The following is a 63,587-nucleotide window of genomic DNA, read 5'->3' on the forward strand; positions in this document are numbered from 1 at the left end:
TCTCGGCAAAACTGTCTCAAGGTCGTGAGCAATATTTCTATTGAATTAAAAGATGGATTAACAAGCCTGCTTGTTCACAATGTAATAGGGCTTTTTCACGACACTGGAAGTTTTGTTGCCTCATTCTGAATCACAGACAATCACAGCAATATGGAGCTGCGCATACCTGGAAATTTAATTTATTTTGTGATGTAAATTGGAGATTTTACATGTTACTGTGTACATGTTACATTGTGGCTTGAAATGCACTCATCAATGCTGATTTTTTCTAACCCCCCAAAAAATAGCGTTCCCCTTTTAAGTATACCCAAAACATTAGCAAATCTACTGACAGAATCTATTGCATTGTGCAATACAAAAGGCTGACAAACTTAATTTTTATTTTTTTATTAATTCACACACACATTAGAAATTGAACAAAAGTAACTTTTGACATAAACTGGTACCGTGCATGGTGTTCTATATACACAGCACTGGTGTTCACAGAAGAGTTTCAAAGACAAAACATTATGCAGTATTAAAAAACAGGTAAAGGTATGTGCCACAGATGAAATATTCAACATATTAGTTAAGAGATCAGTTAATCCCAGAATAACCACAATTAATGGACAAGGAAGGCTGAATCAACCTCTGATATCACCGCAAGACTAGGGCAAAATTATACTAAACACTTTCACTAAAGACAAAAAAAAAACTGTCTAGCAAATTAATACATTTACTATAATATTACTCATTCTGAATTGGTACAGTACAGTGGTTTCCCTCTTTTGACCTTTCCCCCATAAGAAAAAAAGTTTAATACAGAAAATATAATGAAGCAGTACATAAAATGGGTTTTCATGTTAATATTATGTAAGGTGAATTATCATGTACAAATGGTTTCAAAGCAGGCATTGAATGATGTCCATAATATTGCAGAAAAATTGGCAAATAATCCTCTTCTGACGTGAGAAATGCATAAAATTCACTAAATGTGCATGCACGATTTCAGTCATATGCAATGTCACATACTGTACATTTCTTAGATCACACAAGAGGATTTGGTTTAAAAAAATCTCTTAACTGCTGGCATGTAGAGTATGGCAAGTTGCATCATTCACACAAAGCCCAAGTGTACATTATTTTTGAAATTTCATCAGCCATCACAAATGAACACATGGGATGTGAGGGTTTTTACAACAGTTTCAAAGGCAACCAAATGAACAGATTCCCCTTAGCTGCACAGCTTATGCACCATTGTGATTTTTGTGCAAAGTGCTATTTTTTTAATGCGATAACTTCCATTTGGAGGTGTTTTTTCAGGTATAACGTGGCCAGCTGGCACCCAGAACATCTGCATTACAGAATGGCTTTGAATTGAGTCATCACTTCCTCATTATCTCTTCCCCTTAGAAATATCTATTTTATCAGCAGAACTCTAGTGCACAACACTTTGAAGACCACATGAAAGAGTTTGTTTTAGCCGGGATCAATGGACACTATTTCTTCATGAGACACAATCACACAATTATCCATTAATTTCAGAATCAGTACTCAGAAGTGCACTCAGGGCAGATTCTGTCCAAAGAGTACCACTACTTTCATAACATTAGCATGCTATAGACAAGCTGGTTCAAAGATCTGTGCGATTCTAAATTAAGTTAGCAAAATCCTGATAAAGGGGGTATTACAGTGAGTGGCAGAGTGAATTTCCCAAAATAAAGGCACAAGCCATCTGTAACCTCTGCAATTCCTCACCTGTGTAACGACTGAGTATTTGACTTGCACATTCTCCTGTGAAAATCACAGGAGCTGTTTTCTAATGTTGTACAGATGCAAATTTTTCATTTTCAGTGGTTAAATTCAGATGACTAAACAAGACAATGGGTTTTAATATCATAGATGTATAATACAGGGACCCACATTATAGATCCCTTTTCAGAGTCATTTTCTTCATGATTTCAGTCAACATTAATTGTTCGGTGTTTCAAATATTGCAATACCTTATTAACTCATTAGGAAGTATCAGTGTCAATCAGAGTTCATCATTAGTTATACTGAAGTAGATATAGCTTGAAGCAAAGATGAACATTTGAACAATACATAACTGCTGATAAATGCAATTGCATTATCATTTTCAAATACCATAGTTCCTTTACATGGATTTCATGATTCCTAACTGCACCTGAATTCTCAACACTAAAAAAAATATGACAGTGAATTTAAGCAGACCTGAATGAAAATTATCCCGATTCAGTTTTCAAGGCTCATGTTTTGGTTTAAGGTTCAAGTTCATGTATTGATTTTCTTGGGTTTTAGATGTCAGGCTATTTCCATAATGCAAACAAATGACATTTCTATTTCAAATAACATGATAAGGCTCAATAAATACAAGCTGGCAACTGTTAAGAGAAGAGCCTCTCAGAAATATGAACCCGACTCTTCCACTTTTTTTCAAAGAATACTGATTAGACTACAAGATTTGCAGTTGTTCAGTTTTGTGACTCACTTGAGCATTATGGAATCACATCCCAAAAATGCCATTTGAATATTAAGTTTACAAAAACTTGGTCTACCGATTGAACACATTCAATTTTGAATATTTAAATAAAAAATGGAAGAACGTTGTTTTATCCAGGGAAATATCTGGATCAATACTGGTAATGTACAATAATAAATTACTTTGTTAAAATACAGATAAAAACTGGTTCCAAAATGTGAGCAAAAATGTAAAAGCTCTAACAGAATTACTACAACTGAGGTATGAAACTATTTGTACAATATATGGAATGTATCCCACTCCTTATTTGGCTACATTTTTTCATAAAACATTGAGGTCAGTAATTCAGCATTTTCTTGAAAAATGTTTTCCTTTTAACTTAAGCTCCTCTTGAGGGGAACAAAGTTGTACGTTTTCATTTTAAGGAATGCAAACAAACTTTTTTTTTTAAACCAAAAACGCAGTATAATACCAACGGTCATCTAATTTGACTTTTCCCATTTTTACACATCAGACTGAAGTTGTACTAAAAAAGAATGAAAAGTTATTGAAGCTTGAGCTGTGGTAAGTCATCCCAGAAACAGCTCATGCACTGTAATCTTGTGGTTATAAAACAGTAAACAACACACTGTTATATTCGTAAACGTTTGGCTGTTGGTTTTGCCTCTTGGGCGTTAAAAACATTTCCAAGTCTCATTTTATTATGTGCAAGAACATTGGAACCTTTTTGAAATACAAAAAAATGTTCAGAGAAGTCTAGTGCAATGCCAGTGTGGGTCTTGTTTTTCATACATCTCTGATAAGCTCAGTGACAGGACTTCTGTACAGGTATTTCCAAATGGCGTAGTAATGTACCGCTGCAGCCAGGGCAACAAAGATGTGCCAGATAGCATGGGCAAAAGGAATAATGCCGTCACTCTTGAAAAAGATCACACCAAGGCAGTAGATAAGCCCTCCCCAAGCTAATTCGTGCAGTCCCTCGGTGTTATTCTGATAAAAAGAAAAGGGGGAAAAAAAAGGCATAGTTTATATTCTCACACATAATTGAGAAGACTTTTTTATGTGAAAAAACATTGCAAACAAAGTACATGAAATACTATACTCATTTCCTCCTTTTTCCTTATATTTACAATATTTAAAGCTTTAAAAATAACACTTTAACAAGCAAGACTATATTAAGGGATTAGGTAAAAGGGGGATTCTGTACAAGGTCTGAAAGGCTTATCTAATCAATCGTGAAGAAGATTTTAAATCAATATTTTTCTTTTTTACAAGATAGCAATATTCTATCATTTTTGACAACAGAAAGGCTTAGCTCTGGGAGCCAGTGATTCACCCACTATCTTTGTTAATGCTCTTTAGAGTTGTTTTTAATACAACAAAACTGAAAAATGTTTAGAAATGATATGCTAAGTGTTTGAGCTTGGACCTATGATTTGTTTTCTCTAAATGGAGTCAACTGAATCATTTTAAAATAAAATATATTAATGACATGCTGTTGCAAGTGGTTTCTGAACTGGCTCTAGGTCATGAAAGATGAGAGTATTAAACTGTCATATCTTTGTAATAATGGAATACAATTAAATGAATTAGAAAGCCAAATATAAGGGAGACAACATTAATAATAACCCTGTATTTCTGCATAGATGCTTGTATTGTAGTGTTGCAAAACACAGAGAAAATTAACACTATCCTTATAATGACTAATTATCACACTATTAAAATAAGGGATTTAACTTTTAAAAAACTTTTTAAAAGTTAAGTTTTAGTAAAAGTAACTTAGAAATGAGGAACTGGCAAGAAACATTTATGTGTTACTAATGCAGGTTTAGAAAGAATCGCCCATTTAGCTTGTGATGATTGCCTTCCAGTGTTTCTGACAGTACATGATTTTTCTAGACTTCTTTGAAAAGCAGATCAGTATCAGTCTTTTTACTGAACTTTCATTTTGGAATGAAATAATAAGGCAAAAACACATACTGCATCGTCTTCTTTTATATTACTTAGGATCTTACAGTACAGTAAGACTTCAACATCCCTAAAACCATTTGAAATAAGTGACCAAGAATGCAACACAGCAGAAGTCTTCTCTCAGACATTACACAAAGTGCTGAAACAAAGTGGATTTTGTTTAGGACTTTTTAATTCTGAGGAGGCATTCTATCACAAGAAAGCTCAGTATGTCTATCTGGATTCATTTATGTACCTTTTCCTTTTATTTGTTGACTAAGCTTTTAAATAAAGTGCTGAAATGTTGCTCAAGCCTAGAGTCTAAAGCTGCAGATATATTCAGATGTCATAATTCAGTTCAGGCCGATGTTATTTCCAGTTACAGTTTCCTCTTACAATGTGCTGCCAGTCACTGGCTCTGGCTCTGGATTGCACACTAAATGAAATAGCAGATGAGTAAAGCTGGGATTGGAATTTTGCACTGTCAGCAATCGGACAGAATTACTTTTAAAAGACAATGGAACTTTTTACTCATTTTCAATATAATGGGCTGCCAAAAAACATGAATAACAGAATATTATTTTAGGAACAATTCATTACGTATCAACATAATGCAGTGGTTTGGTAAAAAGTGCTATCATTTTTTTACCTCATTTGTAATGACAGAGAAAGGTATTGAGAAGAAAAATCAAATGCATACGGTACCATTGATGTCACAACCAATGCAGGAAAAAAACCCATTGTTAGATAGAAGATGAGCTCAACAACTTTATACCTATAAAGAAAAGCACACTTTAAATATTTGAGCCGATTTGATCAATTAACAAAGACATTTTCCAAAAAGACATGAAGAGCTGGGTTGAAGTTAGTTATCCATTTAAATGGATTGGCTCTTTCTAGGAAGGAGCTTTTGAACAGACCTTAATCATGCATCCTGGTTTAAGTAGAATCATTTTATGGAATGATGTGGAATCATTTTTTATAGCCTGGCAAGGACATTGTTGAACACTCAAGCTTTTCTCTTTCAGAACGGGATTTAAAAAGAAGCAAATCAGTTACTGTATATGGACTGCTACCTTGCCCAGGCTGAACTGTACAATGTTAATCCAGTGGTTTATTGACACAGAGAGCGCTGGAATACACTACAGTATATGCGTTGCAGAGTAATGGACTATGGGGGATTATAAGTATAATAAAGACAAACCTTAACATTGGTTTGCATGTGTAAAATAAAGCATTAAGAGACAACACAGCAACAAAGTCTCTAGGACAGGGGTTTTAACCTTTTTTGGCTAGGACCCAGATTACACTTGTGAACCTATGGTTCAGTTTTGAATTAACTTCCTTTTAATTAAAGTTGTCTAAAAATGAAGTATATTATTGTTAATATAACACTACTGCTTAGGAAATCAGGTAATTAGAATATTAAAATACAATTAACAATTAGTTTATTTAGTTACACAATAGTTTTGCAAAAGCACAAATTAGAAAACAAAATGAAAACAGTTATCAATATATTAATGTGAACCTTTGCTCAGGCTTTGAATGTTGTTCAAACTGTGGTCATGTGTTTGAAAGGCTGCATGCGAAGTCATGCCATGGTTGCAAAACTTAGTCTGGTTCATTTCAGTGTAATTTTTATGATGGCAAGTGCTGAAAAACCTGCTTCATACAGTACAAGTAGGTTGTAGAGAAGGGCAGTAAAACCTTCAGAGCCTCATTTTCCAGAATAGTTCCCCCCCACCACTTTGATCCAGAAAGCACTTAGTGATTCTGCTTGGTTTTACAATTGTAGAGCAGTGCCTCTGTTTTTAATATCTCAATAAGCTGCTCTTGAAAGCCAGCAATGCTTGAAACGTTATTAGTCAAATCTTTGATGTCACTGTCAAATGGGCTGTGTGCTCAGCTGTATTTAGTCACATCCTGCAGGATTTAGCAGTCCTCCGAGGAATATGTGTTAATCTTGCATGTGTTCCACCCAGGAATGCTTTCTTACCAGCAGTTAAACTTGATGTTTTGAATTAATTTATTGATCGCTGTCCTTTATACGAATTAATTAGGGAGTGTGACATTTTTCTTTAATTTTTCTTAATGAAGATAGCAATTTCATGAAGATGTTAATCTGGTCCCTAAACAATTCTTTGTTAAAGAAAGTTACAAAACATTTTTGTGTCTTAGGTGTTTTCATTAATAATAATAATTTTGAAATCATTCAATGCTAAGCTGTAATAACACTTTTTTTTCTGTGGTGCTAGGATTTATAAAACATTCACTTATGTACAAGGAAATATCAATTTATTAAAGAGGATCACAGTGACACATTTTTGGGTCATTCCCCATAGGCTACGAACCCCTGCCCTAAGTAAATTCTCCTACGCTATCCTATAATTGCAACTTTCTAAACTCTTTTTAAGCTCTTAATCTATTAGCATTTAGGAACACTTTTAAGGTTTAGGTCTAACATGAGTCATTTCATGAGTCTGTAACATCACTAATGGTTAGTTTCATATTCAAGAGTGATGGGATTTACCCAGGCACCAATTCCTTCAGAAGCTGTCCCCAGAAATCTGAGATTACACAGGCAAAACTTTCACTGCTCTGAAACAGTCTGTACTGGTTCCACCCCAGGTCAGATAACATGCAGAAACCACTGGACTTTTCAAAGTTGTGTTACATATGCACCAACATTCAAGAAGTTGAAAAATGTAAAACTATAGTGTTATTGTATCATACGGAAATGGCTAAGCAAATACCTTAAAACCAAGGTTTACATTGGGATAATAAACATTATGCAACATACTTAAAAAGTGATAAAGCATTGTAATATTTTTGTTCAAAACAGTAATTAGTTTCCAGTCATCATTTACAATTATTATCTTGAATCAGTATCATTTTTAGTGACTTGTACATACTCCTTTTGTGGACTTAACCTACTTATAGAAAAAAACCTTTAAGAATAAAAAGAGATGGACATGAGATGCATGTAATGTAGAGTTTCTATTTCATACATCTGAGTGCATTTATACTCACTTTTAATCTTACAGTATATGGTACAATAATATGGGTGGACTTACTTTTCATGGTAATTAAACACATATATGGTTCCTGCTGCTGCCATGAACCAGATAAACCAGCGCATGTGTGATGCTAAGGGTCCAAGCTCACGGAGATTCAACCTGAAAAAATAAATCACACATCTACTATAAGACGTGTCTGTGTGTACAGTAGGCATCCTAATACAGTTAATCAGCTATAAAGAGAAATAATCAACAAAATACTTAAAACCAACTGGCTTCACTCGAGAGCCGGAGTGTTTAAAACATGGGACAGACGTGTCACAACTACATGCATGAGAAAACTTTCTTCCCCCAGTTCTGAGTGCCTGGTGTGATGTTTTGTATCTATCCATTTTCTAACCACTTCATCCAATTCAGTGTAGTGAGGGAGCTGGAGTCTTCCCTGGCAAGTAACAGGCACAAGGCAGGATACATCCTGGGAGGGAAGCCAGTCCACTGCAGGGCAGACTCAGAGACACACACACCTAGGGCCAATTTTCCCAGAAACCGGTTATCCTGCAAGTATGTTTTTAGACTGTGGGAGGAAACCGAAGCACCCGAAGCACATGCGAACAGGAGAGAACATCCAAAATCCACGTGGGTCCAGAACTGAACCCAGAGCCCCAGTGCTGCAAGGCAGCAATGCTAACCACAGTGCCACTATGCTGCTCCTAGTATCATATTTATGGTATTATATTTTAATGTAGTACAAAGGATATTAAGGATATCTACAGAATGTGGATTGCAGTATAGCCACTGAGCATTGTGATCACCTCTCAAGGCAATAAAAAAGTAGATAAGTGAAGCTGGTGGTACCGTAGGCTGCATACACTAAACTTCAACCATTGTTTTACTGAGAGTACAAGTAGGCAGAGACTGTGAATGACAATCGTATACAGTACAGTAATTAAATCACAAGAGCACAGATGAGTGTCAATAAGCATTAAGATCATTGTAGTATACAGGAGAAGGTCTGGCCATCTATTGCTAGCTTTTACCCCCTCCCCAACAATGAAAGAAGTATTACATATGACCAATTTTACACACCATCTGTTATGCTTTTCAGATTTCAAAGTGCTTTGGGATTCTGATTGACAGAAATGTACAAGATAACCAAAATCTGAAGACTGCCTTAAATTTAGAAAAGGGCCTGTATTTGTGGAAATTATTTCCCTTTTCTGGTTTGTATTTTGATTAATTAATGAGGTACAGAGAGAAAGGCTTCCTCTGGTTAAACATCATTGCAGAGAGCAGTTTTGTTCTAAATAAGGTCTCTTATTGGCTTTATTTGTCCAATACTGAAAGAGTTGCATTTGGATGTGGTTAGGATCCAGAGAGACCTGGTGACTAAGTCTTGGTTCTGTAAAAGGATAAGCTTAGGTACTCACTTATTGTTCATTATTTATAAAGATGATGAGTTTATGAAGCTGTCATGCAACCACACTAAAGCTTTTAATGATTGACTACAGGAAGAAGCTCTTTTATAAATTGTCTTGTTAGTCAAGCAGGTGTTGGGACCGGATTTCCATCTCTAATTTATTTAAATCCACTGTATTTAAATACAGTATATAGTATATACATTAATCAATTTCCCTTCGGGATCAATAAAGTCTTATCTATCTATTTCTACTGGTGTCTGAGCTTGACTGCTTTAGATGAACAGCTTAATTTGTAACAATATTCCTCTGTGGAATAACAAGATCAAGAGTGATACAGACTGGAAAACAATGGCAAAATATAAATGCTAGAAAAATATCTATGAAAAGCATTTTCTGGCAAACGCTTGAGTGGACTGTTCTGAGCACAGACTTTTCTTGAATTGGCTATGATGCTCTTGTTTTTTGGAGTCGATGCACCAACTCATCTGAGTGTACTTTTTTATTCCGAGTTCAATAGGAGATATTACTGTAAAAGAAATACATTGTCTGGCAAGGAGAAGACCTCAATTAACCACATTTGGAATGCTGAAAAGTTAATGCTAATTTCATGTAATACACACTGATAACATTACAGGATAAGTGAGTAAGACTGAAATGTTAAGGTATTTTAAAAAAAATGACCATGGGATTCTAACCAGTTTTACATGTTAGATACTTTTTAAATTTGTATACCTCTGTTCACTTCGCAATCCTGACTCAAGGCATACATTCACACTGGCATATCTAGAATATATACACACAGCAGTTTGAAATAAGTCAATTCAGCTCACCACGGTGTATAGGAGGCAGCAATGAAGAAATAGATCACCATTCTATCACACATGTGGAAACAGTGCTCCACGGCTCTGCAGCAAGAAAAACAATCATTAAATCAGTTCCTATTTCAACAAGGAAAGGCTTTTGTTCTGTCAAGCAGCTGAGCAGATGGGCAACGTCTTTGTTTTTTCCCCCCCAAGTTGTTGCACCAAGAAGATTCCAAGAGGTCCCTCACCTCATGTGGCTTTTCTTCCAGGAGACGATGTGAAAAACGGTGGACACCAGGAAAAGTGTGCAAAGTCCCATGCCATACACCCAGGCTGTGAGCCTTTCCCAGCGATCGTCAGACAGACGGTACAGCAGGGCCGTGCCCACAAATGCAGGGACGATAAGGAACTGCAATGGAAAAGTGCAGTTTGAAGGTAACGTACAGCATATGCAGACACCCACTGTGGAAATGATTACCCTTCCAGGCTCTATCACATGCACCCATTCCCATCCTGTGGCAGCTAGTGCTTGACAGAAATGCTTTTATTATGTTCTTCTGCATTGTCCACCCATGGCTTGTAGATGTACCATAAAGCCAAACAGAGCAGGGTGTGTGCATAGACAGGAAAAAGAAAAACATTAAGAGTTGTATTTATATAACTATTTTAAAGTCATTCTAAATATAATTATTGAAACGTTAGATGAGATTTGATTTGGGTAGAATAATGCTTATCACTTAATTTAAAAGCCTGGATGAACAGCAAAGAAGGACTACTTAACCTACAGCCTACAAATCTGCTTCATTGCAGAATTTACTTACTGTCATCTCCTTAACTGATGGCTATCAGTATGAATAATGTGACTAATTTGCTGGTGTTTATAAAAAGAACTCTAAGGGAGTGCTCTGGAAGGGTTGAGTAGCTCCACACAGCCATATTCTAAGTACTATAAACCACGTATCAAACCTCTTTCACAACAGAAGAATAAAACAATACCAAAACCACAAATATAGGTTTGTTGAACCTAACCCTTCGCTTTTACATGAATCCTTATGATGAAAATTGCTTTGTTATCTGTTATACAATGCTTTATCACTATATGATGTGCTTTTCTAGAATGTTCCCCAACATACACCAGGGTGTAACTGCACCAATACTGGGGACCTCTACAAACAATGTGGAAGATATTGACTAATACTGACATATGACTAATGTCAATTTATCCTTAACAGTCATCTATTCCTATGCCCATTAGCTAATCTGTCCTGGTTACTGCATGAAAATACTATACTGTTCCTGAAAAATCATTAAAACAAAGTCACTAAAACTCTGACAATGACAAATTTAATCTTACTGTTAGACTCAAAATGTAACTTATTTGCTTACAGTATTTCTAACACTGCTTCTTGTGGCGTGTAATACTAAAATTAAAGCAAGGGTTTCGCGATAAGCGCTTACCGCATGAGTATAGCAGTTAGCAGCATGTTCATAGCAAGTGGGCTGGTAACGGCAGTTAGCAGCAGCTCTGCTGTTCATGAATCTGAAAAACAGAGTCAAATCAAGAGTCAGTCTTGAGGTTCTCACATGCCATAGCTGTCAAGTGCCAAACACAGCAGTGTTCTTGGGGCTATAGAGGAAATAATTTTAGAACATAAGTAACTTATTGAGGTTTTACAACATTACAGATGTCATTTACTTTGTTTCTGTTTCCAAGAAGCAACCTAAGCAAACAACATAGCTCCTTGTAAGTCTCAACTGCATACATATATTTTGATTTTTATTGTCATATAAAGACAGCTTTATAGTTTACCTAAACACTTTTTGGGACTTTTGGAAATTTAATTACAGGAAAATGAGCATCTTGGAAATGTTTACTAAAGTTGAATCAACCCCCATCTGTTTCATAAAAGGCAAGAGAAGCTTCAGATCGTAGCATGACAATTAAACCAAGATGTGGGCAGTCTGTTGGTTTTTGTGGTATAGGAATTCTCTTAACTACCCTAACAAACACAATGCATATTCAATGATATCATGCAATACATCCCTACAATCCTAGGTTCTTCTGTCAGGGATGAATACCCCTGCAGGAGAGAAAATGTTCATTAAGAAGTACTATGCCCATACAGTACCGTAAATTCCACTTCCACAACGTTAAGCTAAAAATCCTTTGCAGCAGAAGAACATTTCTTAAGGTAAGCAAATATTTCATTGTAAGACAGCGAACTTAGTGTTGATAATCTATTTGCATCTATTCACACCAAAAACAACTTGTAACTTTAAGACAGTGTTGCTACTGAACAAACAAAAACAAAAAATGGGAATGAAGATAAATTCACCCACAATAACAAAGCACAGCCATTAAAGTCTGTTTAGAAATAAGGTGTAGAATTTTATCAGACTGCCTTTCAATTGATCAAGTCAGGTCTAGTTTAACCTTTTAATACTTTTCTCCTCCAATAAAGTTATTTTAAAAACGTTTACTTTTCATCCATTTCATCAGCCTATTACAGGCTTACAGAACCTTTAGGCCTATAATTATCATTGAAAAATCTAGAGCACTCCAAATTTTGTATATACAGTATTAAGCACAAAGTTCACTTAATAGTTAAAGAGTTAAAAATGTAAAGCTTAGATTCAAGTGCAAATAGGCTATCCAGAGAAGCTTCTGGGAAAGCTTAATCATGAATTTCTGTAAAGCTTCCTCTTACCACAAGATCCTGTTCAGTAAACAGAAATGACGCATAGCTTAAGTGCACACTATCATATGAAAGGAGACTCTGCAGTACACACGACAATCTTCAGTGTGCAACAGAACTGCCATTTAATGGTGCTCATCTAAGCAGAATACTAAGGCAGTCAAGAGGTTCTAATAGCTACCCAAGGCTGTATCTACAGTAGGGAAGACAGCCTACTTCAGAGCCATTTTTAGACATGGCAGTGAAGTTACTGTATAGCTATTTCTGCATTGCTTGGAAAAAAGAAGAAGAAAAAAACAGTTTTTCCCAAAAATTAACAAACAATGATGGCTCGTTTCCTGTGTAGCTGGGTCCAAATCCTAGAATACAAGATTCACCTCTGATTTAACTTAATCAGCTTTGATGATATGGGGCACAGTGAGACAGGTCACTGTAAGACTACATTTTGGACTCCCTGCTGTCACGATTACTCACGAAAGGTCAAGGCTCTGATGACGCAGCTCTGGATTTCATGCATCTTTAATTAAATTTATATCATGTGCACTCCTGCACATTTTCCACTGGGGACAGCAGTACAATGCTTGTTACACTTAGTTACATTTTCAAGAAAGCGCTGTGAAATTTGGAAGTCAATTTAAACACTTTCCTAGTATTGAATATTTCAGCTTTGTAAAGGGGAATTCCACAGTATTGAATATGCCACAGAGGGGGACATTTGGGCACAGTTTGACAATCCTATTCAAAGATCTAGTTTTACATTTGAAATACTGTGCGAGATAATGGAATTCCTGCCTACAGTATGTGTAATAATCAAAAACTCAGAAATACATTATTAAAACATACTCTTAAGGAGGGGAGGGAGGAAAACTTTTTTTTTAAATCTAAATTTTCAAAATGTCTGAATTTAGAGAACAGACTTAAGTCACTGTTTCATTAAGGTGATGCGTTATGCATTTGTTATTTCTTTAATTCATACTAGTTTGTGCACAACTATCTGGCTGAATGTATAAATAATGGTACCCTCAGAGAATAATAAAATTGTTGCCTATTATTAATAAAAACATTTGCAAAAAATATATCCATTATCTATTAACCATCACCAATGAACACTGTCAAAGCTCCCTAATCTGTCACACTTCAGGCCTCTGCCACCAACATAAACACTAAACCTGAACCGAGGTTGTCATTCAAAACATTAACACCAGTGTTTTTTGTTTTTAAATACCAATAGCTTTTTGTAAAAATTCTCACTGTAGTCGATCTGGGTGCAAGGCTATGAACCTCGTGACTGCACACAGGGTGGAGCCTCAGGAATTGCAGGCAGACTCCTCTGTGCAGGGGGATCAGTGCTGATTGGAAGAAACACTTGCTTCCTTCTAGAGCCCAGAAGGTCACAGGGTTCGCTGTGAAGCCATGCATGCATTCCAATACAATGAGTATTGTGCACTTGGTTTTTCATTTTTCATTTACCTATTTTGCTAAAGAAATTATTTTATTTCAATACACAGCGCAAAAATCAAGTTAATGCTAAAAGCATAGTTTGACTGGAGATGTGTTTGGCAGACGCATCAAAAGCACACACGGCTTTTTGCCAGATTAAAATGCATATCTGGTCTAAATATGTTTTATAGGGACATCATGTGATGAAACATTGACAATGAGTAAATTTCCTTTACACAGTTAATAAGTACAGGGGGCTCAGTTTTTAACTAAAGACTATAAATGTCTACATTAGCTGTACCTTTTACCTAATGAAAAAAGGTATATAATGATGAATAAAATAAACCTCATGTGCTGTGACCTAGAGTAATTTTGCTTTGGATTGTTTAGAAAAAGTGAAACAGAACTTTAGAGCACCGTTTATCTGCATGTCCTAAATGATATACAGTACACTGTACAACCAATAATCACTAAGCAGCTGGATGTGTCCCATCTGTGACACAATATGTTCTCAGTAACACACATTTTACCACAATAGCTTTGTTTTCTAAAATATGTAATGCAGCAATTCAACAATAAAAACAATAATGACACATTAGGAAAAAGAATACTATGTTTCTACATCATATGAAATATTTGCTACATTAAAATGTAGCATGCTAATGATCATAAAGGGGAGATTCACTATTTAGTCATTTTATATAAATGACAGGACAAATAAAAGTGTATATTACTAAAGCACGTTGTTAGTATTGTCCCTAGAGTGTATCTGGTTTATTTTACGGCATTTCATTCTCTTATCAAGTTAAAATAGATGTCCAGTCCATGACACATTACTGTTGAGTATATACAAAAAATATTTGTGTTCTAATAACAGAACTACTGATCTAAAAAAGTCTGCTTTTCTCAGCATTACTTAATTAAATGAATGGCACCCCAGCCAAACTGAAGAACTGCACTGTTTATAATCTTCAAATTTTCAGTCTTCTGCCTTGTTAATAAACAAGCTAACTTGCTGTATAAGACATAGGACTAAGAAATTAAGATAATTAAAAATATACCATGAACATAACCATTTTTTAACTTAACTTACAGAGATCATTTGTTATTGCCTTTATTTATAACAGAACAATATTTTAGTATACTGTAAACGTGTTCAGGATGTTGCTGCTATTATAGCACACACTGACACTGTACCATTGAACTGGAATAAGAGGACGAATACAGGCCCCACAAACACTCAAAAAGGAAATGTGCATTTTTTCAAACAGTATGTACCAGACCTCCGTGAGTGCACTACTTAATTGTGAAGGGGAAACTGTAGTACTTAAAATGCTGCTGCACAAGGACATTAGTCGAAGATCCAGATTATTCAGGGATTTACACACCCATCGGCTACAGTAAGGACATAACACTTAAAAGGAAAAGGATAGAAAACTCCCTTTCACTTTGATAAACCTTTTTAGGAAATCTTTGATCTGATGTTTGCCCAAAATTTCAGGAAGTGTTTTTTTTTTTGCCGACAAGTTGAGGATAACTGTGTGAAAGGGATTTATTTTGTTCACACAAAAGGGTGGCAGTTTGAAATGTTTCTGTGTTAATAAGACTCTCCTGGCAAATTCCTGAATACAATACATATTGTCTTTTTAAAATGCAGAATGACTATAATTAATTGTTCTGTACAGCTCAGTAAACCTTAACGACACACAACACCCAATAAACCGCCATCACAGCTCTAACCTGTTGGTGTTTACAGTACAAATGCTGACTCTGAGCTTCTATAACCTGTCATGCGATAAGGCCACAATGAAAGGGATACAGTAACAACAGGGCACTGAAGCCTTAGTTCATATTGACAATGCCATTGCGAAATACAATAAATACTACACTACGATTTGAATAGAAGCTCATATGGACAATGCTATTGTGAAATACAATAAATGCTATGTTATGGCTTCAATAGAAGCTCCAGGATGGCATAGCTACATAGATCCCCTCCAGATTCACACACAGCAAGCCCCTTTTTATTACACATTAGGAACAATTCTGCTGACCAAGATTTTCATTTGAAAAAAAGAGAATGTGAGCCTTATAGGTCTGATAAAACAAATTTGGTTGCAGGATTTTTCCCCAGTCAGTGTTGACTCTGCTATGCCACAGATTATTTTTCCTGAACACCAGTTAGGATTACAGTTAGGGGATGAACAGCCCATTTATGATTTCCTGCAGTCCTCAGTTATGTACAGAAAGTCTTCTATGGAAGATAGGCTGAAAATGGTGCAGGAGGAATTGGGAACAATTGTCTCTTTATTTGGCAATGGATTCATGCTGCTGGTTACCATGGTAAAAAAAGGCAAAATAATGTGACCATTTTTATTTTAAAAAATATCCATCAATTAACCACATAAGCCAATTGAGAACATATTTTCTATTTACATTGATAACCTGGAGAGGTCCATTTGTACAGAAGTGCTTCCCTGAAGCAATCTGAATGCAGTACCTTGTTCAATGGCGCAACAAAAGCCTTTTAATCCATGAGCATGCAGTCCACAATACAGAGAGCCCCGACCACTAGTCTACACTGCTGATTCCAAATCTTTTCCATTAAGTAAAAAAACAAGATAGAATAGCATATTTTTGCATTTATAAAAAAATGATTTAAGTAAGGAATTGTTCAAGTTTTTTTAACCTGACTGGTTGACCTTAAAAAAATACATCCTTGAAAGTTTGTATCCAAGACATAGAATCGATCCCCTTTTAAGTCCTGTTAAAAATTATTTTGTACCAGAAACAACAAAATTGTGCAACTACCCCCTCTATATTTAAATGCACAGTTAAGTGCAAATATTCAAGGTATTAGTGAATACATCTAACCATAGGAATGCACTTGTTATTAATGTGATATATCACCATGTAGTGGTTTGAAATTCTTAAAACAGTTTGTATTTTTGTTTCCTTCTAAAGCGGTATATGACACTGGTACATATTATAAACTCAAGGACTATGAACACTGTACTCTGAAGTAAAGTACTCAAGTCATGTTTTTGTGTGTACACTATATACAGTTTACTCAAATTCTCATCAAGAACTCAGAAGTCAACACAGGCTTGATCTTGAAAGCCTGAGATAAATAGTTTATGAACAATGCCTGTGTAGAATACAGTAAAGATGAGTGTTACTGGCTAAATATTAAAATTAATTTGGAATGAAATGAAAACTAGTCACTAATTTTTAGTTTCTCAGCGAGTCAAGTGACAATTTTATGTTCGCACAACTAAGTATATCTCTTTTCATCTTGTACTTAAAAGTTGTTAACAACATACATTACACACTGCAAGAGATACAACAAATAAAATGGCAACTTGAAAAAGATCAAATAATCCCTGAGATTACAGTGTACCATTTCAGCCACATGACTCTTGCATGAACAGGTACTACCTGGAGGAAACCTCAGTGTAACCACAGCTAGGCAAAAATAATTGCTGAACTTCCAGAAGTGGATACATAGCTGGCCAGCTCTCTGAGGCAATGAATACTCCACATCTCTAGCTCAAAAACCATTCTTTTGCAACCAGGACATCCGGAATTAATGGAAGATACTGTTTACTTCATGGTTGGAAGAGAGGTGTGAAAACAGAGTCCCCTCGGTATTGGCTGCTGATACGGCAGGACATTAGAACCATTAGAAATTCTCTGCAAAGCATGACCACTGCAAAACACACATGAGGCCAGTACATCGCAGCAAAGAGCACTGCAAATTCTAACATGTCTTGCCCTTCCAGCCATTTGGAACACTTTCCCAGATGAGTTCCAGTTTTCACAGCGCACACACATTTGTTGTTGTAATTTGTGGGACACCCACTCACACAGGAATTTTTACTGAACCATCTGCAACAAAATATTTTGCTCTATCACAAATGTCTGCCTGCTGGTCAGCTTTTCAAGAGGGCAGTATCTGCGTGTGAAGACTGTGCCCCTGCTCCACCAGCATGTCCTCCTTCTAGATGTGAACATATAGGCACATACAAGCTGTCCTCCAGGGAATTGTGATGATATCCCAGTAACCATTATCTTTGGATACTTTCTTATACAGGGGGTGCCAAGAATGGGGCAGCAGTCATTGGACCCAAAATGGGGATCTCTTCTACCAACTATACAAGAACCCGCTGCCATAGTTAAAAAAGACTGAAAGTGGCACCATCAAATATTAATGCCACCTGTAACCCTGCTTGTACTATCTATGAATCTCAGATTAGGTGTCTTTCAAACCTATTAGGTCAAGTCTTTATCTACACTTCTCTCCAGTGCATAGTCATTTGTATAATTCGGGATTTATACAAATCATACACAATTATATTTCAGGTGTACGTGTTCTCAGATAAACTTTCGCTAACGATGACTCCAAATCGTGAAGTGAATAAAGTACTGTATCTTGATCTCAATCTTTCCTTAATGTGGAGTTCCTTCATGAGTGTTGTTGCTTCCATTGCACTGAGACGGGTTTAACGTTGCCAAAAAGCTGTGATATCTCTTATATCAAAATTGAAAGAAGGCTACCTTGACTTCAGCGACATGCGGAATGCAGCATAATTAATTACAATTGCATTACAATCTGCAGTAACCATCCACAACCAGTTCCTAGCAGAGCAAAACTCACGGCCGGTATCATTAAAAACGAAACTAATAAACATAGACCTCTTTTTGTAAAATAATTTCATTAATTAATCCGATACATACACAGGTTCCATTATTGAGAAATATTACTGTGCAAGGCTTTGGTTATTCAGCTCCGTTCCTTTGATCCATATCAGTAGAGTCAGTATATTTCAATCGTATGAACTTGATACAAAGAAAACGTTCATAAGTTTAAAGCTTTAAAGATTTTTTTAAATTGGACTCACCTCTGGAAACTGTTCTCTCTCTTCATCTTGGAATAAACAACGGTCGAAAAACTAAAAGCAAACGGTTTCGAGCTACAGGATGTCTAAAATCAAGAAAGGGGCCTCTAGCGACCAGCACTTAATGCTAAGAAACGTGAAATCTCCTTCTGAAGAAAATATTTAAAAAGGCACTGATTTTAGTCTTTTTCGCATTGTGACACTGTTGGAATTAGCAGGCTAAACTGCTAAAGAGCAAATTTAACTATGCAGAAGGCTGACATTCTCATTCAGGGTTAAACATCATTACCTACTGTACACCCCTCAACTGTTCCCCACGTACCGATTTCCAAAACCTTCATTCGTGCATTGTAGTAGCTGAATGCACAATGACAGACGGAGCATTTCACCAACCACAGCGCGGGAAAACCGTATTGTCCCGAATGCGACCAATCAGAATTGGGTAAGATCAGGCGGTCTTTGATCTCTGAAATGGCTTTATGACGCTATTGGAGAAAACACAAAAAAATTCATTTCGTCATTTTCTTGAAAATTCTGAAACGGGGTTTCCCAGTCTTAAAAGTATATTATTATTATTATTATTATTATTATTATTATTATTTAACGTCATTTAAAAAGACATGTATAAATGACTTTATTCTGGGCTCATGGACTTATTATCTGTTCTTTAAAACACAACATAACCGATTACTACATAGTATTGTAGTATGAATATAAACCTCAACTGTAAAAAAAACGAATTCCTCCTGTACTGTATAAAGCAGTGAAGGTCTTTGATTTTAATGTATTTAGATTTTTCTTAACAGTTACAGTCAGTTGAAATGCTGTTAGAAGTGTGAAATATTCTACACACTTTACTGCCCAAACACATGTAAAACATAAGCTAGTCTTTTCATGTGAAATAACACATTGTTCTCTGTCATACATTAGGGCTTTATACATTTGTGTTTTGGGCCCTTTCTTAGTTATTACATTTTATAGTTCGTTGTGTAGCTTAATTTTTCCAGAAACCATTTTTGCAGTCAAAGATATGGCTAATAATAAGTGTTGATGGGAAGTAATTAAATTCTGCATGCTGAATCCATATCTTTCATATGTATTGCCTTAAGCAAAAAGTTGCTTTCACTCAATGAAACACATTTTATTATTCTATGTAGTGTGTAGGGCAATAAAATTATTTGATAAGCCCTATCTTTCTCATTATTGCTTTTAGTCATGTGTCAGGGGAATGTTAAGAAATGAAGGTGTCCAAGCAAAATGGATGACACAGCACATTGTAACAACAGTGGAATGCAGAATTAATTTTCCAGCGAATCCTTGTTTCCTGACTGCAGCTTAGCAGACTTGTCTTGACATGAGACATGAGGCCCAGAAAATTAGTTCTGCAGGTTTCTGTTATGGGGCGTCAGTTGTAACCTCATTTGCATCTTACTGCATAGCACTCATTTTAATTCTGTAGTCTCCTGAATAAGTAGGATTGATGTAGGAATGATGTAGTAGTAATGTGTGTTTGTCTTTGTAAATTGACTGAAGGTCAGAAACACATTTATGAAGTTAAAGGGTCACAAATTACTATATAGTTGCTGGCAAAAGTATGAAGACTGACAGTATGAAGCGGTCTCACTGTATTAAATAATTGTAAAAAAGCATCAGAAATAGAAACTGATCCTAGCATTGATTCCCTACTGAGAAGTGTTCTGAAGAGAAAATTGTCTTATACAATATACTGTATGAGTACTGCTAAGTGTGAAGAATGTACATGTACTAATCGCCACTGTATATGTATAACCATGAGGGATCGTGTTGAGTTAGTACAAGCAATTAGGGTGATTTTAAGTTTCAGAGGTTAAATATGTCAATAGAACAACTCTTAATATACTTTCTTAATAGCTGTATTAAGGAAGTGCTCATGCAATTACTATTTGGGATTTTTTTTAAATCATTCTAATAAAATTATAATAGAATGTGCAACATGTTACTTTATGTCTGCTGGAGTGAAACATCATGAGATCTATACCATAGATTCATTCAAAATAAATACTTATAGTCTTAATGAAGACTTATGTATTTAAGGATAAAGATATCTGATCCTACAGTATGTTAGCAAAATATTTTGTTGAAGTACTCTAAGTCTTGTCAGTTCTATTTGTGTTTTTAAAGCTTGGCAAATGGCAGAAAACATTGATTTCTGGATTTCTTCATTGAATAACTCTTCTATTTTGTGTAGCAAGAATGATCAGATTATTTTTAGATTTCATGTTTTCATTAGAGAATTGAAATATTGTGAAATTCCCAACTTTGAGAGTACAACTGTGAATAACTTGAGGCACAAGTGGAAGAGGTGGCCTGAAGTGTTAAAAATATTGCCAGGAAATGCTTTTCTAAAGGCGTGATAATTCTGATTATCTTAATGCATTAGTGAAATCCAAATTATATGGGGCTTTTCTGGGCGCTAATTATCTTATCCTGTTGGAAAGTTTGATTGCATAACATAGTTCTCACATGATGCCTCCATTCTTAGAAAAGGTACACATATGGAGCAGATTTAGAGCTAAGACAAAAAACAACCGACAACATGTGCTTTGAGTGATCTCTTATTTCACTGGTACTTCCGTTCGAAATCTCTCCATAGATACCTTCTCCACATTATTTTGTGAGATAAATACCATGGAGCTGTTCGGGGGAAAAAAAGGATTATTTTCTACTTAATGTTGTGATTGAAAAAGTTTATGCATGTAAATGTTTGTATTCTGTTTTAGATAAAACATGTTGTTTTAGTAGTATTTGATGTGCAATTTACAGGACTACATGGTGTTGTTTACCCTCATTCCCATCATCCATTACATTTGGAAAACAGTTGATCACCATAGGAGCATAAAGATTATCAAAGACAGCTAAAAAGTGTGTGACATCTACTAGTCTAGAAAGCTCAGAATGGTGAGAATTCAGTCCAAAAGGCTGTTTGTTCTGGTATTTTGAACTTATAGTTCTACTTTGGGAAAATGGGCTAACAGATTAAACGGTGAGACTTTTTATTAGCTCCCAGTTGGATAAATTTAGTGCCATGTTCTCTCTGGAGCTGTTAGAGCCTTAACTCTTTAAGCTATGCTGACAAAGCGTATGAAATGTAACCGGGAGATCACAGTTCAATTTCTTGCCTTTGTCTTATGTTTTAACAACACTTGTTCCTGCAATGTTCTGACAAAATGAATGTAAAATGAATTAGTTTAGGTAGTTTAGTTATATTAATAAGATTCAGGGCATAGTTAAGCACATCTACAGTACTTTATATAATACATTTCTATTCATCCACATAATTTAGTGATCCAACACAGTTCATTTACCACTAATCTAATGCCATGTAAATTAATCCTGATTTTGTAAATCAAGGTGGGTGACTGTAATTGGGGGACATAATTTTCCCTGTTGCTAATTTTAAACGTAGTTAGTTATAACACTTCTGAATGTCATTAATTCTGAATGTCAAATCATTTTAAAAATTGATGCTAAAGGGAAAAGTAATACTTTCTCATTACTCAATGAAAATGCTTTGACAGATATAAAATATCCTATAGGTTTTGAAAGTGATAGGAAGTTTAAATAAACTGTATTTATATATTATAGTTAAATAGGAGAAATGTGGAACATTTTTGCTTTAATGCTAATTCATATATAAACTAAATTAATATAACTTTCTTTTTTAAAGTCCATTCTGCTGAAGTGACAGCAATTTGAAAACTATATTAGCAAGCACACCAGGATAATTGTACAAGCCATATGTTAAGAATTAGTATCTCCTTATCCTGGCTAGAATTTGACCTTCCCTGCTGTAGTGGTGTTAACTCCTTAGCCATGCTATAGATTAGAAACACTAGAGCAGGGATCATACAAGACATGTATTCAAACACACAGAAGACCATCAAGTTTATTGCAGTTGTTTCTAACATTTTGCAGTCAACTGAACATAATTCTTTCCATATGGGAAAGAAATAGAGGAGAGTCATTATACTGGCACCATTCCAGACATGAAAGGCTTGAAAAAAGTGGCTCAACAGTTAAATGTATTTGCATGCATAATCTACTGTAGGATTGATGTAATAATGTCATTGGCACTTTATGAAACAACAATTAATTTCAGTATCCATTATTTGTTAATTTTCCCACCTTGACCAGTCTGTGCTATTTTTTAAGGTGCAAGAGGGATTAATCATTTAGTCAGGAGAGTTCATGCTGCTGTTTTGCAGAAGAAGAAGTAGTACAACTTTTTTTGCTTGTTAATGCTTGGCAAAATGTTAGTAGCCAGACCACAGTCACTTTTCTGTGCTTCTGTCTCTCATTTCATTTGTGATTACACTTCAAAGTTATTATTTTTCTTTATGCATTATTGTATAAAGAATAGTTTGTTTTACGTTTATAAATGGTCTTGCATGCAAAACAAATATACAGTGTAAACTTTTGTTCTGATAAAAAATCCTTAGACATACTTTGCATTGACCAAGTCAGAAAGTTTGCAAACCTGAAGGCTGCGATAAGATAAGAACTGAATAAACAGAAAATCTACAGACATGAAAATATAAGACAAGAGACTAAGTGGGAAACTAAAATATTTCTTACCATTTTCAGTCACTGCAGCAGTAATAAATAAACTATGAATTATGAGTGATATATGTAATAAATAGGTTGAACACAGTATAGAAAATAAATGTACTTTAAAATTAAAAGCAGCTGTTAGACAAAACAACTCACATCTACAGTAAGTGTTTTAACTCTAGAACACTTTCTAGTGCAATAGGTGAGACAGCATCAAAGTAACTTTAGTCATATTAAAGCACATAACATCTCAATACCATTCTATGATGAAGTATCACAGTATGTCAATTACAGTATGTGACATTATGACTTTGACAAAAGACCACTTATGGATGAGGAATATATCTGTTGATGGCAGATACTTTTGTGGCATCCAAACTGACAACAATACTTGAAAAGCATAAATATATTATCATTTTATTAAGTGTTGTTTAATTACCACAAGTGAATATTTTATTACTATATGTAGAAAACAAAATAACATAAACTTGGATGTGTCCATACTCAACCAAAAATTCAAGTAAAGTATATTTTGCAAAATGAAAGTACCCTTATTTTTTATATTCTTTGTTTTGGCTTGGTTTTAATAACAAAAGAACTGTGTGAAAAATGCAATGTATGAATTAATTTAGAGAGTTGTTTTACAACATTACTCAGTAGGGAGCTTGCAGATTACTTAAACCCCTGAGCTTGTATGCTTCTTTGGCTGGAAATGGTGCCTGTTCACCCTGATCACCCCAGGGTGGATTGAAGAGAAACCTAGTACCAGAAAGAGTTTCCACAGAGCACCGTGCGAAACTCCTAGGGACCACAGGGCATTTCAAGCTACAACCTGTGATTCAGTTTCTCATGCATAATTCCCCACTGTTGAAACAATGCATAAGGGCATCCATGAATGTCATACATTTCAACAGGCAAAGTGGATATACTTGAATGGATGGACCTGACTGTACCTGATCACTTGACTAACTGGTCATACGTTTAAGGATATGTTAAAAACTATGCACATTGTGTTTGAGTATAAATTGGTGTTAAATAATTTGTTGTTGTTTCAGCACAACTAAAGTGATACACAAATACAACAAAGTAATAGAAAATCAGGCACTGTGGTCCCAGGTTTCCATAAAGGAAAAGTGTGGGGAAATAGCTCTTCTGTGTATTTTACTGTGTAGTGGCTGGTTTGCCCACAAGGGAAATAAGGATTTATGTCTTTAAATTTCTCTGTCTGGAAGAGCTATTAGATAAGACATATCTCTTAACTTGTTTAATTTAACCTTTGTGGAATTTGACCCAGTTGCTGCGGGTGAACTCCAAATGTACGCCTCAAAAGTCCCCCAGCTAGTTCAGCAGTATAATAATATGATCCTTGTTATTTTTCCATTTACCACAATTCTTTTTTTTTTCTTAAAAAAAACTAGATTAGATTTTAATCCAATGGTCATGAATTTTACTTTTCAGGAAGTATACTAGGAAAGCTAACAAAGATTATTTTTACTCTGCTGTAGATATGGGGCTGAGCAGCATCTTGATTGCTTGTTCATTAAAATTCACCTAATTAAAATTTACTGTACCTTGGTACATTTACCATATTATATTCATATATTTACAATTGCTTTACCCTGGTTTTTGTAGTAGTTGTCTGTGGTGCTACAATAGCTGTCTAAGCTATACTTTACTATACTACAGTATATTATGGTAATTTCATGTTGCAAAAAGTGTTTGGATGCTTAATATCAAATATCAAGGTATTCCTATAGTCCAGTGTAATAAATTATGTAAAACTGAAAACATATTATGATAGGCTTCAGATGTTGCTTTTTGTAACCTTCCTAATGTTCTCCTGACGTACAATTGAGAAGAAATCATCCTAACTGATTTCTCTGTTTTTTAACAGTATTACTGTTCTGTCAGAATTGTTAACCAACACAGGATTTTAAACATCTTGTCTCTCTAACATTGTTAGATAGACACTTGTCATTAGATTGTCCGTCTTATCAAAAAGGTAAATCATGAGCTTCTCAGAAATCACTTTTAGATTAATTGTTTGTGGCATTTTTTGACAATGGAGAAATTTGAAATTTGAAGATTTCCAATACATATTGGTATATTACTGTACCCAAACATTTTGACACACCTGAAGAAGGCTCCACGGCCGAAACGTTGTGTTCTCTTTCTTCTTTTTTTCAGCATGGAATAAACCTATTACTTGTCATTTTGGCCAGATGCCTGGTACCTTCTGCCAAGAAGTTGAAGCTGGTCTGAAAATGGACATTTCAGCATACTGTAGCAATGATTTTTAAACATACATTGAAATCAACAAAAGAATTGTAAACTGCACACAAAACAAATGTTCTTGATTGGCCGTCTAAATCAACAGACCTCAATCCAACTGAAGATTGCATTACAATAATGGAAACCAAAGGGTCTGAAGGTCTTAGAGCAATTCTCCATAGAGGAATGTTTATAAAATTCTCCTCTAAAGTGCCAGAAATTCCTAGCACACTACAGGAGGTGTCTAGTCAGATTAATTCCTGCCAGAGGAGGATTTTACAAAATGCTAACTATAGGGGTGTGAATAAACATGATCCCTGTGATTTATGGGCTTGATTATTTTAAAATTATATATGCCTTTTCTCTGAGCAATGCTATTAAGGTTACTGTGTGACATTTTTAGTTTTTTTTAGTGAGAAACATTATCCACTCTATAAATCATCCTGTTATTTGAAGTTAGTTGTTTCTGTTTCATCAGAGGTATGAATGCATTTGGAAGGTTCTGTATATTATCTATTTGACGCACTTCATTCTGAACATGTTAAAAATCCATTACTTTAGCTTTTATGCTGTCTTGAAATATTGCTGAGAAAACCTATTGACAGATATTTAAATATGTTAAGGGGCAAATTAACAAGATGAAGATACAGTACAGTTATTAATTAAAATAATTAAACTGTTAGGAATTGAACTTCATGGTGGATGGGAATGCTTTGTTTCTGTGTGAATCCTTATAACACTTCTTAAAGGTTTCTAAGAGTACAAACATTATGTTTCTGAAGCACCTGTAGCATATTCTTTAATTAGCATGCCACAGAGCTGTAACCCGTGCTTTCTACTTATCACATTGTCTAACATGCTGCTGGCATTCATTAAAGTCAATATTTACATGTTAATATTTGTTGAAGTCAATGCTTGGTCTCAAGACACCATAAACAACACTTCATTTCCTGTGAGAAATACATAACAAAGAAATGAGTTAAACTGCTGCTGTATAAAGCCATGAGTAAGTCTTTCTTTCTTGGAGTTACATAATTAGAAAGGGAATTGAGGATAATTATGTTGTAATGTATTTCGAACTAGTATAGGAACTCTTAAGTCCCCACCTGTGGGGTAGGAAGGAGAGTAGCCATGTAATTATATATAAAGTTATGAATGCAGTAATTTGCAGTTCATGGATTACTAGCTAAAAGATGGAGTAAAAGCACAATGCATGTTGATTTATTAGTCTTATAAAGAGTCCTGTATGACCTTTTGATTACCAATCCAGTTACTGCACAGAATGTTAGGGTATCTGGTACTCACTAAAATATTGGCGGGATATACTGTAGGTATGGGATAGCTCTGTAAAAGCAACAGTGGTGAATATCATTGGCATTTACTTGGTCAGCAGAATGTTGGAAGAGCCCTAAGTGATAATATTATATAATATTATAATAATATTTCAGACAATAAAAGACAATAAAAAAACAAATGATTTTCTGAAGATGATTTACAATTCAGTACTGTGAATATTAAACATGCCAGTACTTGCAAGGGATGGATGTGGGATGTGGAATCTGATGAGTCATTTAAAATAACAAAATAAACAAGTAGGCTATGACAATTATTCTTATGTTTTTTGAGACTTCTAGGTAATCAGTTTTACTGAATTTCACTAAGGAAATATATGTATTATACAGTATGTGTGGTGCGGTATCTTTTATGTCTTTGTCTTTTTAAATTCAAGCAATTGATCCTGCTTTTGTTCTGCTAAGGTTTAGGCAGTATTTGGCTTCACTGGCTTCAAACAGCACACGTCAGTCCTTGCCTGCTCTAATGAAAAAAATAACTTGAAGTATTTTAAGTCAAACTGTACTAAATCATTGTAAATCAGATAGCATTTATCTAATGTACTGTGTGAAAGTGTAAAGTAAACCACATTATGTCTCCAGCTAGAGCCTGATTTATTATTTAGCAGCTTTATAGCACTGCTAAAAGCTGAAACACAATATGGCAAGAGGATCTTTTTGTAATCAAATCTTTTTTGATCTTTTGGAGGGGGGGCGGTACAACAATACACCAAACCAAAAAAAAGGGTCAGTCCCATTTTCTTCCATGTCACTTCTTTACTTGGGCTCTGAGCATTTCCAGCAATAAAATCAGCATTTTTGATGGCTATTTCTTGCACAAAATGTATGAGTGATGTCCATGCACTTTCAGTGCAGTCCTTGTGTATGTTTCTCTGGCGAGAGATCTGGAGTCCCATTATGCTGTATTCCAGTGTTCCTTCTCAGGCCTCCACACCTGGAGGTAGTGGTATCCCAATGTTTGGTGGTTACGATTCTCTTTCAAAGAACCTGGGCTTCATTGTTAACTAACTGAAAATAACTCAGCATAACAATGAGAAAAACAGCCTACCTTCCAAACAAGTCTTTCCTATTTGGAATTTTATTACAATAATTTTGTAAGCATTCCAATCTACCTTTTCTGTCTTTCATGGATGAAGTGTTCTATACATCTAATGATTAAAAAATAAATACAGTACAGAACAAAGAAGTTAGTGCATTCTCATACAGTATAAGACTACATGACCTCATGGTTTCTTGTTGTCTTCAAATATTTAAGATGTAGATGTAGATGCAGTGTAACTGGGAAACTATCTCCCTTGTGAAGTAGACTCCACATTTTCACGGAAGCTTTTTTATTTACAAATGCACACAACCATTTACTCTATGTCTGCTTTGCTTCTTTGTCCTGTTGTGTAGGATTCATTTCAGTTTAGTGACAATTCTGATCAAGGTTAACACATGCAGATGCAGATGCCTTCCAATAAATCCCAAAAGTTGAGACTGTGGTCATTATCTATTTTTATGAATTCAACCTATTCTTAAAATCCAGAAATGTCTCACAGCAGAGTGGCGCCATTATTTCCTTTATTTTTCTTTCAAGCCTGTGTTTCTAATTAAGAGGCATGGCAGTTACTGTAATCCCATTTTTCAGAAGGTCTTTAGATTATTCACTGGAAATTCTCCTGTGTGATCAATGGAGGATAAAATTTAAGGATTACATTTATTCAGTATTAAAAATAAAATCTCTAAAGATTTTTTTTTATATTTTAAAAAATGCAGTAATAATGAGGTGCTTCATTGCTCTGATTAACTTAATCACAACCACAGTATTATTTATATATGAAATCTCTTGGTACCAGCTGCATTCTTTATCTGTACTATGTCAACTGAGTATAATAATGTATTCTTGTATATGAGCTTGTGTCAGGAATTTTAATTTATTATTACTGATTAAGGCAATGCCAGCTGAAATGTCAGTTATGTACTCCATAGGTCACAAATAATGCATGTTGTCTTTTCTGTTATGATTGTTGCACGTTTGTTAAATTTCTTGATTTGATGTTTTTACATTTATATAATTAATTACTAGTGACATTTGGGTGTGCCTCTTTTAAACAATATATTATAGAAAAACATTGTATATCAGTGGTTGATTTAGTGTCACACGTAGAACAATATGCAACTGTTATCTGAGATAAAAGAGATGAATAATTTATAGCTAGAGAAAGCAGTATTAACAGACTACGGAAAATATCTGTTGTGCACCATAACACAGAGTAAAAGGACCTGAAACCTTATTCTGTGGGAACAGTTCACATTTCCCTTCTGCATCTGATATTTTGGTCAAAAGTTCATTAGTATCTTAATTATTCATTGAGAGAGACTGTGTATTGATAAAAAAAATGTTGCCTGAGAATTTTTTTATACAAACATTTACTCTGTTAATGTAAACTGCAATATTCTTGACAAAATAATTTTAACACAACTTTATGTAAGCTTATATATTTATATATTATTGTTTATAATAAAAAACTGTATATAGAATTAATAGCATGTGCCTGTAATTACCAAATAATATTACACAAAAACATCCAGCATTGCTTTTTGCCAGTTTCATTCCCATTTCTAGCACATTTATGTGGGAAAGCCTTGAGGGTGGTATGACTAAAACTATGATTAACTTTGCAGTTAGAATTATATCTGTCTAGTCAGGTATATGGTATGTACTTCACCATTATGGTAGTGAGGTATTTACATGCACAATGTTGCGTGTTTGTGTACTACTACAAAAAAAAAGAAACAGAGAACACAGCACAATAAAGATTACACATCTGATCACTAATTGCGCATGTGGGGATTTACTTGGCTTTGTGGTCAAGCTTTGGGTCTGTTGACCGTAATCTTCTATTTATATACAAGAGCTTGTCAGGGATTGAACAGAAGCTTAGGGCTTAGATGAGTATTCTTCATAAGCTTGTACCCAAGAAGTTCAGTTTCCTTAAAAGCAGAAAGCCACTGGCCAACGTTTTTAATACTTTCCAACTTTTTTGTGTGTATTACAAGTTAAACGCATACTAATACAGCTGTTGGAAAAAATACTGGCGTCAGTAAAATGCATTCAGTACTATAGCATAGTAAATCCTCATAAATGTTCTAAATCGGTACAGCCTGAATGGTTCACCCCGAATGTTGAAGGCAATCAGCTGAGCACAGGCAGAGCTCTACATTCACAGGTTTGAGCCATGTCACGAGATTCCTGAACATTCTCCAAAGGTCGGTGTGATTAGTCAGCCAGGGCTCTCCCAGCATACTGTAACACATTGAATCCTGTAGCCTCTTAGACACTTGGATCACAGTGCTGTTGGTGAGGAACATGCCAGTTGGCACTAAACCTCTAATGTGGTGCTGTGTTGCCTGTGACATGTTAAAAGATGAGTGACTCAAAGGTGGGTGGGGAGGAGAATGATCAGTGAGCCTACACTTCCCCTGTGTGCAGATGCAAAGTCTGCAGGTGTGAGTCAAGACGTGAAAAACACACAATTGGAAATCCCAAATCTGAAGGGTATCACAAAATGCAAAAAATGATTGTTTATTATTTTAAATTGTTATAAATAAAAATAAAACCTGAAAATGAATCAAGACTACCAAGCACCCCATTATATTTTGATCTATATTGAAGTTTACAACTACAGCAGGAAGGTGTTAGAAGTGAGCCTTATGACATGGGGTATATCAAGGAAATAAATACATGTGACAGGAATGCACAAATGTGTAGCATCCCAGCAGTCCTCTCTCTAGTGTTGAAGCTAAGCAAATTCACAAAAGAATCTTACATACGTACTTCCATTTTCTAACTGCTTTATCCAATACAGGGTCGCAAAGGAGCCGAAGCCTATCCTAGCAAGCGAAAGGCAGGGCACAATCCGGGTGGGACATCAGTCCATCTCAGGGCACATACAGACACACACACACTCTCACTCCAGTGCCAGTGTTCCCAGAAGCAAATTAGCCTACCAGTATGTCTTTGAACTGTGGGGGGAAATCTGAGCCAAAATGATACACATACAGTACTATCTATATTTGTCCTATTCTGAGCTGATAACGTGTTTATGCTGGGAATTAGTATTTTGAATATACTTAGTACTGGGAATTTTCATATAAAGTCAAGACAGTCCCTTACTTGGAAAAGAAAAACCACAAGACAATTATTCTTTTTTAGTTGCACAATGTAAAAAAATGCATAAAAGCCACCACTTAATATGATGTATACCATGTACAGTAAAACATAACAACTACTGGCCACAACTTAAGTTAATCGAATAACTGTGACATTATAAATGCTACTTGAATAACTGTGACATTATAAATGCTACTTAAATCATTCCTTATTTTATTTTAAAATAATTTTTAATCAGTCTTACTAAAAGTCCACAAGAGAGTCATAATTTGTATCTCTAAAAGAATTAGATTAAGGGTAGTACCATTAACTATAATAGACAATGTGTGGTGTAGTATATATGATTTAGAGTTTATAATCATGTTCATAGTTATTTCACTGTGGTTTGCACCCATGCAATGCTGCAAATTCTCAATAGAAAGGTTCCCAAGTACAAATACTTATTCTAGTATATCATTGGTTAAAGCAGAGTAAAATGTACTGTAGCTAAGCATGGTTAAATCATGGAAAAGCACAAAAGGAGTATTGACAATGTATTATACAGACCCAAGATCAGAAAGGCAAAGTAATGGAAAGAATAATGGAAAAACGTGGCAAAAATACCAAGCAAATTTACTAGGGTAAATGCTGCTTCTGTCTGGAGTCTGGATCATAAAAGTGCTTTCCTTATACTGTACCTAGTTCTTACACTCAAGTTGATTCTAGTATTCCCTCCTTTTTGAATCTAAGGTTGTCTTCCCTTGTTGACATAATACATCTACAGTACAGTCAATCTTTGTCACTAAAGGGTATACATGTACTAATAATAATAATAATAATAATAATAATAATAATAATAATAATAATACATAGCACCTTTAAAAGTGATGTCTCAATGTGCTTTACAATAGGTGTAAAAACACTTATGAGGATAGCAAATTACAAAATAAGTACATGTACGAAAGACAAGTGGATAAAAATGCAGTTAGAAAATACAGCAGACACAAACTTTAAGTAAAAGCCTTTCAGAAAAGAAAGTTTTTGAGTCTAGATTTAAATCAGGGAAGTAGTTCAAGTAGGTAGCCACGTCAGCATGTGTAGGCTTCAAAGGAACAAGTAAAGGTTTATTCCATGCTGAAAAGAGAAGAAAGGAAACACAACACTCTTTTCAGCATGGAATAAACCTTTACTTGTTCCCTTAAATCAGGGAAGGTGACTGACTGATATCCTTGGGGATAGAATTCCAGAGCTTTGGACATAGCCAGTGAAGGCCCTGTAACTCTCAGAGGGGGACATGCAGTACTGTATTGCAGTAGGCAGACAGGTACCAAGGTGTAGGTGAGCATGAGGATTTTGAAGTCAACTTGAAACCTGATAGGAAGCCAGTGCAAGGACTCCAGACAGAAGTAATGTGATTGCTTGCACGCAACCTGGTCAGGAATTGTGGCTGCTTCAAATTAAAGTTTGTTCAGTGTGGATTTAGATACCCCGTTGCAGTAGGGCAATGCAGTAATCAATTCTAGAAAAAAACAAACATTTATGTTGACCATCTTTTTTGCAACAGTCAAAGACAACATAGGATGCAACTTGGCAATTTCAAGGTGGAAGAATGATGTTTTTACAATATTCTGGACATGAGGATCAAAATACTGTACATGTAGGCTGGGGCGATTGGAATAATAGCTGTCAAATGTTTCAGTTAAATTCTAAGTTTCTGTGCAAAAATGCTCCTTTGCCTTTGTGTGAGCCTTAGGTTTGTCTTGTAATGCTTGTTTTATGCAATAAACTTGAAGGTCTTGGTCACTTGCACAATCCCACATGATTTTGCATTTAATTTATATTTCTTTACATTATTCTTATTATAGATGCACTTTATTGAATACTCCATCATTCTTTTTGGTGTTTGTTTTACCAGCACATGTGTGGGCAGGCCATTAAATGTACCACATGACAAATTAGGTATCACTGTAATGAATGTTTAACTTGATAAACATTATGCTTGCACTTTGACTATGATTTCCTTGAAGGTTTTTCTGATTTCCTATGGTTTCAAGTTGTGCAAGTGTTGTAAAATGCAACAAGTGCAATAAAAATATAGATTAGATTTGCAAGATGACATATTAGGTTAAGTGCCCAAACCTTTGAGTTGTGATTTTAAATCCAAATCAAGTCAGTCAAGTCCATAATATTTATGCATCTCAGCAGACTGCTTAATTACCCAGTAATAAATAAAATATCTGCCGTATAATGTAGAAGCTTTATTAGCATAAACCCAATGGCAAACAAATTAAAAAGAAACTTTTTTTCTGTTACTTATTTGCACATCAGGCAGTAATAATTCATCCTCACTGTCCTCAAAAGTACTGGTGTGTATCACAAAAACAATATCTTTGCTTTTTGCTTGTTTTAAATATGACCTACAGTATTTCTCTGTGAAACATAATCTATGTACTAGTGTGTGCGTCATTAAATTGACCTTGGTAATTATTTTTAGCAATACATACAACCACATGATAAATGCTCTTAGTTTATAGTATATCCAAAGTGCTAGAATTCGGGGTATAACCAGTCACAACCCAGATCAGGCGCTTTTATTGTGCTGCCTTAGGACTGCACCATATTTCTTGTTTGACATGTTATTTTGCTTATCAAATATGCCCTGTTGAATATTAACAATATCATAGATATAACCTGATCTGTGCCTTGCCACATAAGACCAGAAACGTTTCCCATATTATTCAAATGTATGTAAGATTAAATATTGTTTACGGGTATAATTAATTACATTGCAACTCAATTGTCATCCATTATGAAGAGTTCTGGAAACCATAATGTTTCTCTCTATGTCAATATTAGTAGTAAACCCGTTTCTTTATGAAAACAAGATTGTACTACATCTAACAGAAATTATTGGGTGGAATAATTAACACATCTTTAATGTATTGTAATGGCACTGTGCAAATTTTCTGCCTTAATTAAAACATGTAATAGGATAAACAAGCTTAACATGCAACCTAATTGAGACGTTTTAAATAATTCTGGCTGATATCATGTATTTAAAATCCAGTTTCGCAAATTCCATTTTACAAGGGCAAAATCTAACTTAATGCTGTATGTCATACTGCTTTGGTTTCTGAAGCATAAGATATTATTGTTCTTTTGCAAATTTCAGCATATTGAAAAGAAAAAGAAAAGATTGAATCATTCTTTATAGTTTAATTTGCATAATGAAAGAAAAAAGGTCAAAATAATGCAGGAGCTAAAGAAGAAGAATTATCTTTATAATTACAAAAACAAATATGTTACTGTACTATAGCATATTAAGCTGTAACATTTTTGTCATAGGAATGGTTCTAGTTGTTTTATTTTAAGCTAGTTATTTGAATGATTTGTAGAAGCAGCCTTCTGTGCAGCCTAACACTAACACTATGCTAAACTTTGAATTACATGAATATTTTCTTTCATTTGTTATTGGCATACAAACAATTCCAGTCCTTTAGTTATTAGGTTTATTTGATTAAGTGAAAAACCCTGCTACTGATAAGATGGGTCAGTGTGCCCAGGTCAGTTGCACAAAATACAAACTTGAATGCTGCCAGATTTTATGGATTGGGAACTTTGTTTCCTTTATTCAGATCTAGTACAGTATTTTTTAAACACATCACATTGTGTTTAAAAAGAAAAAAGAATGTAAATGCAAACTGGCTTGGAGAGATCATTGTCTTTGCAAAAAGGAAAAACACCATTCTAAAAAAATGTTTATAGTTAACTTCTATATGTAAAATTCAAATAACTGTCCAAATATTTGTTATTTATGATTGGACAGTTGTCAGTCGAGTGGTCAAAACGTAATATCATGTGCCATTCATATCTCATGACTGGTCCATTTTTGACAAAGAAGATACAGTACCTCCATTTATTTTTCTTTTTATTTACCTGTCCTGGCCAGCCACTGGGAACTTCTACAGAACCAATAACCATTTTTGTTGCAATTGATAAGGTATAATTTTGTCTGTTATCTATAAAGTAGTCCTGTCTTGTTTTCATATAGAGTATAGCCCAGTAGTGGCTTGTGAAAGGAATGTTAATGCTGTTTTGAAGGTAATTTCCTCCCTTTAAACACATTTTAAACCACCATATGAAAACAAATCACTATAAACTCACTATCTACAGAGATGCCACACGTATATATATACTGTATATATTTCAATTTTCAATCCTTGAATTTTATTTTTAACTCACCGATAAGGGGCGAAAAGCCTTCTGGCAGACTACATAATGGATCTTTTTTGAGCAGTGAAACAGACAACCTGCTGATCAGGGCAGCCCTTAATTTTCTCTGTAACCTTACATAGATCAAACTACATGTGAACGATATAGTTAATTTTTCTTATAACATGAATTGTTGTCATTTTTTCTTAAAGTAATTTGACAGATACACTATACACTGAACTATACAATAAATTGATAAAGACTGTAAATCTAATCAAAACAATATTAAAATCTATTCTAATGTAATAGAAATACAGTACTGTATGTAATTTAATCAATGATGAGATATGCTGTAGATTAAGCTCTTTAACAGTGTAATTGTACAAAAAACAGTAAAGATTTTAGCTTGCAAAATGTGATATTGTTTGTGATGAAGGCTGTCAGTGATAGGTGCAGAAAACACATCTGTGAAATTCAAGTTAGGGTTATTGTATTGCAATTGATGAGATTGTAATAGGTTTCCCTCCGTGCTATATAAGTCTCATTTTTAAAGAAAGAAATATTTAGAGATATCTTTGAAGTAGCACAAACCTTCTCTTATGAGTTACTAATGCACTGCATTTAGAAAATACAGATTCCAGGGATTGTCATACTATCCACATACTGTACTTGGATATGTGCCCAAGAAATGAAATACACACATTGTTAGCAGTTCACTTACCTTTTAAGCCTTGTCTTGTGTAGGTTAATCTTGAACATAGTAAAAAAAAACAGCAAAAACAAAAATCAAACAGTTTACCCAACTGAATTAGGAGCTCTTCCGTTATGAAAGAGTGCTATTTCCTCCTTCAGACCAAAGTACTTCTCTTTTCCCGGAGGTCGGTGGGAGCCTCATATGTTGTCACTGTCTTCTCACCCCATCGGGTCGTGGCAGGAGAACTCTGCATTACTACCAGTCTGATGGGGGACTGGGTGGCTGGGGTAGGTTCTGGGGCATATTCCTTGCTGGGGTCTTTGCCCCTACAGTCATAGAGCACACATGATATCAGGAAGACGAGCAGCAAGATAACATAACTGGCAACCAATATGATGAGGTTAAGAGTTACTGGATCAATTTCGAGATAAAATTCCATAAAGCCCATTGTAGCTTCACATCCTGTGGAGGCAAAGTACAGGGAACAAAAAGATCAGGCCGTTGGTTTTGATTGTAGAAGAATCAGTGAGCAAGCATGCGACAGCAGGACTGTGACCCTCAGATCAGAATGGATATGTTGGCTTTGTGGTAAAAATACTTTAATCCTCACCACTCCTCCAACCTTGAATTTCTGTAGCCAATGATTAAAGCAGCTCAGTTTAATAACTTAAGCTACCATTTTAATTTTGCCAACTGCACAGACTAAGGAGGATTTATTCAGCCAAAATCAGTGTCGTAGGAGAAAGGAGAGATGGTCATTTTAACCAATCCATGCCCTTAATACTGCCCTTGCCAGAACCAATTCACTCATACAGTATATGCAAAGTATTTCTGTAACATTATATGTGCTTTTCATATAAAATATTTGAAATACAAGATAATAAACATGATTCGTGTTAGAAATGGGATGCAATTAGTTTAATGTTTTGACTTACAGACAAATAAAAACACTGAAAAGCACATACTAGAAAAATAACTAGACAAATAAAGCAAAAATAAAAGTTGTTTGTTTTGCAGAAATGGATAAAATGTCATGATTTTATGTGGTCTTTTTGAATTCATTACTACAGCTGGATTGTGGATGATACTTTTCATGCCAAGCAAATGCATACTTGTCACATGTTAATGTACAAACAGCTTCCTTTAGTAGGTTCACATATCTTGATTCTGGAGTGCAAGTTCAGGGCAGTGCTTTCAGCATCTGCTGAATTGTCACTTTCCTTTTGGCAACAATGATGTCACATAAGGCACACATAATACCACTGGACCTGAGCACTGGTTATTCAGCTGTATGAATCACCACTGAAGACAATCTGTCATGTCACATGTAAGACTTACAGGTAGTCTCAGGGCACTGGAGAATTATCTTTCTGGAAGTTCATGTACAGTACAGTACAGTACATGCACAATGGATTGGAGGATCACTTACACAACAAACTGTCAATAAACGTTTGATAAACCTTGCATTTTCAAAAATGTTGGACTCTCAAAGGTATGTTTCTGTGACAAAAAATGAAAATATGTTTTGTTTTACATGAAGCCACATCCAAAATACGCCCCTTTTATATAATGGATCTTCAGTAATTCTTGTTAGATATTTTTGATATTTGAGCTCTTCTTTATAAGCAAAGGGTATTTTTGTTAAGTGCATTTTTTAAAGTGCATCCTGTCCTATTTTGTTTCATAAGCAAAAGATCTAAGAGTTTCTCTAATCTCTGTGTAGGCACGTGCACTGTATGACGCTCTAGCGTCTGTCGAACATCATTTGTATGTGTGTGATGTAAATTTAATCTTAATTGTGAGTGCAGATTGAGATGGTGCCATCTGGCCAAATCAATGGAGATTTGGAAAATAATCCCTAGAGAGAGTGTGGAAACACAGGGGGAAATGCAGTTTAGTTTTTACCTGTTTCTACATGATGAGTGCTTTGTATCACCATGAAATGCCTGAAGGGCACTAAAAGGATAATGCTTCTCTTTGGGGAAGTGCTGACAGACTCACTAATGCTGTCCCAATCTCAGTCAAGAGGGCAGTTTCAATCCAGTTGAAAGTCATTTCACTCTTTTCTTGTGCTACACTTCCACTTCATCAAATCCAGGAGATTTTTATGCTTGAACATAAATATTAAAAAAATATACATGAACTCATGACAGAGAAGATATCAAAGAGTGCTTTCATTTCTTAAATAGCACAATGGTTCACCTGAAGTACAGGATAACAAACATATACAGTATGTACACTGTATATATAACGCACATGTACTTTAAGAGCACTGTCATTTTCTGATGTAGAAGTTCTATTTAGATCTAAAAAGAAATGATGGAGGTAGTGTTTTTTATAAAGATTTTTTATTAATGAGAGGAGTAGGAAAAATACACAACTCTGGTTCTCGCAGAAAGAAAGTAAAGGTAAAGAAAAATTATTGCACTTTCTGTTATAGAAATTCTATTGTTTCCTAACAATTGCTTTTTTAAAGAATAAAGTGAAAGTGGAAATAAACTTTCTTCAGATTTTAACAAAATAATATTTTTAATGAAAATTTAAGGCTAGATCGATATACAACAATCATGTAAGAGAAAAACATTATAAGGTTAGTCAAGACTATGAAGATCATGTGAAAAAAAACACCACACAGCATGAAAATTTAACTCATACATGTGAATTGCTAGAGAAAAAAAAATATTCCTCTTCTCATTGTCAAATTAGCAGTAGATGGCAGTCATGACCAGTTCAACAGTACACGTTTCACAGAACAGATATAGTGTCACCTGCTGGAAGGGTTCTGCAATAATTGTTCATTTGATCCTGAACTTGGATCAACATATTTACAAATATGATACATATAAATCATATATCTTGTTGCCACCTGATCTCTTCATAAAGATTCATATGTGCCTAAGACATTTAACCAAATTTTGAAATTCATAATATTTCAAGTATAACATCTCATCTGTTTATCTTTAATACATCAGAAACATAAACGATTACAGTTCTGTATACAATTTCCTCTTTCCAATACCTCACACATCACTTGATTTGTCACCTGAATGGTTGTGAGTTGAAAATAATCTCTCAGTAGAGTGCAGGATTTCTTGCATTTACCTGTAAAATTGTCAGTCATTACAAGATTATATTTTTCTTCTTTTTGTCTTTCTGTATATTTTGTCAGATTTTGTACATATGCAGTATACTTGTGTATACTGTGTAGGTGTGCTGTTTGATTCACAGCAGAATAAGTGAAATTACAGTAATTTGTAATGTATGCAGTCCTCAGTATTAAAATGCACTTCTCTGTAGTTTTTCACCTCTTGAAACTTTCTGGAGTGACGGGTATGTTTTTCACTGTGTTTTTGAAGGTGTTTTATTATCAAGTAGAAAATGCATAATTAGCTAGTACAATGAAGGTTAGTAAAAAAGATAAAGTAATCATAATATAGCACATACAGCATATTCTGGAAACAGCTAGACTGTGCTCTGTGGAACTCTGTATTCTACAGAATGTATTTCTTTGATGTTTTTAAATAACAGTTAAAAACAGATTTTTAATTCTCTTTTTATTAATATAATATTTATAGAAGAATATTCTTGTGTTTAACCTCCTCTTTTATTTACATTCCATGGCACTGCTTAATTAAAGCACTTTATAAATTAAAGAGTACTTCATAAGTGTTTCCTGACAATTACGAATAGAAGGCAGTTTACATCTGTGGTGAGAATCATTCACAAAAGCAGAACTAAACCTGCATTTCTATTATCAGAACACTGATTAGGATGGAATTTTAAAGTAACAAGAGATTATAAAATAGTAGTCCAGGTCAAAACTGATTAAAAGCATTCATAGCACTTTCAAAGTCATGATCTCATCCCTGCACATATTTCAAGATATAATTCAATAACAGCACCTAAAATATGCTTGCACTTAGCAGTTACAGGAGTCATTGATGATGGTAGGTAACCATATAAATAGAAACAATATTAGACAAACACCAAGAATTCAGAGAATACAATCTCTTCTAAGACAAAAATGTAATAATAAAATAATAATAGTACATAATAGTACATTATGTAATGTATAAACACCTCACATGCTCAATAAATTTTACACCCATTATTGTAATTGAAAAATAGCATTACAGGTTAGCTTAAAAATGTAATTACATTTTTTTGGAAATTTTTATAGATTGAACATCATATAATTCACATTATAGTAATCCTATGATATAATGTAAAACTTTACATTGTATAACATGAACCGTTTTATAATACAGGTGTATGTGTAAACTGCATAAAAACATTCCAGTTCAAACTGTCAAATTGCTCAAAGTGGTGTTGCTAGGCTAGATGTGTTAGGATTCTTTTTTATGTTTTTTTATTGGTAATTATTAAAGGCAAAACCAAATAGTCCATTGGAGAGCTCTAAACCATCCATTTTTATAGAAGAACTGCAGCACATTTATGCTGTGTACAAGATCAGAAGAACAAAAAGTGGAGTGGGACAAAAACAGGACAGAAAAATGAGGGTCATAAGAGATTCTTATTGAAGTTCTTTAATTCATCATGCCCTTTTAAGTCATGAATTAAATGTGCTTTCTTGCTAATATGCATAAATAGTAAAATCCTTTATATGATCAACAAGTAAGCTTGACATATATGGTACATGAGTATATAATATTTCTTGCCTTTTGACAAAAACTGTTAAAAAGAAGCTCATCATGGGGTTAAGCAGGGAAACCTCTGAAGAAATGAAGGTCTTAATCCCACAGATTAGGCCAGTGCTTTGCATATTAAGGATTTTTGTTATGTGCCTCATGATTGAAGAGCCCAGGATTGTCACGGGTAACTGAACAGGCAGATAAAACAATGGAAACTTTGAGAATTAGTCCTAATAAGTGGCCTGTTATCAAGTAGGATGTCCTTAATCTTGGCATTTTCTTTAGTGACATTCAGGATACAGATATAATGCATTGCATGTTTATCAAGCTCTATGGTTGAGAGCTCACATGATCCCAGTAGCAAAAGCTCACACAGTCACAGCAGGGCTTTTTGTAGATGCCAGTAGATCATCTCATGAAGTGTGGATCCAATCAGATCTCTTTGTCAGTGGAATAAATACACTGTTCCATGTAATGTATCCATAATATGACAGTGCACCTACTATAACTGTAAAACTAATGGAAAAAGACTTACATTAGACTTTATTTACAAGTCAGATATTAAAGATCCCATAAGATTATACAGTTATTGAATAACTGTGATATTAAAACCTCATACATATATTTTTGTTTAATAGCTGCCAGCTATGACAATTGCCTAGTTCTTCTCTCCTAGTATTAATTCAAAATGCAGTAATATTCAATGGGATTCCATTCAATTGTGGCATGCCCATTCTATGCCACTTGTAATCATCCCTAAAATACTCAGGTTTTTCTTAGTAATACCCCTCCTATCCATTTTCTTCTACAAAACTGAAACTATTTAAGTAATTCTGTATTATTAAATGTCTTAAATCATTCAGCTATTTGATATGGCAAACGTTTCTATAAATGTACAGCATGCAGTGTTTTTATTTAATTCATTTAATCTTTTGTGAATTAGTTTTCTCAAAGCTTCTAATGTATTCAAAATTGAATGCAGATGCATTGTGTCTCAATAAGTCCCATCTCTTTGCTTCTTTTCTGTTGTTTCCGAGTAGACATGTATCAGATAGAAATTAGTTGCCAAAACAGACACCAAAGCCAAAGAATAACAAAGGTTCTGTATAAAAGTGAGGCTTGAATTTGAATTGTTATTTCTTTTTATAAACTGAGCTCCAGGGAATGCTTTCTGCAGCTACAGATGCTAATTTAATTGATGATAATCATGTAGCATTATGGGACTCAAATTGTAATGACTTGAGTCCTGAATGTGATTACAAAACGATTAAAAGAAAGGGTATTCGTTTCACATTTTCCATAAACACCAACTCTGTGGTAGGATAATTGTTACCTCATTGTTAGGATGAAAGTTTACGCCCCTAATCATTTTGAAATGCGCGTGCATCTGACGTCAGAGGTAGTATGGATTTGTTCAAACCACACTGCATCTTCCTGTTTTAATGTTACTTTTGACCCTTACCTAAAACCAGATGTTTCACAGTCTCTGGAGTGAAGGGGAAAAGACAGCTGTGAAATATGTCATGAAGTCTGAGGTCTGTTTGTGTAATGGGCCCGAACTGAGTAATATAATATCACTTTTTATTTAATTTGTCTGGTCTGCTTCCAAAACTCTGGTTTGTATCTGGAAAAGATTGAGGTACAACGGGTGTAAGACCCGACTTTTCATTCTCATTAAAATCTGCAGATTTTATATGCCAAAATATATTTCTGTTTGTGTATGCAGTCTTTTAGGATGATTAATAATGATGATGATGAATAAAGAAGGATGATTAAGATACCTACAATTCTAAAAGTTAGTTGACATGAGGCAGATTTGTTATGGTCAGTAAAGGCTTTAAAAATCAAGGCACATTCCACATAAATACACTCAATCATAGTTGAGTGGATGTGTACCTCCAACAAACAGTTGCAAAACACAACCAAAGAGCATTAAATGTTCATACAAATGACTGTAGAGTGACGATTTTAATATACCTCCTGCAAGATCGTCCTCAGACTTGACTATAAGTGTCTTACAACATGAATCCAAAGCTTTAGTGGTATTGCATTTTAAAGCGTATGGCTGCTTATATTGAATTGTGAAAATGTTTTTAAAATAGTTCCAATTATTTGTCAAAGTGTACACCCGGACAAGCCACAGTGGCCTAGACGTAAGTATTAGAATTGAGGAATATGCAGTATGCATGAGTGACCTATACAGTAAATTGATACAGTAAACAGCTGATCTGCAGTGGCCTCATTACTGAGAAACAAATATTTCTAAAAACCACCACAAAGGATGTGAAGTGTAATTATATGAGAATAATGGTAAAATGCAACCTTAAATTTCTCCTGAGGTCCCATGGGCTATTTTAACAAACACATACCAAAAGGATTGGAGGAAGGGAATAACTTTATACTAATCTAGCAGGCTCCAGGCCTCATAATGACTGAAGCGTTTTGGATGAAGTTCAACAGAAAGATTTCAGCCTGAGACACTGTCTTCATTTGTCTCGATCAGTTTGAAGAAAAACATTTTAACATTGCTGAGGTTCATGCGGCAGAACTATAGCTATGACACCAGAGCGCATTTTATTTTAATGCAGCAGTTAAATTAAATTGCTGGCAGAGAATGAACCCCAAGTGAGTTTTTTTGTTCATATATTCTTTTTGTCTGTCTTTTAACTTTTTTCTTGGCTATTATTAGTTAATGTAAACTTCTGCATCCTGGGATGCAATTCCTCCTGAAGGAGGAGTAACTAGGAAGTAATTTCTGTTACTGTTACAGATGTTTTGGTCACACAATCTTTCTTAATGCGCAAATATAAATTTAAGTAAAGATAACACTACAAGATAGCTGATATCAATACATTAATACAAAATAAATAGTGCAAAAATACAGTTGGTGGTTTCAAGTCACATTTTCTTTTGAACCAACACTTGGAGCTGTGAAATTTGTAAACATGAACCTTGGAACTATGGAAATTGAACATAACAATGAACTATAGAAATTCTAAGACATTCTAGATGTTCCAAATGTTAATTTTGTGAAATGTTTGTTTTCAAAAACCTTTGAATTCTTATAAAAGTATATTGAATTGTAGAAGACCAGTTTGTGTATTCTCTTAAGTATACCTGTGTATAAATATCTTTCATATAAAGGAGACAAAAAAGAGTTTGCAAACATGAAAAAGGTTAACTAATTCTGAACTTACATTCAGTACTACAGTGACATCAGCAGAAAATGTTATCATAAAGAAAGAACATGTATAGAAACAAGCAATGTTGAGTGTACATTTGCAATTGTTTAGAAACGAAACATGACTTTTAGCAATGTCTTACAAAACAGAATAAACACGATGCAGTCCTCCCAAAGGTATTATAGTCACAACACTGTGGATCTGTGTAACACGTATTGTGGAAGCACTTGCATTAAAACAAAGTCAATAAGCAAGTGAAAGGGAAAAGCCCTTTCCTGCCAATGGGATGTTTTATTGTCAATATTCCATTGTTGTGCTCTCACTCACCACCCTTTCAAGGCAATTAATGGAAATATCAGATTTGTCTGTGGTACGTCTATAGGTGTGGCTTCTCCTGTTTATATCTCAAGAACTGATCTTTCCCACCGCAGACCTGGTGCCAGGGAGTCCCATAAACTTGCTGAAGACTGGAAATAGACTGCTGTAGAGAGGGCGAAAAAAATCACCCGGAGGATATGCGCAAGTCTAGAAGTAGGCCCTCGCCTTCCCTTTTCTGGGGACAGGGTAGTGCTGGGATATTAGAGACTCTGCACAGGCTCCAGCAAGTTGTCTCTGGTCAAGAGTGAAATATCATGAAGCTGGACTGGGTGGCCACCACATCTAAACATTTCAGTTCGTCAATTCCAAAGAGAATTCTGTCTGCCTTTTTTTTTGCTGACATCATTAGTCAGAATAACCACAAACCCCTCCCTCACAAACATCCTGACCCTTCTGCACACAACAAAACACAGAAAGTCACGCACAGAAAGCTGGAGCAAACTTCCACTATTTTAATTTCTTTCATATAGAGAAGCCAGCCAGGCAAAACAAAAATAATACAAGGTAATATGTTGAATTGAACAAACATACTGTAAGCCTCCCACCATCTACTGCTATATACTTGGCTTCCCATACTGTATATTTGAAGTGATGATTCATAGAGTTCAAAAGTAAAATTTGAGCATTTGTAGACCTTTTTTAAACATTCTAATCATTTCTTATGTAAAGACATTGTGCTGTGTGTGGTAACTAGAAAGTTTATAAATGTCATCGAGATCCTAAAGCAGTACATAATGATGAAACTGATTGACATCTAAATATACTTTATATGAAAGGCTTTGTGGATTCTGGCTCTTCGGCAGTTCAACAAGATTATGTTAAAACATTGTGTACCAGGATATACCAGGAACATTAAACTCATGTTCATGAATATAGTAAGTTTGAACTATATAATTAAATTTAGGAGTTGGATAACATTTTAAATTGTTTCATACTAGATAAAGTTAAAACCTAAGCACACTGATTTTTTGGAGATAGCTAATAAATAGAAGCATTTTTAAGGGGTGCCTGCATTGAGTAACAATAATTATTAATTGTTTTTAAGAGAGTTTTTATAGAACTCAGAATTAATTAATTTGATTTACTTACACAAAAAATAAGAATGTACTGTTAGTGAGAGGTGTTAAAACCAAAGAAACACTAGTGATTCCAAAACTATTTAACCTGTTCCTGATGCCCTTATTACAGGTATATATTAAAATGAAACTTAAATGCACCTTTTTAGGACAAAACTCACTAAGCTCATGATATATGAACTGCTGCATTTTAATTCTCACAATAAAATTACCTAGGAATAGTATAAATAGGGGCCTTGGGTTCAATTCCAGACCTGGGGTACTACCTGCGTGAGATTTGTATGTTCTCTCCTTGTTTGTGAGATTCCTCCAGGATCTCTGGTTTCCTCACACAGTCCAAAGACACGCTGGTAGGTTAAATGGCCTCTGGGAGAACTGGGCTTGGTGTGAGTGTGTGTGTGTGTGTGTGTGTGTGTGTGTGTGTGTCCTGTGATGGACTGATTTCCCATCCAGGGCATACAGTACCTTGCCTTGGACCCATTGCTTGCTGGAATAGGCTCTGGCTACACTGTGACCTTGTATTAAATAAAGCAGTTAGAAAATGGATGGGTGGGTAGTTACTAAATACAGCTGACATTTCGAACCTTTTGAGGGGGAAGCTGTGTCAGCATGTGTTGGCTGCAAATGAACAAGTAAAGGTTTAATTTTATGCTGAAAAACAGAACGCAGAAACACAGCGTTTCAGCTGTTTGGATGTTAAGAACCTTATACCTGAAGAAGGGTGATGGCTGAAACTTTTCTCCTTTTTAGTTTTCAGCATGGAATTAACCTTTACTTGTTCTTTTGTACTTTTGCTTCATATTTATGTTTTGATCTGAAATACATATTTCAATAGTACACAAATTTCACTGTTCCCAATCCTTACCACGTTTCAAACCCTTCCAAAACAAGCACACACATCAGCCAGGCACCATATATTAACAATACATATTGAGTGTTATTATTTATGTTGTGTATGACACAGCTTCAGAAACATGAGTTCCCAACTACAGCTGCAGCTTAGGAAGCCAGCCGGTAGCATTAGACTCCTGCGACTCAAGGTAATTCCCTACACTGACACTGACATTTGAATCTGAATTGTTTTAGTCTTGAACAGAGAAGACTACAAGGGGACTGGACACAAGTAGAGTACTCACAATCTTCAAACCTACTGACAAAGTCAATCCAGTAAACTTTGTCAGAATAAACAGTGAAACACAAATAAGAGGAAACAAGTAGAAATTATGTGGAAGGACATTTAAAACTATAAACAGGAGGCAAGTCTTTATGCAAAAGGTTGTAGGAGTACAGAATAAGCTATCCAGCCATCTTGTTGAAGCTCATAGCTCATGCCGTGACTTCTTTCAAGAAATGGCTGGAAGAGATCCTAGAATCAATTGGCTTCTAGCTACCAAATTAGCTACAGTAGATGAGCCAAATAGTCTCTACTTACTTAAAAGTGTTCTTACGCTCCAGTATTGGTCTGTCATTAGTGTTTAATAGAACCTCTTAACCTCTTGTGAAATGGGCTGCTTGTTTCAAAGAACCACTGAAAAAAAGACATAGAAAGGGGGAAAAGAAAAAATATTGAGATTGCAAAATAACAGCTTTCAAAAAACATAATTGAGTGTTTCTTGAAACAAGTACAGTATTGACAAGTATCTTAGCTTTTTATTGTTTCCATTTGTTGGCAACTACTTATAGAAGTGAGGCCAAGAGTTTTCTGAGAAATGTTTTTAGGCTTTCAGTAGAATTCTTAAAAAGGCACAGGGGGCTATAGCCAGTGCCTTAACAACATTTTTTTTCCAAATGTTTTTTGAAGAAAACTTGACACATATCTTGATTCATTAGCCATTACAGGATTCATATAGAATGTCTATTTATTATGGGGGTTTAAAACTCTTCTTTTGGTTTACTGCACTGTTCTAGGTGCATGATGAGTTACTTATTTGAGTGGAAACAGTTGCTGAGGCAAAGTGGTGTAAGAGCAGGCAGTTCTTTTGATAAGGAAGCTAATTTGTGATTTGGGGTTATGTGTGGAAATACTCAAAGATTAGAAGAAATACATCAAAGAAAAATAAGTATTATGTTTAGGTTTTTCTTGGGCTTTGGCAAATATTCAACATCAGCAGTAATATTTGTGTACAGAGGAAAAGACTGTGTTCAGATTTCAGGGCACTTTTTAAATTAACAGTTTTTATTATTTTTCGTACTGTATGTGCCATATTATATGTGATTCTCTTTTATTGTCTGTTGTTTCTACTTTGATAATTTACAATGATCATTAACTATTTCACCATAGGTACTAGATATACTAAAATATCTCTCTAATTGTCTCTAATTTAATACATATCTCATAAATGTATCTAATTTTGATGATACCCTTTTAATGTGGATTACAGATCTTACTAGGAGCTTTCCAACAAAAATCACAGGCTAAGCATCAATAATATTTGTGACAATTACTCAGGAAAATATAAATATCAAAACCTTCTCCTTGAAAAAGAGAATGACATCTTGTCATATGATTTCTCCATGGAGGATACATTATGTGAACTAATACAGATACATTACAATATCTGCAATGAATAGATGCTAATAATGTACACATGCTCCAAATACTACATGTACTGTATAATATATTTAAGATGTGTGCCACTGAACTTGAAAGCGAAACTGAGGTATTTGTCATTGTTCTTCTCTTCAAAACCATGTAGGGGAAACAATACAAATGATATACAATGAGAACTGTAGGGTTTAAATCTACAGTAGCTACACTATGCTCAACTTGTATAACACCTGTCATACTTAATTAAGAATATATTGTTCAGCTCCCATCACCAAATTAGAAAATTGCAATTACATTTACTACCCTGGAAAGAGATCAAAGAAGACGGATTAAATTAATGCTTGGTATGAAAGATGCACAAATAAGTTAAATGAGATTAATATTTTTAAACAGAAGATATTTAAAACAGTTATCATAAAAATATTTTAAATCCCGAAAGTTAGTTCAAAGGGTGACTACCCTTCAGGAGCAGCAATGAAACTTGTACTTTTTCATACAAGGGGCCATGGATGTCAAGTAGTGCTTTCTAACCATAAAGTTGAAGCCAGATTCCTTGGAAAATTTCTAGAACCTTCTGGTTGAGAATATGGATTCTGGATGAGCTACAAGTAACCAAGAATTTGACATCCTCTTGTTTGGAACTGTTATTGTGTTCTTCAAAACTCAGTATTGTTTACATTACCAAGAGAGAAAACGGATCTGCATTAGTATAGTCTAGAAAACTAGACATATCATGAATAATGCATTGCAACAGACATATCATGAAACATTCATAACTTTAGCATTTTGTGTATCCATAAGACTCTGCCTGCTACATCCTTTATGACACTTAAAAAAATATTATTTGGGCTCTGAAGTTTAGGGAATTAGATCCTGGAATGATGGGTGTGTTTAATTTTCGCTGTTGTGGGGCTGAAACACATGCCCTTAGGTTTGAATATTCATTGCTGAAATTAGATGATACAGTAGGTGTCCCAGGAGTTATGTTATAGTTACTCACGAACAACTTATTGCATTAATTATTTTTTTATTGTTGTTAGTTTATGCTAAAGGACTTTTTCTTTGCATGGTCCAATCCACAAAAATAATGGTTTAACAGCTCCTGGAAAAAAATTGAGCCTTTCATGTGCAACATGTAATTACTCTGTAGAGTTGTAGAGGCAGATTATTCAGATGCAAATGTCCTGTGAGATTAAAGCTAGTATTACAATGACTGATTCTACCTTACCTACTATGAAAGAAGATATATTTTTTGTAGAAAACAATAGATGTAGTAAGAAGAGTTTTATTTTGATTGCTTTTTTAAAAAAATGAGCTAAGTACTGTATATATATATTATTTGCTGTGAATTTGAAAATCTTTCATCCTATGATCTTAATTACAGATTTTTTATATTAAATCTTTGTTTCTCTTAAAGAGTTTCAACAAGACATATTGGAATAATTCAAGAGTTTGCTTTATAAAGCTTAGAAAACATAACTAGATTTTGTATAGAGGGTGCTTATTAGTGTTGCAATGCATTTTTTAACTTAAAAAGCTGATTTAAATTCTAGAACTGTTGAGTTTTCATCTTGATGAGTTCCTTCTTCCAGTAAAAAGGGATCCAAGGACACACTGGAGAAATGGTGAAGTGTTAAGAATGCATGTGTGGGGCCTTTGATTTAAGGATATTCTATGAGTTAAGCATGGGGGATTATGTACAGTGGACACCTGGATGGAATTTTGCTGCATTTGTTACTAACACCCTTATAAAATGCTGAAATAAAATGGAAAGATTATTACGAGCGGATTCATCTTACCTGTTCCCACTGACAGGAATATCTGACCCTGTTGAAACAGTGAGAACCTGAGATGGAGTTTCATGAAGATGGTACAGAGTCTTCTGATTAGGTTTGTGAGGTTCAGAGAGATGACTCACAAGACAATCGGGCAGGAAAAAACTAGACTGTCCTCTATTTGTTTGGATACTACTGTATGTGGTTTTCAGATGTGACATTTATCATATTAACTATAGCAGCAAAAGGACATATTCAACACTGCAGACCAGACCAACTGTTTTCGAAAATAGCAGATCTTCTTAAATATAGCAACAGCCTTTATGCAGTAGTGTATCAGTTCAGTTTTGTGGTGCATTTTTTATTAGATTTAAAATTTAAAATCCATTTCGCTTACTGTAGTTTGAAGCACAAAATTTGACTCTTGTCTATCAAATGGTCTTTTTTCTCTGATAATCTGTTACTTTATAAATCAAATCTGGAACTGAACTAAAAGCATATTACTAAAGGTGACGTAGTGTTACAATACAGATTTAAAGTCTCAAAATAGGGAATTTATCCTGAAATTGTATTATTGCAATTACATTTGCAACATTTGAGGACATAAAGTGATGCAGTTAAATCAAGTTCACTTTTATTTTTACTGTTTAATACTTTGACAATACAAGATACAAAAATCTGGCTGTAGAATGTGTAGATCCATAGAACTCAATACCACTGTGATAGAAAATAAATTTAAACTGTTGAGATTTTTTCCAATTTAAATTTTAATTTGAAAAACAAAATAGATTAAACCACTTTATATGACTATAAGTTCAGCTGACCCCAGGACAGTCTGGGACTAAGGCTGTGAAAAAGAAAAGAAGAATGACTATAAGTGATTTAATAATTTCAGGCCACTATAACAAAAACCTTTCTGGATTAATTAAGGGTAACTAAGGTGATATGGTACTTGCGGTTCTCCCTCAAACTGTTTTTTGAAAACAGAATTTCATAATTCCAAAAATAAATAAATTGATATTGCTGCTATATTTCTAAGAAGAACTATGATGAATTCAGTGTTGATATACTGTGTCCTGATACCTCGGACGGCAATAAGAGACTGACAAATCTGATAAGGTTCATCGCGTCCCTTTCCTTCCTGAAGCCAGAAATGTTTGTGTTAGTCTGTCTTCAAGCTCTTCTTCAGGGTGTGGGAATCAGCTGCAATTTATTTGCTTCATGCTCCTCCCAAATCTCCTGGTTTCCTCTGTTCCTGTTCTTTATATTTGTTTAATTTGTTTTTTTAAACGGAGTAATAAAGCTTGCAGACCTGCTGCTGAATAAACTGCACTTTGATGTGTTCTATTAAAGAATAAGGAAATCAGACTATATTTTAAAAGACTATCTGGAATTGAATCCTGTGATACCATAAGATCAGCCTTTTCAAACAGCAGTTATCTGTCACCAGAGGCAATCTTACAGTACATATACAGCAGTAAAGGTGCAATGTTAAAGACATTGTGTTAAAGACACAATGTAGCCTTAGTTGTTTGTTTTTCACCAGGTGGAACAGCTTTGGTTTTGTTGATTTTCTCCTTCCATAGTCCCTTCCTCCCTTCATCTGATTGATGTGCAAGGTATGTTTCAGATGCATTGGGTCAATGCTAACATCACACAATAACAGGTAATTGCTTCCTTACCATGCACATTTTATCTGTCTTAATTCCCTAAACGCCATTTGGCAAACTGACAACAGCACATTTCTCTTAAATTCCACAAATTTGCAATAAGATTTTGCGTATTTTCCCTCTATGCAAACAGTAGCATTTGCGTTTATTTTCATGGTAGCATGAAACTGAGCAGACTCAGATAAAAAGGCTACATGATAGTATTTAGTCATTACCATCAGTTCTTGTAAACCAAATGGAATTGTTCAGTGTTTGGAACATACAGTTATATTTGTGATGCACGGACACTGTAATGTGAATCATGTCAAAATTAAGCCACATGCTATGATATATTTTGCAGTAGCGCTTGAATTTGTAAAGAAAAGAAAAAGTCTTTCCATTCAAAGAGGAATTTAACATGTGTTTTCCAGTAAAATCTGAGGAGAAATAAAGCAGCACTTGTAAGTGAAGTAATAAAGATTTCCTTTAAATTGTTCTTTTCTGTTGTAATTAGGCTTGCTCAGAAGTATAGAATTTCTAATAATAAAACATGTTTTAAAGTCAAGAGACTTGGCAGCAGTTAATTGTGATGCCTGAATGATGGAAATATGCACAACTAATCTATTTAATGTTATTATCATATATTTCCTTTTCAGTTAATTATCTCTTTTCTTTTCTTTTTTTTTACATTTAAAAATATGTTTAATTACCAAAACCTCAATGGTTTTGCACTGCTTCAATTAAACAAGGAGATAAGCTTACAGCATAGTAAAGTATTAAATAGTGCAAACACGAGATTTGTATTAAATGAGATGCATCTTTTGCATCTGCAGGAGTTACTATTGATAACAGTACAATTAATAATCAATATGTGAAAATCATGACACACTATTATGGCAGTATTTTATTACATTACCTGAATTATTGCCAAATTTGTAACTTAAGAATTATAAATACAGTATTTGTGCTAGTCCTAATTCATTTTCATTGTTCACTCACCATGTTGTGTAATTATTTATGAGATGCATAATGAGTTAATTGTATTATGCATAATGCATACATATTACAATTATAGTAAAAGTATGAAATTGTATATGAGCTGCATAATTTGTACTTGATCTGCTAAGGACATTTGTACTTCAGAACAGTTAATATGCCAATAATCTATCTTTAGACTTTTATTTATAGCATATTTTTAAGGTCTGTAGTATGTAAAATGTCGTAGGAACTCATGAAGTAGATCACTCACATCAAGCTAATGGAACAGATGTCTTCTGCATGGAATATGTGGTGTTTCTGAAATGCGCTCCACTGTGTGTTTTCTGAAAACTAAGATGAACCTACTCTGGCAGGAATCAATTTCAGTGAATTTAACAGCATCACATCAGAGAGACAAAAAGTGCCCCAGCACTGCCCTGCACTTTTTGTCCTGAATACAGTACATAATTGTAAGTATGTTTTTTTCTCCCTTTTCCCAGTGGAGAGTTCTAAGAATGTACATCACTGATTAAAAGTGTGGTCAATAACACTTCAGACTGCATTAACTACAGCTCCATTGTATAAGAACAGTAACCTATTCACAGAGTCATTAAAAAAAAAGGAATAGGAATTTGGCTTTCACGTCGTGCCTTTTCCAGACTGCCAGATTACCTCATTTTCATTCAAGTCAAATAAAGGCAAAGGCTTTCATGTTGTTATTTATTTGAGTACCATGTAGACATTAGCACTATCGGACAATATTAATACAGTAGATACCATATATATGTTCTTTAGAAAATTAGGATATTGCATTTAATGGAGTCCATGCATTACATTGATTTGATCCCAATAATCATATTCCATTGACAAATAAAAATGTTAAATTAGCAAAAATGCTCCCCACTTCCTATTGATATCTGCTGTGATCTATTTGTTAGTATTTCAAAGCTTTGATGTGAAAGCAGTTGCAAAATACACTCTGGTATCCTCAAGGAACTTTAAAATTCAGCTTTCAAAATCAAATTCAACTTTAACGTAAAAGCTGTTGACAGATGATGCCAGTGCCTAATTGTGCAATTTGAAAGAATATCCCTCATGACAGTTTTTTAGGTTGTATGATTTGTTCTCATGGCAGTTCTGTAACTTTGGTGACAAAATATGAATAACCACTGGCATATCCTTTTTTGAATTAAAAATACCAGTAAAGAAAAGGAAATTATTTGCAAATACATATTCAGCACAACCTGACATGTAGATCTAGGACCCATTATCAGGGGATCTGGGATTTCATGCTCATAATAGAGGTGTTTCTGCAGTTGTCTCAGTGTGTAAATGGCCTCAGCTCTGGTGTGATATAAATGTATGGTAGACTAATATTTCATCCGGTAACAGTCTTATAGTCTCATTTTATTTGACAGCACTGTTCTGTGGCCATACAATCCCCATTTTTACTTTTTTGGGCTGAGGGGATTGCACAAAACCACTTAATTGAGTTCAAGTGTACATACTGTAAAAACAATAAAACAGACTTTGCTGTCTTGTCCCACGGGTTTAGCACTTTTGAGAGTGAAAAGAATATCTGCAGAAACCTTCATGTGACTTTTATTATGACTACACACTTCAGGAGACAAACAGTGGGTACAGTTTCTGTCCTAATGACGCACAAAAGTGTTGTAAATCTTTCTAAGAAATTTAGAAATGAAGTGGATGGGTACAGGCATTGAATACATTCCAGTTGCAGTAATATTTATGTCAAAGCAGACAGCCAGAGTAAGATGTACACATTAAAATATGGTCTTACTGCTTAAAAAGCCTTGCACGTATGTAAATAGTTTTGTATGTAGAGTACAATCCAAAAATATTTCCCAAAATTATTTCCCAATGAGAAATTACTTAAAAACAGCCAGATATGTTTTGGCCTCTAACATTTTCAAGTCACAGCTGCATTGTGTGAAGCTCTAAAGATGACAACTGATTGTCAGAACTAACTTCTATAATTAGATTGCCTGTGAAGACATTGATTTAATTAAGATATTTTTCAGATTAAAAAAAACATACACCTTTCAGAAGTGATTTTGGTTTGGAAGCTGGTTGTTTTTAACTGGATGAGTTCATGTTTTTCTCTTTTTGTTTTCTCTTTCCCAGAGGCTACTGTACTGTTTATAAGTGGGAGTAGTAGACTGCGGAATCCGGACACTTTCTCTTTTGGCTTATCATAAAAAGTATGGATCTCTCCCATGCCAATAACGGCTCTCCTATGAAAACACTTCTGCCGGTTAGATCAAAGGAAACAAAACACAACGAAGAAACTACTTCCCATGACATCATTGTTATTTGTTATGTGACCTCCTGCAGCTGTATCAGACACACCTTCATTTCCTTAAAAATGATCCAAATTCCTTAAATAATTTACCTTTAGGAAAAAATGACTATTGTCATTATTTCTTTCTGACTCTTTCTTGCCAAAATGTTTCTTAAAATATGTGACGAAGAGAAACTCATCAGAGATGAATATGCTGCTACAGTATCTATTTACTGTAAGTGCCATAACCTTGCTGTCACCAAAAGGACATTATTTTATAATAATTAATGGCACTGGATGTAAATGAATGATACAAACAGTTAGAGGTCATATGACCTGTGTTGAAAGGGTGAGATTAATTTATCTTGGGTGACTGAGGAAGGGGAAGATGATGTCAGTAACTTGATAAGTATTGCTAACTATGACATGTTTCCTGCCAAAGACCACCCCCAGCATTTAGTGCAAACATATCCGAGCTGATATTTCTATAGCCTTTGGAACAAAGGATTTGAGAAATAAAAGGCATACAAGCTGTTACTTGCCTTTCTAAATGTTAAATCAGCTTTTATTATAGATAAACAAGGATTGAAGGACACAAGTGGAAAGTTAGTAGGTGTGTATTTATGAGGTAGTTCTGTTTTCCTCTAGACAAAGATTAATGGGTGTCTGGAACTAGCTGTCCAGCCATTTTGTTAAACCAGCTTCCAAGATTTCAAGAATTGCTAATTAACGACGTTCCAGTACTTGAAAATTAATGAGAAAGGTGGTCTAAATGGCCTTTTTTTTCTAGTCCTTCTCATGTTGTGTTGCTCTTATTGTATTTTTCACAGTTCAAATGTCCTCTCATAAGGTTGCCTACTATATGATATAGATGGCAGTTTATCAATGTCCCTCTGTATTGGGGTTTAGCTGGGTTCTACTGTGGCCATTTGTTATTGCCAAGCTATTGAGTTGGTTTAAAGAACTTCAATATCTTATTGATTTATTTTATAAGGAAACCTTTGATGCTTATTGTGGCTTTTAAAAACATCGAGTCATTAACTATGGTTATGAATATTAATTAGTCTTTATCATATTTTAATATTCATACCCATAAGTTATATTAACAACTACTAACTGACATTTTGAATATAAGCCTGCTGACATTTTCTGCAAACTACAATTCTGTGTTTTTTACAAGCAAATTAGATCCAGAGCTCTAAATGTTGGTGTGCAATTTCTGAACTGGCATGAATTCAATTGATTTTAACCAAATATGCAGTAACCCCTGCAGTATTCAGTACCCACTATGAACTGAGATTTTCTATTGTTGCACATTTCTATGTAGCAATAACAGTAGTGCAAATATCCTGACTGAACAAACAGTGTCTCCTGCAGAATATTACAGTAAGTTTCAGTTTACAAATTACAGATTCAATACCTTTTTTACAATTTTGGCTGGATGGTCACATTATCAAGATTATGTTGTACCTACTGAATGTTTCTAATACCAATTCTAGAGCTTAGTGTCCACAGAAAACACAGTGACTTGCAGGGATATGTTATTTGTGTATTAACACTAATATCATATAGTGGCAGTGTTTCAATTTGAACAACAGACTGTAGCAAAGTGCCTTGAGTGCCAGTGTTTTAAATCTGGCTGATTTCAAAAGCAGACTATGTTGGGAATTTTGCCCAGTTAGGAGTGCATTTCTATTTTTTGTCATGGCCTGAGTTGTTGCTACAGGAGTATTGCTCTTTAGAGGGAAGTGTCATTAGACAGGACCTGGGAAACCTACAGATATATGACTGGCCTTTTTGGCAAAGGTTTAGTGATTGTCTTAGGGTTGGTATGAAAGCAGCCATATCTCACATAGCAATTTATTATTTTGGCATTTCAGTAAAGTCATCTATCCATTTTCTTACTGCTTTATCCAGAACAGGGAAGTGGGGAGCCTGAGTTTAGGCAAGCGACAGGGGCAAGGCAGGACACACCTTGGACAGGACACCAGTCCATCATACACACACTCACACTAGGGACAACTTTTTCAGAAGCCAATTAACTTACCAGTATGTCTGGGCGGTGAAAAGAAAACTGGGGCACTCAGAGGAAACCCTCACAAACACAGGGAGAGCATAAAAAAACTCTGTGGAGATAGTATCCCAGGAATCAAACCCAGTTCCCCAGTGCTGAAATTGCTGAAATTCAGTATCTGCTTCTGCACTGCTAGCCTTTAGATGACACTTTCATAATTTGTTTTTTGCATACTTTTATTTGTGTTTAGTCAGTAGAGTTACAAGTTTAAAAAGAAAATGTTCTGTTTGTTATATATTGGTAAATATGTGTTCAAATTGACTATTTCACCTCAATGAAAAGGTATACTTTGAAAACAAAATGGTAAAGTGTTTATTTTGAGATTCTGGATGTATAAGTTGGAACCATGTAGGCCACTGCTTAAGGCTTATCACACATACTCAAATTGGCTGGAGATCACTCACAGTCAAGAGAAGAGCACTGTCTACAAATAACAAATAAAATGAATACAAATAAAATACAAACCATTTAGCATAGATGTCTGAGTATCTTACGATAGTGGAACTGTTAGTTTGGGAGATCCTTAAAGGTAATTGTATAAGGTATGCCTTTCAAACAAATAACCAAAATGTGACAATGTCAAATTTAACACTTCTGTAAGAGATTTATTGATCCTAGAAACATCTACCACAAAAAGGACTTTGACATGAACTTAGATCTTTTCTAAATATAGTTCTTAAAAAATTACATAGCATTTATTTGCTTCCCATAACTAGAAAATGCTTGACAATGAGCAACTATATCCTTCTAAATGTCATCTAATGTCTTTAGTGTGGGAATCTCAGATCCTTTTTAAGCAACATCCTTAAAGCTACTTATCAATTTGTATGTTTCATTTGGCTTCCTTTAAGCCTGCCATCACTAACCCCACCTAAGTTTCCAAACTATCTTTGCATCCCTGACTGCCGGCAATACAATCCTGCCATTCCACAAATGTTCTCAAGCTTTTACACGGTGTTGGAGGTCACAGCTGCAAACACAGACCATTAGCTCAATTAGAATTAAATACTTTCCAGAGTAACGTGTTTTGTGACTTAGGAAAAAACAAAATTGGCTCTGTATTTCTGTAAAGCTCAAATGTGTTCCTCCAGGACACTTCACTCTTCAGTAGCTTTTCTTGTTGATAAAACAAAATCAAGTTACAAGTCATCAGTTAAGTTTAAAACAACTTTTAGACAAATTAAATCTGAAACACGGCCTTGAACCAAAAACATTTTGGATCCAGGTGGATTTCCATAGTACTGGGAACAGCTGTAAATTTGATCTTAATATTACTATGATTTATAAAGTGAAAGCACAAACATCCTCTTCCATTTTCAGTTGTATTTCATAGTTTTTTATTTAAACTTTTGTAGATTTAAACTCCTGACAAACCATTAAGGTTAAGTCTCTGAAATCAGCCTCTTAAATACAACACAACAGTGCAAACAAAAAAATAATATTTATATTATAGAATTATAGAATATTATGGAATATATTATAGAAAAAATAGATTCATGTTAGTGTGCTCAACAGAAACATCCCTATTTAATTTTTACAAAATTCATATTAATGTATATTTTTACTTTTGATGGCTCCTTGTCTTTTGCAGAAATGGTTTGTGTGTATTTGCACACAAATGTTGCATTTGCACCTTATAGTCCCTCAAACCACTGAAAAATCTCCTCCATCTGTATAAACAGGATGGTCATCCTGGCAGAGGTCTGAAACAGTACTAGATTTAAAAATAATAGATGTCAATTAACATTTTCACTGTTGTGTAAGCAATTATCATGAAAGAAGTTTGGGATTTTAAATAGATTTCCTCAGAAAGAGTTTGTAAACAACTTGAAATTAGTTTTCCTGTGAGTTATAGATTTAAAATCATTCATGTTTCAGTCTGTGACTGTCAGAATGCTCCCATGCTTTTGAAATAAGACATTAGATTATGGACAATGAAGCTGCTTTTCCTTCTAGCTGTTTTAAAGAGTGCGTTTATTTAAGTACTACAATAAAAATTTTAAAGAAGCCTCAAAGTCCCATATAATGTATTGTTTCAGTATGGTGAAACTATATAAGTAAATTAAAATATTATTTTACTCTAAGATAAAAAATAAAGATGGAGTTTTATGGGAACCTTCTTAACATTTAATGTTTCTGTTTTATTGTTGTACTTTTATGTGGTCAATGAAATAAGATTTTATGCTTTTCTGTTGTGAAAGAATTTGACATCTGTCCAGTTTGGGGGACAGCTGTTATACTGAGCAGTTAGTAGTTAATAAAAATATAAATAAATCTTGAAACAAAAATAGTTTTAATCCCATATTTTACTGATGGCATATTCAACATTTTGTGTAGATGATTGTTATCATAATAGTGATTTTGCTTTTAAGAAAGATCAAAAAGATCCAGACAAATACAGAAAAACATAGCACTACATGTGGTTTGACTAAAGAAATGGCTGATCCAGGAGTTTACAGCAAGGGACTGATTTGATGACAGCCTCTCGACTGAGACTCACAAAGGCAAATCACCTCTTTTCTCTAAAAGAAGAAATTCTCTGTTATAACCAGTCAGTATAAACCAAATTCTTGAATAGCCAGTATAACCAAATTATAATGTTTGTATGATGTGGGTAGGTTTAGGCTATAAATGGTACAAGACAAAAAGCTAATACACTGTACCTTATGCAATTTAAATATTATAATACTGTATGAATTCAAATTGAATAGAGCAAGGTAATTTGATGCTGGTGTGTAATTTCTCTTCACATCATGTGAGAGGACATTAGCAGGACTGGATCCACAATGAACTATTGCAAAACTCCTAGTAATTCCATAAGGTTTTCAGGTGTTATTCCTGTACTATTCTGTGAAAAGGAATTTGCAGTCATCATCTTAAAGCCTAGCCATAAAAATAACAAAAACAGTGAGTGGTGTTGTTAGAAACCTCCCTTGGTTAAACTGTTCTAATACTTTTGGTCTAATACAGTTGAGCTGTTTATTTGAGCTCTTCTCCTAGTCACCCAGAGCTTAGCTGCTGTCTTGTGACGAGTGAAAGAACTTACTTGTACTGCTTATGCCTTTAAAATGCCTCGCAGCTCAGGAGGTCTTCAGTTCATCAGGAAGGGTTTTCCAGACATGGTGCATGAGAAGCAGGGCAAGCCCACTGAACTGAGCTCAGGGGATTGGAGGCATGCAATAGTTTTGTCATCTCTTTAAGATGTATTGGCAGACCATGAAAGAAAGGCACCGACTGATGTTGATGAAAGGAGTTACTGCTAACAGTGGTCAGCCATAAGGCAGTAATAAAAGGAAGAAAAAGCTTCATTTATTACTGAACAAGGCCTATTGTAAACTGTCCTAAGACTGGTCTAAATCAAACACATGCATCTCATAAAGAAGCAGTTAATACCCTGACTTAGCAATAACTTTTCTAAACAACGGAAATTGAAATTAAACATTTTTTTCTAAAGTGAAAACAGTCTTATTTTGTAACAAAGACAGAGTACAGTAACAGCAGAAAAAAATCTGCATGCCTGTGGATGGAATTATATTTTATAGTAGGTTTTCTTCCTAAATGAAAGAGTATCAGTTTCACTGGAACTTGTTTCTATATACTGTAAAAGCTTTCTTAAAGCTTTTTTCAACCAGTATTATACTGTACCTTGGTATCAGCCCGATGTGTAATGACAGTGCCTTTTCCTCCAAAGTATAAATGTATTTTATGTAGTGTCAGGATTCAGGATTACTGAATTCTGTTTTTGATATACTGTACAACAGGAAGAAGTCCTTTTCATAAAACATACTGTAGTTAAATACAGTTAAATATGGCAACAATCAATCAATGATATTTTGAAGGACAGATTGTTCTAAATTCTTTATTTTGTTTAAAAGCAAATCAAAGAGACTGCAGTGGTCTTTCATCCAAACTTTGTGATCTTACATCCTGCTGACTGCCAGTCCTGAAGCTTGATAGTTTCAGTCTTAATCAGTGTTTTATAACAGAGAAATTTGAATAGTTTTATAATTCTATGCTCTGTGTTCTTTAGTGACTCACAGTTGATTGTTGGAACAGTTGAGCCAATTAATTGTGTGTTCAGAGTGATTTTAGTACTCTGATTTTAGTATATTTGTGTAGTAATAAACTGCTTTTTAGTTGTAATGATTAGTTCCACCTAGTTGGAGATTGTTCAGACCATTTGGGTACTAGGAAAATATTCAATGTGCTTTAACATATTTCTAACTTGCAAACTTTTACATTTTTACATTGCATTTTTCATTGACAGCAATAAGATGATTTTTCTGGGCTTGAAAGTGCAGCAAAATGTTTCCTAGTACAAAATCTGTTAGGTTGTTCCTAAGTATTGTAATATCACTAGTCTACACAATGAATGCCAAATGAGGTGAAGCTGAGACAGACCAAGATGTGTCCTGTTCTACAACTTTTATCTAGTCATGCACAGTGTTACGGGTCACTGAATGAAAGACCTTCATATAAAATCCATTCTTTCTTGTTTCTTATTACATTAAATTTAGTAATAAATGAACTGTAGTGATTGCACATAGGCTTGGGTTTTACACGACTGTTATCCTTCTTTATGGTACTTTATAAAGTCAATCTGAAGGTATAAATCATGGAGGCGGTGTAGTCATTTTCTCACACAAATGTGAAACAACTGTAAAGCAGTGTCAAATAGTTAACCTCTGCCTGGGCAAATGACAAGAAGAGTCCTCATGAACAGCTCTTTTTATGATGTAGCCCTTCTGTTGTTTTAACTCACTGCTGCGCCCACCCATGTGATGCGAGGGGCTATCGGGCCGATCTGCAATGATAACTTTAAGCTTATTCATGTTCAGGAATGGGAGGGTCAGGGCCATTGACACACACCAGTATCCTGCTGCCTATTATTTCCTGCAGGAGCTGGCCAGGCACCAAAACTTCAACATGACAGGTGGATGGAGTTCACAAGGAAATAATGACATGGGCTCGTTTTCCAGGAAAAAAAATGTGCTCACAGGCAAAATATATACTCAGTTGAACTCTGCAAAATGTAATATAGGATATTGCCTTTGAAGTTTTGCTTTTATTTACAATAGCATTTTTACAGTATATACTGTATACATTTTTGTCTTTTCTAAAGGCTTTTTTTCTGGAGCCTTTAAGATGTACAAGATTTTTTTTTTCATTTAAAAGCATTTTTTAATATTAGTGCTTTCTACTGTAATAACTTGTGGCTTACTGTAAGAAGATATTGCTTTTTGTTCTCTGTGTCCTGTAGATCCCACAGAATCTAAAAATAGGCATGTAGGAATGGTGAATAGTATTCATATCCTTTTGCTGTTTGCATTGTAATAGATTAAATCTCTAGAAAACAGTTTCATTTATTTATTTCTCTTAAGCTTGTGCTTTCTGAATGATGCAATTTGGTTATTGCAAATCAAACATTTGAACATATGTACGAAAAGGTATTCTAGAGGCTCCTAATTTTGGATTTACATATTCTTGGTCATGTCTATCCTTTTTTAACCATGTGAGTTTGCTTTAAGAGTGTAGTTTGCACATCAAATTAGGTCAACGTTTTCATAACATGGTTGAAAGCAAATTACAAGACATGATTTAATTGAATGAAATGGATTAGCCACCATGGGGTGGATTAACTTCCATGCCAAAGTTTGCATTAACGACTGGATACAGTATATTCTTCAGCATTTTTGACAGTTGTAACTCCAGGTCCAAGTCCAGATTCTTATGAGGTTACACCATATCTAACAGATCAAATGAATAACACACATGACTCTTGCTTTGCAGTTGGAGTGAGTGCGGCACTATTTTGCTGGAGGGTTGTTTGACATTGGGGACAAAGCTGTGTGATGGACCCTTTCTTCTCCCCTGTGCAATTACTGTGAGTTTGTAGACCACTCTGAATGCCCAGCTCTGTTGTAAAAAAAAAAGCACAAAGAAATTAAATGTTGTAATTTATGTAATTTATGAACTATAACACATTCATCTACAAAAGAAAGAATACACTGGGAGGTGTTAAAAGAAGAAAATAAGTGAAGTGAAAAAGTTTACAGCTTCGGTAGATCATAATATGCATTGTAGAATGAGTTTAGCTATTATTCTTAAGAGATTTTCTTTTTAAACCTTCCGAACAAATAAAACATTTGCAGATTATGGTCATTTCCAGTATTTGTAAATCAAGAGCATAATATTGTGAACAATAAGTAAAGTTCCTCAGTTCTCAGAATTGAACTATATGAGCATGTACACCATGGAGGACACTCTGTCTCACAACACAGGTACAGGTAAAATATGAAGAAGTGTCATGGTGTATGGAGAGTAAAGTGAAAGATACATTATTATGCCTGCAGCTGATCTCTTATGCTATGGATTTTGCTAGACAAACTGGATTTCAATAAACATAGATTTGTCAAGAATAATAAATGAATTTATAAAGCCTTGAAAGAGACACATTTTCAGAAACAACCATTCAGAAATACATGTGGAAATTAGCAATAAAGTCTGCACCAAACGGTAATAATTATATACAAATTAGGTGACACAGTGGTTAGCATTGCTGCATTGCAATGCATGGGCTCTGGGTTCAATTCTGGCCCTGGGGTGATATCTGCGTGGAGTTTGTATGTTCTCCCTATGTTCACATGAGTTTCCTCTGGTGTTTCAGTTTCCTCCCACTGTTCAAAGACTGGCAGGAACTGTTTTTTGGGAAAATTGGCCCTGGTATTTGTCTCTGTGTGTACCATCCAATGGACTGTAGTCCTGTCTAGGATGTATCCTGCCTTGCGCCTGTTACTTGCTATATAGACTCTGGCTCCCCTGTGACCCTAAACTGGGTAAAGCTGTTAGAAAATTAATGGATGTATATGAACTACAATACAGTTAACATTGTCATAGTAAATATATAAACTTGACATCACCAACATACTTGACAAGTACAGGGTTTTTATTTCTTGAACTAAAAAAAATTGATATTACATAATAAACAATACAATTGTAGTTTATTAAAGTGCAATTT

The 63,587-nt window shown here is 34.7% G+C and overlaps 2 protein-coding genes across 5 annotated transcripts; both read right to left on the bottom strand.

Annotated features, from left to right (window-relative positions):
- Positions 1–371: 371 nt before the first annotated feature.
- On the bottom strand, positions 372–36,101 carry mmd (monocyte to macrophage differentiation-associated). 4 transcript variants are annotated; one of them, XM_088927649.1, is made up of 7 exons: positions 35,983–36,101; positions 11,126–11,207; positions 9,916–10,076; positions 9,695–9,769; positions 7,504–7,605; positions 5,135–5,204; positions 372–3,469 (listed from the first exon to the last, which is right to left on the bottom strand). In XM_088927649.1, the coding sequence occupies exons 1-7, from the start codon at positions 36,018–36,020 to the stop codon at positions 3,266–3,268; spliced, it is 732 nt and encodes a 243-aa protein (XP_088783775.1). In that variant the 5' UTR covers positions 36,021–36,101; the 3' UTR covers positions 372–3,265. The 4 variants fall into 4 exon arrangements, with proteins under 4 accessions (XP_088783775.1, XP_088783774.1, XP_088783778.1 ...); XM_088927648.1 differs by lacking the exon at positions 35,983–36,101 and adding an exon at positions 25,426–25,524; XM_088927652.1 differs by lacking the exon at positions 35,983–36,101 and adding an exon at positions 19,024–19,085.
- Positions 36,031–36,403, bottom strand: smim36 (small integral membrane protein 36). The gene has a single exon (XM_088927655.1). The coding sequence runs from the start codon at positions 36,401–36,403 to the stop codon at positions 36,110–36,112; it is 294 nt and encodes a 97-aa protein (XP_088783781.1). The 3' UTR covers positions 36,031–36,109.
- Between the last annotated feature and the right edge of the window lie 27,184 nt (positions 36,404–63,587).

This window comes from Atractosteus spatula, chromosome 11 (genome assembly GCF_055471065.1).
Source record: "Atractosteus spatula isolate fAtrSpa1 chromosome 11, fAtrSpa1.hap1, whole genome shotgun sequence".
Classification (NCBI taxonomy): domain Eukaryota; kingdom Metazoa; phylum Chordata; class Actinopteri; order Semionotiformes; family Lepisosteidae; genus Atractosteus; species Atractosteus spatula.

What these genes read in the sequence shown, in the direction of transcription:
- mmd (XM_088927652.1), bottom strand. Translation starts at nt 19,085, where the DNA reads ATGCTCCGTCTGTCATTGTGCATTCAGCTACTACAATGCACGAATGAA. An exon ending in AATGAAGGTTTTGGAAATCG is followed by an intron (nt 11,208 to 19,023) that starts GTACGTGGGGAA and finishes TCTGTTTTTCAG; the next exon opens with ATTCATGAACAGCAGAGCTG. An exon ending in GCTGCCTCCTATACACCGTG is followed by an intron (nt 7,606 to 9,694) that starts GTGAGCTGAATT and finishes TTATTTTTTCAG; the next exon opens with GTTGAATCTCCGTGAGCTTG.
- smim36 (XM_088927655.1), bottom strand. Translation starts at nt 36,403, where the DNA reads ATGGGCTTTATGGAATTTTATCTCGAAATTGATCCAGTAACTCTTAAC.